This window comes from Chamaea fasciata, unplaced genomic scaffold (assembly GCF_029207755.1).
Source record: "Chamaea fasciata isolate MVZ Bird 193981 ecotype frontalis unplaced genomic scaffold, bChaFas1.0.hap1 SCAF_3, whole genome shotgun sequence".
In the NCBI taxonomy this organism is placed as follows: domain Eukaryota; kingdom Metazoa; phylum Chordata; class Aves; order Passeriformes; family Sylviidae; genus Chamaea; species Chamaea fasciata.
Window position 1 is genome coordinate 51,595,951 of NW_027094088.1, and position 72,089 is coordinate 51,668,039.

The following is a 72,089-nucleotide window of genomic DNA, read 5'->3' on the forward strand; positions in this document are numbered from 1 at the left end:
TGCTGTGTACCTGAGCAAGAATAAGCAGCAGTGAGCTGTCAAACAGTTAACACAGATAAGATCTGAAAGTTCAAGAGAATCTTCAGCGCTCAAAATTTAGTTCTTGTATTGCAATGTAATTTCTGGTTATGTAGGACTGAAAAAGTTTCTATAAAAGCACGTAAACAAACATTACAAGTGTCATGAAAGTCTGCACATGCAATAAGTCTTTTTTTGGAAAGGTATGGGGCTATCTGAATGTTTAATGTAAGTCATAAATTAATAGGGATGTTAATACTATGTATTTCATATGCTGATATCTCCACGTGTACTAGTAGTCATGTGGCAAACACAAATTACAAGTTCCTCAGCACAAAAGAATCAGGGAGCTCAAGATATTCTCATGTCAACCAGTGGGAATACTCTGTGTGTTTTGATGAACAGAAAGGATGTGGGACTGCAGAGTGTGTTGACACACAATTTAAAAATAAAGAGCCCTATTTTTTCTGGTCTAATTCCAAGATTTGCTCATCAGCAGCACTGAAAAAGAGAACTTCAAAGAGAAGAACAATAAAAAAGGTTAGGGGATTTGAAGTACAAGGATACAATGGAACCTTCACAAAAATCACTCTGTTGACACTTAAGCAATTTGTTAGCTGACATTGTGGGGGTTTCTGACCTCATAGCTTCAACATTAGGGGGAGAGAAGAAGGAAGATGATAGATGGGATATTTTACATCTGTAAGGGTATATACCATTATATCTAAGTTAATTGAAAGTTCTTCTGTTGGAAGGAAGATATACTTAGAAAGATTTCGGCATTCTATGTAATGATGCTTTTTCAATAACAAAAGAAACTTAGCTTTATATGACATACTGAGCTCAGAAATTTGTGGGCAAAATAAAATATGAAATTATTTTTTCTTCAATAACTCACTCAAGAAAATAAAGATGGTAAGTTATGTACGTCCTTTCGCTTGGCATTAAATGAACGGGTAGATGTAAAAATGTAAATGGAAAGCAAGTGCTTACCTTTGAAAAGGCAGGATCCAATTCACAAAAGCCTTTCATATCATTTGTGTAACTGTATTTAATCTGCTGAGAAAGTGTACTGAAAGTGATTGTAGTCACAGTCCTGATTTCTAGGACTCCATTCAAAAAAGTAGACACAGCCTTGCTGTTTATTCCGTCTGGTGCCAGATGAAATTTAATGGAGTATGCTCCTTGCTTCAGAAAACTGCAGGTCTCTGCTCACTTCACTGTCCTATCTTCTTCCCTTAGTCACAACAAGACCTTTGGTAAGAAAGCTTTAGGCACCTAAATGAAGTTCTGTGTCTCTACCCCTCTTCCAGGGACTGAGAGTTAGTCCTGTATAATGACAACTATAAGAATCCTAGAGATTAAGCTGCAGACTGTCAGATCAAGATGTGGGTGTACTTAAGTTGCAGAACATTTACTCTCCCTGGAAAGGAAAAAAAATGGTTTATATTAACTGGATGTTCTGTTTCAGAACTGTGCCTCATTACAAAACTCATAAAGTTAAGCTAAATATGGATTTCCAAAAGTGTGTCTACATTGTAGTTCAAAGGAGCCAGCCTGGACTCAGAACTAGCCCTAGGTAAATTGAGTTTTCAGTGACTGTGCCGTTTCTGAATCAGCCCAGCTAGAAGGAGCTACAGTTAGGGGGTTATTTTTAAATGGCAAGCTTGTTTCTAAATACATGTAAGGAATAAGCAATTGTTACTTGATGAGAGGTGGCTGATAGACTTATAATTGTTTTCTGACTGGCACAGAGGTAAATTAAATTTCTACTGTACGCGTAAATCTTGCCTTGTCTTGAATGAAGATATTTTATATTAATTTACAGCAGTTCTAGGAAAATACAACCTTGGTATTTTATTTTGACTTGGTAGCAATATTTTAACAACCTGATTTTTGCTTGTAGTATTAAAAATTACACAGAGAAGTAGCAAATCAAGTAATTAATTCTGGTTGATTTTACTTATCTATTTATCTATTTATTTTGATCTTTTTTTCTAATAATGAATCTGGATCTCAGCCATAATGGCTATTTCTATATTAGTAAGCCAAGAAATGTTAAGGAACATTTCTAGGAACTGTAACTTGGCTATCTACACTTTCAATTTTTTAGAAAAGTCTTTGAAAGTGTGGTCTATAAAACTAGAACTCAGAAATTATTACCCTTTTTAATTTTAGATTTAACAGAGAATATTCAATAGAAAAATTCTGAGGGGTTTTTTTAAGTTTGAAAGTTTATTAGGTGTTTGGCAGACACTGGCGCCTCAATGACAGTGAATAGTCTCAAGCAATTTGCTAGCACAGAAATTGGCAAAATTAGCCAAAATACAGTGTAATTATTCTTTTGCTACCAATAATTATTTATTTTGTTTTCAGTTTTAAAAAAAACTGAATTATTATTTAAAATTTATGTTACAGCATGATAAAAATAGTGATAATCATGAGGCCATGTTATTCTGTTTGCATTTCTTCTGTATTTTAGACCTTTTTGCAATTTTAAAGCTGGTTGACCAGAACCAACCATAGGTGTTAAGACAGGGACCCACCACCTCCCTATATAGTAGCATAATATTGTTTCCATTATTGATTTCTATTACTCTTGATATATTTGAAAGAAATTTATTATAATAGACACTGTGTTTTTCAAATATTTCCTTTCCTATCAGCACACTTATTAAACATTACACTAACATTTCCCTGTTCCTTAAGACTACTTGCTCCTCCTACTAACACCTTTGGGACAGACATTTCCTAGAGGGCCTTTCAGAAATTCAACTAAATTACATTTAAGAATTCTTTTTCCATTATTGTTTCAATTCTTTTGAATAAAATGAGACTTAAGAAGTGTGATTCTCATTTACAGAAGTTTTGCTGATATCTATTAATTATGCTCATTTGTGTGTTTCACAAGTCTCTTTAAATGTGTTTTCAGCTAATTTACCTAATACTAAAGTTGTATTCACTGATCTATAATTTTTAGATTCACCCCTAACACATCATTTAACATGGTTACAATACTGGCTACTGTCAAGTCTACTTGCACAATAGTGGAGACTAATGAGAAACTCTATTTTTTGTTTGCAATTCAGTCACTTTGATAGGGATTTTCAGAGGTTGCTAATGTAGTTATGTTCCAAAATCCCATTAACATTTAGTGAAAAATGTGCATTGTACTCCCACAGCTCTGAAAAACTCTTAATTTTCAGTGATAAGTGCGCCTCAGTGAATTCTACTTCTTCCTAGGCACACAGTAATATGAATTGACAGTTTAGCATAACACCTCCCTTTTTAAAAGAGCATCACTTTGGCTACACTAAAAGTGAAACTTAATGCAGAAATCATTCATTCTTTTTTACATAAAGTATGAAGTGGTAATAATAGTTGTGTCAGTTTGGCCATATCCTGAACCAGCCATTGACTTAAATATTTCCATTTCATGTCCGTCGCTGAGTTTTATTCAGCATGCTGAGAAATGTCATAAACTTTGTTAATCTTTTGCATTCCTCTATTCCTTTTCCTTGTCTATTAAGGACTTTCTTCTGTGCTGTGCAGTCTGTTTTTCCCTGCTTGGTTGTTATCATATGATGCCAATATTGCCTGCAGGTACCATAGCAGCTCAGGCCTGTTGATTTGCATTGCTTGCTTTGAATTCAATGCTGCTTTAAGTTCACTTCTGAGGCTTAGGGACAGACCTAGAAACCTGCAGTTCTCATTGCCCTGTAGCTTTTTTAGAGCTTACTGATAGCTGTTGGAGTTCACTTATGAAGACCATCTTTCCTAAAGTAGCCAAGAGATGCCTGAACTGTGTTACTTTACATTGTAAGTCTGTATTGAAGAAGGACGTACAGCAGTAGAAAGCAGTTTTTAAACTGCCTTTTACAGTCCAGGATAAAATAAAATTTTAAAAAAAAATTCTAAAAACCAAACAAACAAACAATAAAGGAAAACAAATAAACTAACTAACTAAAATCCCCAAAATAAAATAAAACAAAAAAACCCAAATAGACAAACTTTCACCTGAAGAAGATCTTGCTCCTTCTGATAACTAAAAAATCCTGTGGAGAAATTCCCTTACAGAGACTATTCTATGTGACCGCTACAGGTATAAGATACAGAAAATGCTGCTCAAGACACATGGGTAGAGTGGATATTAAAGTTCATGTTGACATTCCTGAGAACACATGAGAAAAATCTTCTCATGTTTGCATCTTTCAATCAACACAACAGCAGAGGATAAAATTTGACATTAAATAACCATAATAACATATAAATGATCATTTGTGACCATTAATAAATCACAACGAAACACGTAACTTTGAGATCTCAGGCTGAATAGTGAGAAATAGAATTGGAAAAGTGTATCTTTTTTTTTAGAAATTCTAAACTGTGCTGTCTAGAGGCAGGAAAAGCCATCACTAGAACATACATGAAATAGTATTCAACACACAAGATGATGCCCCCACATACAGAGTTATACAACTATATGGTAGTTACATAACAAAAAAAAAACTCTAGAATGACTATTTTCCATTTGCAAGTTTTCAGCTTCTTGCACTCCAACAACCTGATCGTGGAATGTTTGCTAGTTTAGTAAAATCTTTCTATGTTCTATCTAGATGGACTAGTGTATTTTTTTTTTCTTCTAATTTACATCCAGTTTGTTTTGGTGGGAGGAAGGAACATCAGGAATTTTTTAATGTTGATCAGGAGTAAAGAACAAGTTTTCTTGAATGATAAGGAAGATACTGATTTTCTGCCAGAATCCTTCTTGGAAAGAACTGACTGAATTAAAACCAAACAAATTTGATCTCTAAATGTTTAACATTAAATATTTGAAAAAAATTCTCAGAGACTTCAGAGCATCCGTAAATATATGTTCTTAACCAAAATTTGTGGGTTTAATATCTTTACATTCTTGTTTAACTGTAGTCAGAAGTGACCTTGCAGATACTGGCTTCAGTACAAATAGGGGGAAAACCCTCAAGGAAATAACTTCCTGGGATTCTTATCATTGGAAGGAACTGCAACAACTGTAATTTCTTGTCTTTCACAGAAAAGTTCTGGACAACATTTATAAACATTATGTGTTAAAACACTAAAATCCATTGAAATTAAGAAAAATATTTTATATTGTTGAATTTAATAGAAACAAGACTGGCATCAAAATCAAGCTGGAGAACACATAGGATCAGAAATGTGCCTTGAAGATGAGAAGTTTCGTGGAGTTAGGTTGTTTTTTTAAATTTGCCCATTTTTTGACTCAGCAACTTTTGCATATGGTAAAATTGGATTTGAAACACCAAGACACAGTAGTGGTCGATTTTAAGTGATTTGAGAATTAATCTGAAACACTTGTTCATGTTAATTTGTTTTACAAATCCTGACACGAAACTGTGATCTAGCATATAGTCATTATGTACAGTACAATAACTGCTTTTTTCAAGATTTTTGTGATTTCTAAGAGTGAAATTTCTAAATTCTATAGAACACTTTGTATTAAATTAAATGAGGCTTCTGATAGAGTGGTATGGATTTAAAGATGTGAGATGCAAAAGAATTCTTTGTTTCCTAATTTTTTAATTTATATTTGTTCTGCTCCAACAGGAGCACCTTTCAATTTTATGCTAAAGAAAAAAGATACTAAAAACCAACAACTGTGTGCATTTATTACTGTTGAAATGAAGGCTTAAGTAGGGACAAAGCAGTAAAATGAAATTGAATGTTAAAATGGTATTTCTCTGCATCAGCTTCCTAGTTTCTATTTTAAATATTGGTTGCAGAAGCCAAAGCAAATATACATCTGTTTTGCATTGCAAACTGACTTGACACATTGAACAGAGTATTTAATCTGTTTTGGACACACAGAATGCAAATCACCATAATACCTTGGTGCTGTTGTAATGCCTAAGAGTATTGAAGATTTGCACTATGATGTTTAACCTACTGCATATTGAATTTGTTTGTAATGTTTTTCCAGTGAGTAACAGATTTTGTCATATACAAAAGCTTCAGCCCTATGATTGCTATGTCCTGCATCTACACAGCCCTTTAAGTCTGTTATTGCATATGGAAGTGCATTATTAATGGCAAAATTATCTCCCTGCTTTGCACATGCAAATAGCATATCATCATGCAAGTTGCTCAGTTCCATCCAGCATACCAGCAAATGTCATTAACTTTTAATCTTTTGCATATTTGTCTTCCAGAGGAAGTGATCAGACAAAATGTAAAGATGTATATAATTTTTCTCCTCTCTTTCTTAGTTTGCAGGCCTGCAAAACCAGGGAAATCTAGGGATTATCTGGCAGACACAAGGAAGTATCATTTTGAAAAATATCAAATTTTCTCTCCAGTCGAAAATATCTGTAAAATTTTTTTACTATTTTCCTCTGGAGATTTTTCCTTTCTTTCTTCCTCTCTTCATCCTGTTGGAGAAATTCAAGGTCAGTTCATAGTTGCTGTCCTATGAGAATATCCTCAAGAAATAGTTCTTCTAGTACAGTTGAGGACAAAGTGCTGCTGAAATCTTTTTATCACACATTTTTGATTTGTTTCTTACCACTTTCTGCTTATGCAATTTAGGAACATAAAAGGGCCTCTCTGGGTTGGCAAGTCCAGACATCCTGCTGGTAAACAAGCAATCTCAACACTACTATCCATCTAATGCTATTTAGCTCCTTTTTTTCTCTCTGATACTTCTTTTACATTTTCCCTATCAGCCTCTTAGTAAAATAGGCACCTCCTTCCATTATTTTATATTGCTTTATTTTTCCTCCTTTATATTAAAGACTTTGGAATATGTTCCGGCTATTTAATACCTTTTTCTTCCCTTCCAAATCCTATTCTATTATAAGCAACCCTGTGAGGTAATTAAAAATTTCTGTATTGCCAAGTCCTGACAAACGATTGGTTTAGGTGGTTCACCTTAAGTTTTATTCACTCTTAGATATTTTCGCCTGGGTCTTGTTATTTAATAGCAATGACAGGCAAAAGGCTAATTCTAAAGGCAGATTTTTGCCTTGGAAGTTGAACTCTGAAAAGGAAACACAAAATTGAAAAGGTAAGTTTCTGTGCTCACTATATCTCTGCGAAGTTAAAGGGGGTGTAATCAGCTGTCAGATATCAGGCTGGACTCAGAATTGAATGGAGGTCTCTCCTTTTCTGTCCATCATCGTGAGTACAAATAAATGGAAGAGGGAAACTGAGCTGATATTTCAGCTGCCAGTGAATGACTGAATCTCTGACAAAGTCCTGGCTCACAGTAAAGCTAACTGAGCAGGATGTGCATGTGACTTGTGAAATCAGAAGAGGAAGCATAACAAATGACAAATGGAGAAACTTAAAACGTACCTGAAGAGTTGGCTTTTGGGAAAAGAGTCTTGTGAGGGTGACAACACCACATAAGGCTGAGATCACTTAGAAACCTCAGAAACAATAGATGCAGCAAAAGTGGGATCAGTTGGAAGAAAAAAAAAAGTTTTGTTTATTTAGGAGAAGGCTGGGGTGAAGAAAAGACCACTAAGACTTAGGTCAAGAAACAGGAGGAGGGGTAAGTGAATAATGTGATCAGTGCTTTAAGGGTATATATAAGCAGCCTCCAGTATGATTATTGCAATCTAATCAGGACACTAAATCTCTCTATTCTTACAATACCACAGGAGTCAAACCTCCTTTAGAACATTCTTTAGTGGTGGTGGTGGTTTCCCTGGCTAGAAAGAAAATCAATGAAGCAATGGATCAAGCACCCTGGCATTACCACACTGGTACCTATTCTGGGCCTGGGAGCATGGAAAGACACCTGCTCTCCCAAAGACCAAAGTTAGGTGATTTACTTCACAGCTCTATTATAAACATCCTATATGGCCTTTATTATACTGTTACCTGGACTGCTCTCTTTCCCATGCTTCTTCTATTTTGTTTCAAGCAGCAGCACTCCACTGCATGAATTGATCTCTAAGTATGCAGTCATATTGGTTATTTATCACCTGTGCTTCACTAAGCTCAATTACTTAATGAGTTTATTTGACATGTATGGATCCTCAGTTACGTCTGAAAATCTCTGCCACTCCAGATCTTGATTTCAGGTCACCTTTTCAACATTGTTGCTTTAGATATAGTTACAAACAAATTGTCTTCTAAGAAACAGGAAAATAAAAACCTATGATAAGGAATCATTCAGTATCTCAATATTTGGGTCATCATCATATTTTATTTAAAGATAAATGTCCTTGATAAAAATGTTGTTTTTCTGACTTTGAAAATCATGGCTTCAAAAATCATGGCTATAAAAAATGTTTCAAGTTAGTCACCTGAAATGGAGCTGTTTAATCATTAGTTACTTTGTTCTATAATTCAGCTCAATTTCCTAAAGAGTACACAAGAAAGAAACAAAATGGTTTGATCCATTCTATTGGTCTCAGCTATATTCTCTTTAAAGTGTAAACAACATTAAAAAATAATTGAGTGTATACTTGTAAGTAGCATAAAAAGTTATGACCATGATTCTAGATGCTATATGGAGTTAATTTGTTGTGGAAGACTTGAAACTGGTTTTTTTTCCCCAACTTTATATTTTTGAGCTAATTGAGCTTGGTCTAGAATTGAAATCATAAATGAATTTATCTTTTAAGATTCAATTTTTTAGAGGAATGAGAAGAACTATTCCAGGGTCTCAGTCACCAGAAGAGAGTTCATTTGGATACTGGTGGCATCATTTGATATATACAGATATCTGTCTTATTTGTATTAACTGTTCAGAGGTAATGAAGAAGATCATTAAAATTGTCTGATCTTCTCCATAAGCTTTTTTATGGCTCTGATTAAGTTACTTGGGATCATTATGCTATGCTTGAGGGGGTAAATTGACTCATTTTTGCAATAGTCTTATTAATTAAGTCTGCTAGAAATCTTGGAGTCCTTTACTGTATCCAGATTGTTTGTAAATAATTTATTTGAATGTGTATATGTGTTCAACGTAAACTTTGTTTCCTTTTTTCCTCTTTAATCCTAAAATAGACTTTCCTTCTAGGAAATAAAAAGCAAGATTTAAAAGCCCAGATTTCTGGTTCAATAAATTGTTTGGATGAGTTTATGCAAACTACCCCTCTTCAGCTGGTTATATTTGGAACACTAATTTGAAACATCTTGGAGGAAATCTGTGGATATTTCCTCTTTGCAGAAAGTCAGATTCAGAAATATTTAAGCTTAGGTATTTTAACTACTTCTTGACATATTTGATACATGAACATTTGCAAATTGTCACATAGAAAATGAAAGCTTAAAGCTGAAGTGTCTCCAATGTATTTTAACTTTTTTTCCAAAATTCTACTTAAACTGAAAACTTTAAGGACATAAACCAACTTCAGAATTAATTAAATTTCTCACTAAACTGAAGAAGAAACTCAGCACAGATTTGATAAATGTCTGTGGGTCTATGTGCTTGTTTAGGTTAAGGAAAGGCAAAATTCAAGTATCTAGTTCTGTCTGGAAATCTGCACTGTAATCCTGAATACTTGGTCCTGTTTCCTCTATTGAGATGCAAACCACTATGAATATTTTTCATTTGAAATTTTTGTGTGTGTAAGTAGTTATTATAGCAGGATCCTTAGTGAATCTAACTCTCAGAGACCATTGTGCTTTGGAGCAATGGACAAGGTTTTTTGCTAATTAGGGCAAAAGTTTGGGTTTTATTAAGTTTGGGGTAGATTTTTTCTTAACCTGAAAACATCCATAGAAGGGAAAGGCTATATTTTATTCAACTCTAATGGCAATATATTAGTCTTTATAATAAAACAGAAAAATATCCTGTGGGTTATGTTCTTTTCAAATTACTTTTCTCCATGTCAAATTAGGATCTATTGGGTAAAAACTGTGTGAAATCCATTCATGAAAAATGCACTTTAAAATAATGATTAATATTTCATATAAAATAAAGATAACCAAATAAGGAAAAGAACATAGTTAGATGTGAGACTGTGTGAATAAAAATAATATTCAAGAATATATTTACATAGTTAGTAGAGATATCATTGATAGATAACTCTTGAAAATTGCTGTGATTCCATTCCCATGGGATGTTTAAACTTCTGTGCCTCCTGTATACAGCTCATGTGATATAAAATGCCTTATGATAAATGTCAGGCAAGTGTCTTAACCAGAATGTTAAACCCTAAGCTTCTAATTGTAGTTTAAATATTTTTCCCTCCTTTTTCAAAGAAATTAGCATTAACAATCCTCCTTTTAACTGAAAGTGGAAAAAAACATGGTCCTTTCAGAGAATTATCAATTAAAAAGTTAAACATTGTAAAGAAAGAGGAATGAATCGAGCATTGCTACAACATCTGGTACTGGTCAAAGATCTCTGCACCAGTTCAGAGGTGGTTTGTTTAGTGGCACAGTCAGTGTTATTTTTATTGGGTTCTTGGTAAAATTACAGCCTGAAAAACTTGATATGGGGATGGGAGGGCGGGGGGCGTACAGGGGTGTTGTTTGGTTTTTGTTTTGTTGGGGTTTGTTGTTGTTGTTTTTTACAGCTGTAAGTATAAATCGTTTCAAGAGAATTTCCAGATAAATTTGGGACTTGATGACTTAGAAGTTCTTTGTATAAGCAGTGAGCTGGTTGGTATCACGTGGAAGTGGAAAGCCTAGGTGAGAGGACTGCTGAAAAGTCTTTCTGCTTTACATGACCTTGTCATGAAAGCCACTTTTTCAGGGTCTGAGTCTCATTCAGATTTTAGTAGGACTGCAGAGCCTCGCTCAGGCCTAATAAACTGGAATAGGGCCCAGTTCATGATGGTTAGGCAGCCTGATTCGGGATTTTTGTTGACAAAGGTTTGCTGTGTAAACTAGAAAGCTCTGTTCCAGTCATCTTGCTGCTTTTCAGACTTACCAGATGAGCAAGACATTCTGCTAGTGAGGAATGATCACTGGCTCACAAGGCTCTAGTTAGTAAATGTGAAAACAATCTTGCTTGTCTTTGTCAGCCCTATTCCAACAACTTGGATACTTCAATCTTTGTCCATTTTTTAGAGCATGTATGATTGTCTCTGTTCCTGTCAGAAATCTAAATAAAGGAGTAAAAATGTCCCATCTTACATCCCCTGGGAGTTGAGTTCCTACAAGATTTATATCTCCTCAGAATGTCTTGCCAGTTCATCTTTCTCCTCTGTCTCTTGTTCATCTGCTCCCAGACACTTTTTTTCTCCCTATTGGTCTCCCAAAATTTCATATGGAAGGCTAGCTGTCCCAATGACTGTTGTCTGATAATGATGGTGAAATGATCATAGCCAAAGACAGAACTCATGGAAAAAGGGAAGAGAAAGTTGGATGTTTAGCAACACAATACCTTTGAAAAGACGTAACCTTGGGCCCTGGAGATAAATGAAAAATCCTGAATTAGATGAACCATTCGCTACAACTGAAGTGAATATCAGTTATTAAAAATAAGTTACTGTAATTTTTTTAGCCGTATATTCTATACAGAGGCATCTTTTAACTCAGTATCAATCAAAATTATTTTGAATGTATTAAACCATGTAAGAACAAAGTGTTCTATATTTTTTCCTTTCATTTTGTCATTCCTTTGTCTATATTATTTAACAATTGCTGTTAATTTATATTCTATTTTAAATATGCTATTATCTATTTGATAAAAGGCAACAACTATAAAATCCCCTTAGATATCAACTAAGTACACAAGAGGAGAAACAATATTCAAATCTTTGTGTAAGGTATTCCTTAAGGTAGTTCAATTCAAGTGCTCTCCAAATAAAGATGGTTCTTTATTTATGGTATGTAAGATTTAGGTGTTTCTTAGCTGCTCCCCAGCCTGTTCTGCATCCTGGGTGGGGGGTTGGTGTGCAGAGATGATGGGACAGGTTTTGGCCAGCAAGTCTCTGCCTTACCACCCCCTAAAGACCCCTCTCCATTCCTTCCTCAAATACTCATAAAATCAAAATATGTTTGGGAACACCTATTCCAACACAGGAAATGCATTTGCATGTTATGCACAGACAAATTGAAAAGGAAAAAAATCTGCACCTTGCACAATATCTTTGCCTTAATTTAAATCAGAATCCTGTGACCAGAGGTACAAAGATCATTTTTCTCTTAAGAGTTTTGTTTCAAAGGTCACAGGTGATGGCTTCATCTTTTGTTTCCTTTTCATTTGTTTGTATCTTTCCTGGCAATAGCACACACTTCAGCAGAAGTCTCACTTATTTGGAGAGCAAGTTATATGAACAAAATTCTCCTTTTCTTAAGGGAGTGAATATTTTAAAATCTCCTTGAGTGCTGTTTAAGTGATTGCTGTACTCAATTAATCATGTTGAAATAAATTACAGGAGATGTTTTTCCTACCCCAAATATAATGCTCATTATATGGAAAGAAAAAAAAAAAAAAAAAAAAAAAAAAAAAAAAAAAAAAAAAAAGCAGCATTCCTCTAATTCCTATTTTATTTTCCTGTTCTTAAGACTTCCATGATAATAATGCACTGGAGAAAAAAAAAAAAAAAAAAAAAGATTGGTTGTGATATTTAGAGTCCAAAGCTAATACAATGAGCAAAATCCATGTGTTTACAATGTTACTCAAACTACAAAAAATAAAACCAACCCAAACTTAAACTGTAATTTCAACAGCACAGGCAAACGAAACATGAGATATATGTATTCTATTAACACCTGTAACTTTTCTGTGGTAGTGGGTTTAAAAGGAAGTTAACATTTGCTCTCTGTCAGGTTTTGTTTCTTCCCTGAATGGTGGTGGGGATGTCTGTCATTTTGACTTTTGTGACCATCCTTCCCCTTATAACTGAGATTTATAAATCTTAGAATGAATTTTAAATCAGCCCTGACATCTATTAAGTCTTCTTATTTAAAAAATTACCTGGCAGTTAGAGGTATAATAAGAAGAAAAATAATTTTACTCTTAGGGCTACCAACAGACCTTCAGAAAGTCTTCAATTTTCAATGCAAGATTACTTGTACAAAACCTCATACCCTTCCCAACTGTGGTCACTTGTGTTTCATCTGTGACTGTCCCATATCTACTCTGGTAAGAAAAAGTCCCTCACTGACTTCAATTTATGCCAGAAATGTTTATAAGCAAGCTTTTACCAGACAAAGTCCAAATAGTCAAAGGAAAGTTGAAAAAAGTATCCTCTAAAATGTAAGGGTTTTTTCAGTCATTGCTGTAAACACTCTAGGAGGGTAAAAAATAGGACATGTTTGCTATGAAAGACCTGACCACCCAAAAATATGTCATGGTATCAGTTTTGATGAAGTACAAAGGAATGAGTAAAGGGGAAAATCATTGTGAAATTTTTGTGAATATATGATGATTTTCTTGAATACAGACCACTTGAGAGAACACCAGCATCAATGCAAGTTGTTTGAGTAAATCATGTTGCTGACAACATTTTCAATGGGTTGACTTCAGACCTAATGAACAATCTGTAAAAGAGTAAATCAGTTCAATTGCTATCAAATGCAAGGCAATACAGTGGATATGTTAAAAGACAAAATCTTCTCCCTTTACTATATGATAGTGCCAGAACTTTGCAACATTTGTATGCCTTGCCATAGCAGCAAAGAAACATTATTCCTTGGGGTTTTTTTCCATCATAACCTTTTAACATTTAAGCCTTCAGTATTATGTCAATGAACAATTGCCAGCAAACAACTTGATCATAAATGAAGGTGGGCAGAAAGTTAAGTTCAAAATAAGTATACTTCATTACCTTTAGCTACAGAAAAATCATGAACTTTTGTGGCTTTGCAATAGTAGGGGAGGTGCCCTGGATGTGGCTCCTACTGGTACTAGCATTTGGTCTGATGGCTTGTAAACACAATGAATGGTTTCTCAATAGCCAGCTGGTTTCTGTTATATAATCAAAGCTGGCAGAGAATGTTCACTAAGTATCTTTTATATATATGGTAAATATATATTTTATATTTACTCTCAGGAAAAGACCTTTTCTATCCTATAACAATTTACAGAATAAATTTCATGCATTAAATAAGAATATGAAACAAATTATTCAGAATATGCTGTCAAGGTAAAACAATACTTTTTTAAAAATTTTCTCTGTCTATTTAGAATTTTTTCTGGTAAACAAATTTTCTATTTCAGATTAGCTATGAACATTTTTTTACTCTCCAGATAGTACATCTGAAAGCTCCAGAGCACTCATTTTCTCACACTATCCAAAATACTGTTGAAAACAGTAATTTCCTGCAAAACTTATATATGTATTTTAATTCATATATATATATATATACATACATAGATGGAGATATATATATAGATATATAGATATAGATATAGATATAGATGATAGATATAGATATAGATATAGATATAGATATAGATATAGATAATTTTCATTGTCAGGATAAATAATGAGAAGAAAGGTGATCCTTCTCCTCTGCTCAGTCCATGTAAGACACACCCAGAGTTCTGAGCCTAGGCTTCCCAGTATCAGAGTAAGTTGGACATGTTAAAGCAAGTCCACTGAAGGCCCAAAAACACTATCAAGGACTTGGAGCATCTCTCATACAAAGACAGGCTGAGAGAATTGTGATTGCTCATCCTGGAGAAGAAAAGTTTCAGAGGGTTTTTATCAGTGTGTAAAAATAACTGATGGGCTCTTTCAAACTCAGCAACTCTGAGATCCTCCTATCTGATCACTATGAAGTAGTAAGCAAATATTCTGCTAACATAGGTGTTTTTAAAAAAAGGTCCTTCTTAGTGAAAAATGCAATGTTCTTCTTAAATCAAGAAAAAAATCGATTTGGCTAATAAAATTTTTTTCAATTCTTTTCATCTTTAGGCAAACGTACAAGTTTCCATAATTAAAAACAATAACAAAATTCTGTGGGGTTTTTTTTAATGTTTCCTCTTGCTTTTTTGCCAGCAAGGATAAACCTTAATCTAGGTTGTTTGCTTCTTACCTTGAATCAAAAACCATAGCAATTTTACTGAATATTCATAAAGGTCATTAAAGTTATTAATTACTTGATTATTTACTAGTGAGCCAGGATTTCAACCTTATCTGCTAGTCATCTTCAGCCTTCTCCAAAAAATGAAAGCAAAACAGGGTTTATAAATCTACAGTGATATGTAGTAATGGCATCACTGCAATGCTATGATCTGCTGTCTTCACCTTAGAAGTCTTATGCACATAATTAAACATAGCTATGGAAGAGATTTCCCACAATCATTACCTTAGCTGAGCCTGAGTGATAGAGAGAAGTGGATATCTCCAGACAGCAATTTATTCCACCTAAGAATTATCATTTTAGGAGAGGATATATCACTCCTTGGAGATTTCCATCTCTTTCTCTTGCAATTAAGACTATTTTCTCATTACTGAGTTTACCAGCTTAGAAAAGTTATCTAATCTTATTAGACAAATTCTATGAACTTACATGAACTTCATATAACGCAGAAATGTCAAAAATCTGACAAGGAGATTGAGAATTTGATACAGAGAAGTCACTGTATGCCTCTCATTACTTTTTTAATTCGGCCCTGTGGCCATGTTAGGGTCCAGTTATTAAAATTATTGAGGAATTCCTCAGCCCAAATTAAGGTCCAAACAAAACCATATGCCAGTGAAAATAGTAAGGTTTTTATTTAATAGCAAATATGAGTGAAAGAAAAGGGGAGAGAAAGAAAAAGGGAAAGAGGCGCTTGGGGAATGGGGTGGGGGAGGGAATGAGGTAGAGACAAACTAGGTAGAAAGTATCACCACTCCATGGATCCCGATGGTCTTCCATCGATCCTCCTCTCCTGGTCTTCTTGATTGTGAAGGACCCCAAAAAGCATAGAATTTGATGGGTTAATATACAGTCAGGCCAGGTAGGAAACCCCAGGCACCTCCCTGGTGAGGGGAGTTTGCCATTGTCTCTGGGTTTGTGGGATCCCATGCAGTCCTGTGGCACAAGGCCTCAGGAATGACTCTGGGGGACACTTCGGGGGGCCTTTGATGGACTAAGGCACCCCTGCAGCTGCCCCTCACCTGAATGTCCTATGTATGTGGCCTTCCCAGGGCTGAGGGTTCCATAGCCAGTTTGTGTAAAGAAGGATGGGCTCACTTCCCCTGAGCAGAGGTTATAACACAACACACTCAAACTTCCTCCTCCCTCCTCATTTGGGAGGAAATCTGTGCAAACCAGCTTCCAGCAAATGGGTCTGTGGGCTATGCACACACACACCCCCCCCCCACCCCCAAAGTAAGGCAGTGATGATTCTTAGCATGGCTGCTGGCCCTGGCTCACATTCTTTTCCATGTTCACTTGTTTGTTGCAGGTGGTTAAAAAATGGGTTTTCCCTTTATCTAATCTCAGCAGTTTGACTTTCAGTCCAAAGTACCAGTCAGGTATCTTCAGAGAGACTTCTTTGGTTGTAGCTTCTTCATACAGTTTTTGTTATAATGAGCAAAAATTTATATCAATGTTTGAGGCATGAACTATTTCAGTCTCTGACAGGCCACCTGTGTGAAGGCTTCTAGAAAAGTCATTAGCAGCCAGTTGACACTGGCAACAGACCGGCAATACTGCAGGTATAGTCTGCTTCAAGTGCACTAAGAACGATTTACATCCCATTTCTACTTCTTGAATCAAACCATGACACTGCAGAAGCTTCTTTTTTCCGTGTCTATTGTTTGCTTCTAATTCAGAAGCATTCATACAATATTCTTCATAGAACTTTTGTGCTCTGCAGCTTCCAGGAGCTACAGTGTATGTCTGAATGTGTTCAGAAGTAGAAATATGTATTTCAAAAGCAACTGCAGATTATGGAGGCAAAATCTTCTGGTATTTATACCAACATACTGTTCTCAATGTTATTTATTTGATGTTTAGCAAATCTTACTAAGATATGTCTTTGGAAACCGCATTCATTAGAGTTCATTGCACTATTCAGGCATTCGTTACATCTGTGAATTAGTGAATCATTCTCAATTGGACCTTTATTTATTTCTGAATAACATTAAAAACTACTGAACAGGAACCCATATTGTAAGCTTGCTTATTCCTATACTTCTAGTCAGCAAAGAGACATCATAGTGTTTCCATATATTCTATGAATGTAGTTTTCAAAGAGAGGATTAAAGAACAAATCCATTATGTCTTTCTGGTAAATGCATTGGCCTCAGAATGAGTTCATAAGGCACTCAGAAAGCTTCTTGCATTTTGAATATTTTCAAGAGTTCTCAGAGAACATTCATTTGATCTTACAAATCTCACAACAAATTGGACTGGGCGCTTTTATTTGGGGGGGAAAATCACGAATACTGTTTCTTCATTCTCTGATAAAGCCAGTACTGAAGCTGTTGACATTTACTCTCAGGATTAGAAACTAGCTATATTTGCTACTCCCCAATGTGGTTTGAGCTCCTTGGCTTGAAACACTCAGTCTCTTTGAGTGCTTGCTGAAAATAGGTTTGGCATAGTGGCTAGGTAATTTAGATACTCCTCTACGTGTTCTGAAGTGTAAATTGGTTTTGGTTCAGTGACTCAAGACAAAAGATGTTTCCCCAATAGCAGCCCAGTGAAGAAGCCCCACACGGATGGACATGAACTGTAAAGGAGCTGGGTTTGCATGTGGTCAATTGTCTATAGTAATCAATATGCCTTCATCAGGATGTCTCAGTGGACTATGCTAACTGAACATGATACATGTCACATACATGTAAATACCTTGTGCCAAAATGCCCCTTTTCTGACATAACTGTACTTAAATCTTTCTTGAACATTTACTCAGGAGAACAACAAAAATTGATTTAATAGTAGCAGTGATCTTTAACTAAAGGTTGAACAAGAATACATTTAAAACCTCAAGGATGATGAAATGCATGGGAAGAGTTGCATATTAGATTCCATTCTTACTGCAGATGCCATTGTATTAATAGAAGCTAAAATTCAGTGGGGAAAAAATAAAATACTTTAATCTTGCAGCAACTTCCTGGCAGGTTTAAAAAGATACCCTTGATTTGTCTTTGTGTTTTTCACAAAAAGTACAACAGACCAAGACAGTGGTGTTCTTATTGATTTTTCCTGCTGTTTGACAGAAGTGCTGAGTTTCAGTAGCTTTTTGCATACACCTTCAATTAAACATTCAGAGAGATGGTGTCCAGCTGAATGTAACCTTACATCACTACATTTGTTCACTGCTTCCTGCCATGTGACAGTGTTTATCTGATTTGCAGTAAAAGCAGTAAAAACAGGCATAGACCTCTGTGACTATGAAGAGAATCCTGAAAAAGATTAACTGCTGTATATGCAGTAGTGTTAAACGACATAACAAGCATCCAGTCTATTTCATTAGCATTTCTATTCAAACCATATTTATTAGCTGCTTCTCTTAGCAACTGTGTGAGTTACTGTCTCCAAGCAATTTGCTCTGTGTTATGCCATCTTGTTGCTTATTACAGATGCTTCCTTACAGCATTACCATTAAAAAGACAAAGTTTGCAGTGCAGCTCTAACACCAGTTAGATCAAAATGTGCTCGTCTGTCTCCTCAATATAGATGATATTAACGAGCAAGGAGCTGATTCGATCTGACAGGAAACAGTTTTGACATGTATAGATATGGTGGAAGGCCATAATACGGCCTGTGGTGGAAGGAGAAATCCTTTAAATCCTCTCTTCTGTCACAATACAAAAAATACTTCTATCTCAGTCAAGGTGAGCAGTGGGCACATATGCCTTGCTAGCTCCTGCGAGGAGGTGAGAATTTTGGTCAAGATGGCCTGGAGAATTTAAAAAAGCATTTGAAAAAGCTAATATGCCTAAAAAGATCAAACTGAGTTTGCCAATTGTTGTCTTGAACCTTTGAATCTTAAAATATTATTCTGAATTCCTGTTCATGTCAGGTAACCATCCCTCTGCCAAATCACATTTCAACAACTTTTTGGTAAAATGTGAGTTTTTTAGCAACTCATGCAGGCATTACGAGTGTACAACGGTTATTTGTACTTTAATATGCTTATTAGATAGGTATGTCAGCTTATACCTGAGACTAATGTGTTACTAGAGCAATCATTAGCATGCAGATACTTGATGAATCTGTGCTGCCCAGACACCTTTTGGGCAGGGGGAGGAATGCCAGCTTTTAAACAAGGTTCTTGCTGAGTTCTAGCTTTCAGTCATCTGCTTTCTTTTCTTAATATTTTATGTTGTTTCACATTGATATTTTTCTCTTTATTCCCTGAGCTAATAACTAGAATCCCATCAAAAATTTCTCCTCCGTCTTTTTATTTTTTCTTTTCTTCATGCATATCTTCACTGTAAGAACTCTACCACAGCTAAGCAGTAACTTTTACAGTAAAACCAAGCCAAGGTCATACAGTTGTGTTTCATAGAACGGGGCCTTGGTCTGCAAATACCTGGACCCATGGAGTGTGGGTTCACACAGGTAAATATTTATATTTCTGGGCATTTGAGAGCTGATCATGGGGAGGAACCATTGCTTAAAAACACTTTACTCACGTTTTAGTCACTATGCCTGTATCTCCCTGAATCATTTGAGAGCTTCAGTTTCCCAGAGGAGCACTGAATATTTCAAGAGCAAGGTAATGTAATCCTTACTCGTATCTAAAGATATCCATTTCGGCACTGGGATTTTCAAAGGAGACCAGGCAGAAATTAGAGACCTAATTAACTTGTTTTCAACATCTAGTTCCTTTAGCTTGTTTTTGAAATTCCATTCAAGTTTTTCAGCTATGGAAAATAAAAATAAATAAATAAAACCATTATAAAACTCCCAAGACCCTAAGGCTGGAGAAAATCTTTGAAATTCTTTGATATATTTTCTCACCTTTCAGAAAACTCATTTACTAACAACCTCTATATTCAAAACTATTTTGGGCAGTTTTGTGTCCTAGGTTTTCTTATTGGAAGGCTATGTTCTAGAACCTGGCTGCTCTAAGAGTTGGGACATTTCTTTTAATTTCCTGCAAAGTCTATTTCCAGCTGTTCACATCCATTTGTTCCTGTGACAACACCAGCGTTTCACTTAAATGGTTCTCTTCTCTCCTGATGTTTATCCTGCTGATGTACTCATAGACTTCCTTCTCAGCCTTTGTTTCACAAAGCTAAAAAAACAGAGCTTTTCTAACCTCCTGCTAAATATGCAACCTAGTCTTCATACCATTCAAATATTGCTTCTCTACATAAAACCTTTAGCTTCATAGCAAAACAAAAACCAAACCTAGAGACAATCTTCTGAGGGGAGAAATATAATTAATCTGTAATATTTTCAGAAGTAGTGCAATAAAAGCTAAAAAGGAAGTTACAGTAAAAAAAGTAATATTTCAGATGAATGGTAAGATAAAGGTGGAAACACATTGGTCCCACATAGAAACTAATGTTAAGACTAAACTATATATAACTCACTTCTTTCAATAATAAATTATTGTTGTTATTATTATTATGATAATTATAATTATTGTTATTGTTATTGTTATTAAAATGCAGACAGAATAATCCAATGAGAAACACTAATTTCTGATGGTGGTGTTCAAGGTGACTTTGGAATGCTGACTCCTGCCTTGAAAATGGTGATCAATTTAGCATTTGTCTATATAGAGAGTACCATTAAAAAGGTTTAACATATCTAAGCAGTGATCAGTACTATTTCTCAAACCTGAATGTGGGAGAAGAGTCATTAATTTGGTGGCTGTGTGAGGATGGATGTGTGAATGGGCAAGAGTGAAAGTGCAAGGAGGTGAAATACGTTGGAAGTGACTGGTATCTCCAGTCCTTAAACTGACAAACACTGATTTCTTTCAAGACAAGCAGTATAAAAGTTTTAATCAAAAGTAGGCACGGCAAAAAGGTTTTCTGATAGCATATTCTGTGTAGCTGAGGCTCAGGTTCTGTTGGTGCAAATGCTGTGTCTGCTTTTACAAGTATATCTTCTGAATATCAGTACAATGAAAAGGAATTTGCTTTTAATTTTCTATTTCTGTCTAAATGTTGTGTGCTCAGAGGACAGAACAATCTTTATGGCCTGATGATGCCTTGCTACGAGTGTGGGAAATTGCTTTGACTTTTCTTAATGGGAGTAGCAAGATGACTCCCAGGATCTGTGACAGAACAAAGACCTTGATTGTACTTGAAGACAGAGGTACATCTAGCCACAGGATTTCATTTGGAATAATATCTGGCTTTGTCTTATAAGACCCCACCATCTTCTCTCAGCCCTGTCATGTGGTGACCAGATGGCTGAATGGGGATAAGCATGCCATTTTGCTTTTGGGTTTGACCAATTATTTGCTCTCCAAAGAGGAGTTCAGATTGGCAGCCAATACATAAGTGGAGACTCTGCCACACAATAAACAGAACATACCCTTAGTCAAGAAAACAGAGGCTCTTGTTAAATGGAGATGGCCAGTGGTGAATGGTCAGGCTCAGAAGAAAAAATGTACACCCTAGTCCACGTTTGCCTCTGCAGTGTTTTCTGCAGGCTCCATTGTATCCTTCTCTCTGTAGCCAAGTGACCTCTAAACCTTGCAAACAGCACACAGGGCTGTTTTCTTTCTTTTTCTGTGTCGACTATTATCCTTTCATCTTTAAAGGTCATTTGGTATCAGCTGAAGAAATATACCACTTAGCTGTGAGTGTTCTCTCTGTTTGAAGTGATTTGCCTGTTTATTTTATAAATGGGAGTCTGTCCACAAACAAATTGCAAATTAGTTAATCGCCCTTTACAGTCGACATACAGTAGGTGTTGTGTCATAGAAAAAACAGGCTAATCTTAAAGCAGATTGAAATACTTCATCAGCCACACACAGGGCTCAGTGGTCTGGCATGGTGACGAGGCAGTTGGAGCTTCAGCACAAGCAGTTCTTCAGGACTAGGGAGAAACTCATATTTAAGGGACAGAAATACTTGCTAAAATGAGTTAGAGGGGAAATTGTTACCTGAAAGATCGTGTGAAGATTGTACACATATTTCAAGTATCATACTGCTGAATCTAGACAAGCTGAAAGAAGTCATTACATTTATCACTCATACAGGGCAAGACACGACTGTGGAATCTGAAGTATTCATGGTCACGTTCCAGGCTTGAGGTGGAATCCGTTTCAAGTTGGGGTTTTTTTTCCAATTTACAAAAGGCATTTTACGCCACTTACATACAGGTGTTAAAGACACGATGCATTTGCACAAAAAAGATCAGTTTGTCATCAGCCCACATTTGTTACATACTGGAATTTTCAAAGGAACTCTGGATATCATAAAATCTACAGGGAATGGTGGGGGGTTTCTGATGGTCATTTGCAGTATAAACATGTTTCTATGTTTAATTAATTTGTCATTTCAGTGAATTCAAAGAGCAGAAAAAAGAGAACAAAAAGAAAGAAAATAAAATAGATAAAAGCTAAAGGGTTAGATAATTGATGGCCATATTTTAGACTAGTAAAAGCATGCATATCACTTCAGTAAGTGGTTGAGAGTGATCACTGAGGTTGGGCCTATGTCTGAAAAAGGAGATGAAAAGCAAAAGCAACAGCTTGTTCTCTTCTGGTATGAATAGGAATAGTTATCCTACTCCTTTTCCTGTGTTGCTTACACCAGCAGATTTATTATCAATTCATCATACTTATTTCCTCTGAAATGGAAATTGAGCAAAAGAAGACCCACAGCAAAATTGCAATGGACAGTTAAATTTACAATATGTCAGAACAGGACTGTGGGAAAAAGCAGCTGTTAAAAAGAAGTCGTCAATATACCAAGGAGAAAAATATGAAATTTAACTGGAGACGTGTGGACCACTGGTAGTGGTCCAAGTAGGTATTTTCATCACTCATCTTTCCAACAGCTTTATCAAGGTAATTAAAAACCAAACAACCAAACAACCAATGCACATTTGCTAGGAAATCCTAGCAATTCATAATATTTATCAGACATCTTTTTCCAGAACACTTTCCATGACAGGTATTAGTTGCCAGAATTTTCTGCAGACATGGATAAAAAGACCATGTCCAAGGCAAGTCTTTGGAAGTGGTATTTGCCATGTGGAGGAGAGGTAACTTAATAGAAGGAAAGAATCATGCTGGAGCTCTGTGTTCCCTCTGTGATCTCTGTGTTTTATGGCTAAGTACAGTTCTTCAGACTCCTGAAATGTCAGGCTTGGCATCTTTCAAAGCCTGAGGATCATTATGCTTTTTAGAGAATTGGAACCTGTGCATTGTGTGCAAGTTTACTGTAAAGGAATTAATCCTTCATTTGATGACAAGCTCTTAAGTGATTTTGAAGAAATCTTGATGTTACAGCTTGCCATGCTACACATTACAGAAAGCTAAAAAATACTCCTTACAGAAAATCTGCTATGTTTATTAATCCTCATTTCATACTGCAACTCAGAGAACATGAAAAAAAAATGTCATTGACATTGTGTTTTCCAGTTATTATTCTGCTTTTTAGGGCACTGGAAATTAGCCCATGTAAGTGTGACTTCTTTGTCTATTATAAAAGATAAAAAAAACCCCTTAAAATGGAGGAGAGTGTCCTTTATGTCCCTGCTTTTGGTTTATGTTATTCAGACAGCCAGAGAATAAAATATTTTCAATCAATTGAAGCATGCATTTCACTCAAGGCTGTTGAGCAAAATGATGTATTTCACCATAGACAAAATTATCCTTTAGAATGTTAGACAAATGTGCAGTGTTTGCTGTGGCAGCCTGTTTATGGCCAAGAAAAGTAATGATATCTCCATGGAGGAAGAACATTTCCCTATACCTAACATGTTTTTTCAATAAAAAAAGAGTAGTGACAGTGAAGTTGAACTCCTGCCTGTTTATTTTGATAAAGATTTATTTGTGATATCAAGGTATAATTTATATATATTTTTCTGTTTTTATTTCCTTGAAATGATGGCCATAATTTGTATTACTCAGTCACAGTGAGCTAGCTGTGATATGAGGAAGTAGGAACACAAAGGAAATGCCAGGTGTTGCCCCAAGAAACCACCTACCTAGGTGGACAGAAAAATATGGCATCAAGGAACTATAATTGCTCCAGTTTTGCAAGGGAAGAACCAAATCACAGATGATAATTTACATTAATTTGCACAGTCTTGCCAAGGTCATCATATAGCAGCAGGAATACTCTGAAACAGTGCATAAGACATGGTTTTACATGAGTTGTCAGTTACCCCGGACCCAAGAAGCAGGGAGCAGTAGTTATCTTCCAAATACGACTGTAGTATAAAGAAGACCAAGGGATTTCAATATATAACCACTCATATTGGGAAGGGAGGATTTGTTGAAACTAAGACTGCAACTAAGAAATGGTCATTTCTGAAAAATGCATTTTGTGTAAAGAAATAAAAAATGTCAAATGTGCACTTCAATAACTTTTTACAGTTATTGAAGTGCACGTTTGACATTTTTTAAAAGGTAATATTCTATTTTTTGTTATATTGTTTGGACAATTATGTTTGGAAATTAAGCTAATTTATAGCAAAATGCTTTGAAGATTGCAATTCAAACAAATAGAACTTCTCCTTGCTATTGGAATGGAACTCCATTGCAATCATGAATTGAATAAATCATACTTTCAAAGTTTTTGAAATACTTATGCTCCATTTGGATAGGTACAATCACTGAAGGATTTATTCACCAGGTTAAGATAGACATAAAAAAATCCACCAGTCTTCGAACCTGCTCCTGTGACTGACTGAATAAATTTGCAAAAAGCCCTTACTTATTTGTTCAAAAATCACTGTCTCTTAACTAAGCTATTTAAGCTTTTTATTCTGCTTGCAAGAATCCCTACCTTTTTTTTTTCCTTTTCTTTTTTCATTAATAGAAATACTGTGTAGATTCTGTCATGTGTCAAAATGGAGGAAATATAATGTAATAACAGGTTTTTCCTAAAAGTATTTTTAATGTGTGTGAAAGCAGGAAGAACCATCCTAAAAGATTTTTTTTCCCATAAAAATTCTGACTCAGTTGGCAGACTCAATCACTTGTCATATTATGATGCTGCGCACTTATTTTTAGATGCACATTCATATTTTAACTAAACTCACATAACCGTCATTGAAATCACTGATAATGATTTCATTTTTAACATTTTTGCTCCAGGGAGGGGAGGTTGAGTCATGACAGGGTGGAGCAGGAAGAGTAGGAATTCAATTCCAAACCTCTTGGCTTAAAAGGACTGTGGGTTTGAATTCAATGAATGTGTATAGTCAGGAGAATGTCACTTATTGTTAGAAGTCCTTCTAGACATGTCAGGATTAAGAGAGATTTCAGTAGTTACCTACTGGAAAAAGAAATTTGTATCTGAACAAATGCAATGAAGGGATTGGCAGAACAATCCTCTTGGCATCCTTAGACATGCTTCCTGATTACTGTGCAAGACAGATTGAGAAATGAACAGTTGAATGTTTTTTGTAACCTTCACAGTAAATAATATAATTTTTCTGGGGAAAAAATTGATTTTGGTAAGAAGGCATTTTCCACCAGAAACCGCTCTAATGGGAATTTCCTGTCACAGCTCTGCCTCTCAGATGCATTAGGTGGGACATTCTAATGAGGACTGGGAGCTGCCTGTGGCACTGTTCAGAAATGACCTGGGAGCAGCAGGACGGGTCTGAGGCTGGTCTGCTGTGCCCAGAGCCTCCCAAGCACAGCTGCTGACACCAGGCCCTGTACAGCAGGACAGCTGCATGGCTCTCCTGAGAGCCACTGCAGGATGGATTTCCCAATCTACAATGTGGATGTGGTCACAAAAGAAGAAACATCTACCAGAGAGAGTTAAAAAGAGCTGAGAAATCAGGATAAATGACGCAAAGCTAGAAAAGCTGTGCAAAGTTATTACTGCATAAGAACGTAGCTGTGTACATCATCAATGGGTATATTTAGTCTGAATATTTGAGGCATTCAGAGGACTGAGGTATTGAAACAATCTTCCTGCAGGGCCTTCCAGAAACCTAACTTTGTTTAAGATCAGTGCTGTAGATTTACGAACACAGCTAGTTCATTACCACAGTAAGGGAATGAGCTCTGGCCCAAGAGTTTCCTGTAGGCCCTGGCTTGCCTGTTTTCAGTGGCAATATTATGGCCAGAAACAAAACTGGTAAGAATCCAGCTATTAGTGAGGTCTAGAAATCATGTGATGGTGTTTTCCTAAATATATTACATTTTGGCCATTAAATTGTGAAGAAAGAATAAAGTTAGTGGGCAAAACATGAAAAAAATAACTAGCTGGTTTGACAAAAGACAGATTTACCACTCCTCAAGACAGAGCAGAGGTTGACTGGACCTGTAGCAGGAAGATATTAAGGAAGACATTATTAACATTTGCACGCTTTGAATCCAAAGAAATGAAAACATAAATTAGTATGACTGTTAAAATGTCCAAGGATTTTGCATCACTGTAACACTACTAATAACATTGTGTCAAACAATTAAGCTTAAATATTAAAGCAATAGCCATAATAAAGAGAGGTCTCTAGTACAGTTGCACAAGCAGGGAAAAGAAAAACATGCACAAGCAGTAAAATATGTCGGAGCAGAGCTAAGGATGGGGGACAGGCAGAAATGGTGTCTACTAGAACAAGAACTCTGCAGAATAAGCTATGTCAGCCTGAGTTCTGATCCCAAAAAATAAGTTGTCAAAACCAGATGTGATAATCTCATTTCTTTCAGGGAATTGGACAGAGCAATGAGAAAGGAAAGATGGGGAGGAAAGAAGAGAGTACATCCTGCCTGTCTTTTCCCCTCAGAAAAACCTTGACTGACGAATCTTGGTCACATGAAGGATAGCACTCAGTGCCAACTAAAATCACATCAGTTCCATGATACTGCACTCATTTAGGTTTAGGTTAAGATTGTTAAGGTCTCAGTATTTTGCATATGTAGTGGTAATGATTGTTACTGCTTAAGAAGTAGCCACTGACAACACCATGTCCATTGTTAACAAGTGTCAATCCAGAACAATGTCATCCTAAAACTTTAAACAGGTCTGATTTGTTGGTCTTCTAAATATTCTTATCATATTCAAATCCTATTCCCTAAATTATACATATAGATTTTCTTATACCAAGTTATGACACAGTTAAAAAACTTTTTTGCTCTTGACATTTGTGTGGGAATTTATATCATTTTTTTTACAAATCATCTAATCTAATAGAGTATGTTTTCATTAAAGAGTTTCACTTTTAAAATTGGGGAAATATAATTGCCTGAGGTTAAAAGTGCATAAATCATCAATTCAATTTCTGGTGGTCTTTCTTCCCTGTCTTATCTTCCCATCAATATTTTTTTCTGAAGATTTCTGAAACATTAAAATCCATGTTGTTGAAAGATAGACAGTTGTAGCTGTGTTATAAAATAATTATTTCCTTTGGAAATATAAAAACAACTCACCAAAGATATTCTAAACCTGCTTTTATGAACCTGATTCTCTGTTCATGTACTTTGCCAACTCTGCTAAATTCTGGGAGTTACATAATCTGTATTTCTGACCCTACAAGTTTAAAAATCCATTTTAGTGTGACGTATCTAATGTTTTCTGTCTAAGAGAAGCCATTAACCAAAACTAGTGTGTCAGATTGATATTTCAGGATGCATTTTGGGTTGAAGAACTGTTTCACAATAAAAATGACAAGGAAAGTAGTTGTAGAGAATTTATAAAGAAGAACAATACAGGCAAATGGTTCCTGAACTATTTTGTGTGGTATATATTAGAAAACAAATTATGTAAATTAAAAAGAGAATATACAGATTGGTTTTCTAGACATTTGTTAAAAACAGAATTTATTAAATTTACTGGAAAACAAGAAAATGTGAACAATATTCTCAGTTCTCACTCCTTTTTGTCTCTCTTAATTATCATATGCCAGGAAATGCATGAGATCACACTCAAACCAAACTGCATATAGTGATAGATTCCTATACTAAATTATGAGACAGCCATGACAGTAATAGTATTTTATTTTAATTTTATGGCATCATCAAACTGCTCTGATCAGGATCAGAATTCATTGTACCAGGTTATACACACATTAAAAATTATTATTTCTTCTTCACAGAAGTCATAAGACATCAATGAATAAATATTCAGAAGTTTTTTGTTATTTACTTTGGAATGTTCTTTAGGAAGGCAGTAGGGGAAGAGGAGAATCCAACAGCATATCAAGGAGGGAATAGAGGGACAAATTTTGGCTGGTTAGAGGAAGGCTGTTATCATCAGGAATCTCTGGCAAGTGTAGGGGGAAAAAAACACAACTTTGGGAGTTGTAGGGAAAAAAAAGAAGCAGAATGACTGAAGAAAGAAGAAGAACAAAGATGCTAGAAAATTAGCTGTTCAGTAAATTTTATTCTCATTGTCAAATGCATAGCCTTAGAATTTATGTAGTGCATAGTCATTCTGAAGACAGGATGATTAATTTTCTCATGGGTTTCTCTATGAGGTCCAAATAGCAATATCAGAGTGCTTCACAAAAATTATTTAATCTTCATAGCACTCCAGTGATATGAAGAGATGGTGTAATTCCCTATTTTATAGGTACTAGAAAGAGACAAAGAGGTCAAGTGCACTCATGGATTTTTAGAGTCCAAGTTGAGGGCATAGAATCTGATTTTCCAGCACATATTACAGAGCATTTTAAAGGTTCAAAGCACTTTTGTGTGAGATCCATGAAAGTTGAACACTTCTGCAGACCAGACCCCATGATCTCAGGTCAAGCCCAGAGTATGATGAATGCGCAGTTACTAACTACTCACACGAGGATGCTTAAATTCACGCAGAAATTCTATATCAGATAAGGATAATTTTGTAGGGTGGTCCGCAGTTTAAAAATGGAGCTATCCCTTTTCTTTACCGATTCTCCATCCCAATATCATCTTCCACAGCAAATAAATACAAAAAAGCCTTCCTCTTTTACAATCTGATCCATCTTGCATGATGAATAAGCTTTGCAAAGCAAGGTGTTTTGCAGTGCAAAGTATCGTAAACACACACAAGTATGCATACATTTCCATGATTCCAAATAATCCTTTTTGCGCATTATCATCAGTTAAAATGTCTGTCTCTTTGTCCAAACTGGAGTAAAACAGGCCTGAATATTTTAAAAATCCCTGCAGAATAAAAGCTTCCAGATTCTTCCCTGGAATGCTTTACTGAACAAGCCCGACATGGTAAGAAAATCAATACTCACAACCAGCTTTTGTATTTTGTACATATTGCTCCTTATCTTCCCGAGAAATTGCTTATATATTTATATGTATGCTTATATGTATGCATATATAGATATATTTATATGTATATATATTTGTCTCATTACTATCACATAAAACGTCTTACAACTCAAGTGGTGTTTTCTAGAGTCTCTGCAATCTGGTTGTCATTACTAGTGTGTCGTACCTCTTTGCTGTCAGTTTAACTCACTTGAATACCTGTTCAGCTCCCAACGTTTTGAAGGGCCATTCATATAAGAATTTTACAGATGGATAATTCAAGAAAAATTGACATAATTATAAGTAATTTATTAACTCATGTATCCCCTTCTGCCTTCCATTAACTGTTTGTACTGGGTGAAAGTCTCTAGCACGTAGTTTTGACTGGTAGTACTTGAAAAATATAGACGGACTTAAAATATTAGAGGTTTTCTGTTCCTTTGTTCCCAGGCCTGGGAGATTAATTAATGACATCTTAAAGATCTGCTTTTAAAACTCTAGAAAGAAATTTGGAATCCCAAGGGGAGTTCTACAATATGCGTCAATGTGGCACAGATTTTCCACTGCTGAACAACTTTTAAAGATAACTGAATTCCAAGTACCTGATCTACTGTATATAAAATATGCACTATTTAATAATGGACTGCCCTACTTTATTCATCTATCACAATAATAATCTGAAATATTGCTGTGTGGGAAACTACAAGCGATTGATGATTTTCTGAAAGCAATTACCTGAGAAGTTTCTTTTTGCAGTTAAAATATTATGAGCACTTGGAAAGTGATGATTTGGAGACCTCTGTTTAGTACATTTCAAGTGAGCATGGCTTTCTGGATGCAATATTTCATTTATTGGATGTATTTATTTCATTTTATTTATTTGACAGGAATCCAGTTAAAAATATTGCTATGATTTTGGTTCTCACTGAAATTGAGAATAGTATTCACAAACAAGTTCTGGGTTTCTATAAAAAATTACTTCAAATAATGGGTTCACCCAGTCAGCCACTTCTGTTCACCAAATCAGCAGTGAAGAACCTTCACATACATGGGTAAGTGTAAACCACTGATACTTCCTCAGTGCAAGGTGGGATCAAACGGTCTCACCCGTACATTGGCAAATTCAACATTTTTGTTGGAACATGAAGTTTCAGAGCCCATACTTTTGTCAGGGGCTTTTACTTCTCCATCATGCCAAGATGCTAAAGCTTCTACTTTATTGAATATTCTACAACATCAAGCTGTTAGCATGCATCTTGCCATTTGACAGTGGGGAAGGGCTTGAAAGTTACTTCAAACCTATTTAGTGCTGAGCTTTTGTGCTTGGGCCATTAATGTGTAGGAAAACCATGTCTGTTGCCAGAGTCTATAATATCAGACATCACTGAATGGACAAAGGGAAGCATTCACTTAATGCAATAGCATTGTTGGGTACAGCAATTCTGTGGGACAAAATGTCCATCTATGCGAGGGACTTGCTAGTATAGGGTTGAATACACTGAACTCCTGAAACTACTGGAAACAGTATACAGAATTCTTATGTGCAGTAACATATATAAATCTCAGATTGGTCTTGAGCACGGGGAAAATGTGTGCAAGACTGTGTAACTGAAAAAAATTGCAGGGGATAAGCTGCATTTGTCAGTATGGTTGAAATAAGATTGTAGAAAAACTTAAAGACATTGCCTGATGAAAACAGCTGGTTTTAAGGCAAATCAGGTTCTTTTACTGGCTTTGACGTTACTTACACTTTACCTTGGATAGCTTGTGCTCCATTCATTTGGAAAAAAAAAGCAAAACAAAAGGAGAGAAAAAAAAAAGCTGAGTTCTTTTAGGTCCACTAATTGACTATAATATTTAGGAATGGGGAATATTCCTAATGTTTATTGATACAATCCATAGCCATCTTCCTTTGCTTACAGGGTTAAGTTAAAATGAGCTCATGTTCTTCATATTAGTCCTTACAGGCATGACATTTTTATACCACCACATAAGCACTTCCCCCCACCCCCCAAAGGTATTGCATCCATATGTTTCTCTCAAAAGCTTTCCACTTTATAAAACTATTGCTGAAAATGGTGATTCTAATAAAATACATTAAAAAATACTCAAGTCAGATGAAATATTTTAAGTGAATCTTCTATCAAAGATAAGAAATCCAAATAAGAAAAACAAATATTTTGACCTTCTGTTTGCCTTCAACCAGCCCAATGAAACATAATATAACAGTTAATAACAACTGACATGATCTCTTACAAAACAGATTCAGGCTGTTTACTCATTCGCTTTCCTTTCTTTGCCTTTGGCTAAATGGAATAAGTGAAGATGTATAGAAAAGACAGTGTGTAAAATGACTTTAAAATGGTTTAAGTTCTCATTATTTCAGCCTTTAATTTTTAAGTTTACAAACAAAAAGTTATATTTATTTTTAATTGCTGTTTATGCTTGTGAGGACTGCATTCTGAGACAAGATACATTCTTGCCTTCTCTCACATTATGGTAATAAATATTTGCAGGACAAACATTACCCTCAATTATAGATGTGCATGAATGACAACTTAATTTGAAAACTAGGTGGTCACACAAATTGCAGTCAGTGATTTTTGCACGTGTGAATCTTTGTCACTGTATTAATATAGACAAAAGAAACAACCTGGTTCCAAGGATGACAGGTGAACATGAACCTTTAACTGTGCAAACAGTAGATGAATTTCTCAGCTTGCTGATGGAACCAGAAAAAAAACCTTGAAAAAACATAAATTGCATTAATCTAAAAAGAAATTATCCTCAAAAGAAAAAATCTGGATTGGTTTAATTGTCATATCCCTTTTTTAGCCAAAAATTAGAATTTTAGGGCATAGATTTCTCACAGAATAAATTCTGATAGTTCTGAGTAAGAAAGGAAAAACATTAGTTGCATGGAAAGCATACAGCATAAAATTATAACATTTTTAAAGTTTTTTCAGCCTTTCTTTGTTAAACCTCTGGCTAACGTTGCATTAAATTCAGAGATATACTTTGGTAGTACTAAACCTATTGCAGATTTTTTAATAGAAATAAAATAATTCAAAGAATCTCCAAATTTTCTCCACTATCCACTTGTCAGAAATCCAAATCTACCTTGAACCAAAGACCGGAACCCATACTGGAGCAACACCAGGAGGGTGAACTCAAGGAAGAGGATAGAGAGTTATATCAATAATAATCTGTGCATTTGGAAATACAGACAGCTTTCACCTAATGTATCCTGAAGAAAATTTGTGATTCTTGCATATGGATCACTTCTCTTTTGAAAGCTCTATAATGAACAAACTAATACTCTAAACTGCTACTTCTTGACCATTCCAAGGCCTGATGTAACATTCTGTTTCTAGGACTTCATATATCATTCATTAAGGGAATGAGTGAATTCTGTAAACTGAATGTAAGACTATGAAGAAAACCAGGAAAGAAAACAATTCATACAGTCTCAAAGAATCAAATTACACTAGAGGAGGTTGGATGCACTATTTGGAGATAAGAATGAAGATGCTACCAAAGTTAAAAGTGTCGTCCTGAACATTTTTTATCACAAAAAAGAGAAGGGCAGTGGTCTGACACTTTTGCTGTTCACAATGTTTAGCACAAGGCACTGAAAGTTTTTTATTTCTGGAATCTGATTCTCTGTCTTTTTTTGTACTACTTAACAATAGAAGTGCAATTTAAAAGTCTGTCCTCCCTTCCTCTGCCATAGACATAACTGAACTACACCAATTCAGGGAGAAACACAGGGAAGAAATGTCCTTGTGATTTGCTCTGTAAGACAATTACAGAGTGTTTCTGGAGCCTGTGGGCTCCTTACAAGATTCAAGGAGAGTGTGTGATGCATACACCACACTGCCTGCCATTTCCCATCCTAAAAAACTTGTATGTCTCTTAGAAGAAGAAATGCCTTCCTCTTTTCATCTGTTGTTAATTCAGTGTGCTTCTCTGTATAGATATTTAAATTCAATCCATACTACATGGAAATTCCTAGAAGTAAAGCATCTGATTGATTTCAGGCCATTTTTAATATGCAGTGCTGACAAATATGAAAACAATACTTTCCAAGCCAAATTTGACTAGTATATACTGAAGTCGGCTGAAGTCAGCTGAAATATTTTAAGTGAGTCTTCTTTCAAAGTAAGAAAGTCAATATGAACATGGAACATGAATCAAACTCTCTTTGCATGGCAGATGGCCGGAATAGTGAATAAACTTCTGATTCAGCAAAAAAGATAGGTTGAAGAAGATAACAATTTGGCAGACAATCTGGAAATACCTTTAAATGAGGAAGGGATAGAGTTAACTTATTTTCCCAGATAAGGAGATAAGAACTAAATGCTTAGGTATCTTGAGAATTTATATAATAAAGTGTCGTCTCTGATTCAATTCATTTTAGATTTAGCTTTTCTCTGGGGTACTTTGGCAGCAGAAGCTATCTCCTTTGATAATACTCAAACTTCTGGTTTTCCTTTTTGAATGCAACAGGAAGCTAGCATTTGTGTATGATTCCTAATTTGAATGCAATTTATAAAAACTATCCTTCAACTTTGACATCGAAATGAGCAAATTAACTAACTGGTTTTAAGGATCATTGAATAAACCATTTCCTTTAACAATGGTTTTGTAAAATGGCATTAGACTTATTTCTTAAGCAACTTTAGGTCACTCCATTTGAGCAACTTAAGTGATGACTCATATGAAAAAAATATTCGTATGGCAAGAAAACTAATGAAAAAGAGAAATTTAAGAGTATAAAAACTAGGCCACATGTTTTTGACATGTGCAATCCTGAATCTTACATTTCATCAGAATTTCTGTAACATCAACTTTGCTTTCTTTATGCAATATGTGTCTACTCTGCATTTTATGGACTCGGCCTATTTAACATAAAACTCTCATTATTACTCAGTTTGCTTAATGATATTTTTAGAATCCCTTAGTCATAGGTATAGGTGCTGTTGCATCATAGTGTGAAAGGATTAGACTGACCATCATCAGCATTTGTTAAACACTGTCCCACCTACACAGAGCTCTCTACGCCCCCTACACACACTCTCCACCTGGTTGCTTTGAGTCAGTCAATCATTCCTCCCATTCCTCTACTATAGCATTGGTGTAAAATATTGTGAAATATTTTATTAAGCTGCATTTTCACATTCACTACCCTGTGTATCTGCAACTAATGGTGACAGACAAAAATAATTTGCTCTCTGTATCTCATTTGCTGTTCAATTCAAAAACCTAAAATATAACAATTTCTACAGCCCTATAAGATCATGGAATATAGTTTCACTCGTATTCCTTCTGGTAATAAATTGCCTGTTTGACAGGTTTCCATCCCATCCATGACATTTACAGTGGTTAGACTATTAGAACACTAGTTTTATTCAGGTCACACAAGACTGAGTTGTGTCAGTGTCTGCATACTGCATTACTAATGCCAGCAATAACACAAGTAGTGCTAGACAGGCAGATAAATCCACTCCAGAAACAGCACTCCTCTATTATGTATTTATTTTATCCAATAAGGGATTTTGCTTAAAAGCACCTCAAAACACCCAGCACACCCATCTCTTGAGTACAGGGAAATTCAAGCAAGTTAGGATAAAATCCTTCTTATGTAAAGAAAAGTATCTTCCAATCTATAAACCTTGATCACAAGTTTGAATTTTTGTAACATGGTTACAATATTACAATCCAAATTTTTGTATTTCTGTGATGTCTTAGCTTTTGTTTTTTTCCATTTATGCAAACATTACTTGTACAAGGAGTTCCCTTGGAGCACTATCCAAAATGCATTCTGGAAGCAGCATGCAGACCCACAGAGATCCAGCTCTTTCGCTGTCATAGAAGTGCTTCAGTAAAGAACATTTTTCCATATTTGTGACAGAAAGCTCAAATGGCAGAACTGATGGAAATACACAATGTACTCCTAGGAAAAATGAGGATATGTAGTGAATATTAAAAAAAAAAAAAAGAAGTAATTTTCTAAATTAATGTATATTTTCTAATTGCTACATATTTGTAAAATCCTGTATTTTTCAGGATGTGTCTTAGTTTAGATAGACAGGTGTCTTCCAGGGAAGATTGGAATCTCTCTTGGAATGGAGAATGTAAGCCCCCTTCCCCAGCCCCTTCCAAACTATTATAAATTTGCAATTAAAAGGCTGTCAGGCAAGGATTTTGGGAATAGGTAGAGCAATTCTTTACTAGGGATATTAAAAATACAAATGTTGTAGTACAAAAGAATAAGCAAACGAACAAGAAATCCTAGAAAACCCTGACAGAGTCAAAAATACAAGCTGACATCCTGTTGGTCAGGATGTTGGAAATAGTCCAAAAGTAAGCCCTCCTGGGGTGGTAGGTGTGGTACTGTTGGAAGCAGAGACAGTCCTTGTGGAGCCAAGGGTCCAGAGATGGGTCCAGTGTTCCTTTGGGAGTCCTGTGGAAACACTGGAAGTCTGGTGACACTTGTGGCTCCTTTTTATCTAGATGGAAATGGTTCGTCTCCTCCTCTCTGGGTAAAGCATCTCACAATGGGATAATGTAATGTGCCATGCCATTGGTGAACTATAATGGCCCATTAACAGAAGATACCCCTCGGAGGGTTGAAAGAGATAAGAAATAATGCCCCACCGGGTTTTAACAGCTGGCTTGTTATGAGAAAGGCAGCTGCCTCCTCCTTCCTGGAGTTACAACAGATAAAGAAAAAAGACCTCCTCAACCAGATTTCAACAGATGGAATAAAATACACTTTTTTTTTGGCTACATAACCCAAGACAGCATCATATCCTTGCAATCTTCCACAATAAAAGAAGCAGGACCTTAAAATATGTTAAGAAATATCTGAAAATGCACCAAAATTAGCTTGCTGCAAGTTTTACACTGGATCTGCAGGTGAGTTACGAGCAGAACAAAAAAACAAGTATGGCATAACAGGTGAACATAACCTCTTTCTCTCTGTCTACACATATTTACATATGTTTCAGTTGATCCTTTTTTTTTTTTTTTTTAGATTAATCTGCATTCGTTTGCTGTCACATGGGAATAGTTATGATCTTCCATACAAAGCAGTACATGTCCATACTATGAGGTATATGAAGTATATTAGATTGATCAGGTTAGATTACTACGAAAAGCTGAGGCAGTTTAAAGTCTAGATTTCAAAGACGAGATGACGAATAGGACTACTATGAATGAGACGATGAAGAGAGGCACAAAATATTACACAATTCTATAGCATCCTGGCATGCATCACAAATATTGTGGCCAGCAGGACCAGGCCAGTGATTGTCCTCCTTGTATTCAGCACTGGTGAGGCCACACCTTGAGCCCTGTGTCCAGTTTTGGGCCCTTCACTACAGGAAAGACATTGAGGGGCTGGAGCGAGACCAGAGAAGGGCAACAGAGCTGGTGAAGGGTCTGGAGCACAAGTCTGATGAGGAGCAGCTGAAGAAGCTGGGGGTGTTTAATCTGGAGAAACAGAAGTTCAAGGGGAGACCTTATTGCTCTCTACAACTGCCTGAAAGGAGGCTGTAGCCAGATGGGGGTCTTCCAGGGAACCAATAACAGGAAACAGCTTCAAGCTGTGCTAGGAGAGGTTTAGACTCATTATTAGGAAAAATGTCTTCACCAGAAGAGTTTTCATGCAGTGGGAAGTGATTGAGTCACTGTCCCTGGAGTTTTATTTAAAAGATGGGTAGTTGTAGCCCTTTAAGACATGGTTTCATGGTGGATTTGACAGTGCTGGGTTAATGGTTGAACTTGATGGTTTTAAAAGTCTTTTTAAAGACATGTGAACAATGTTGTTGTTCTAAATTTGGGTCAAGAGTCTTATTCTTATCGTCTCCGAAATCCTTTCTGACTGTATCCTTATTTAGAAGTGTTCAACACTGTTTTAATTACTGTCTCTTAAGTCCACAGTCTGTGCCTTTTGGCTGTAGTTGTTTAAGTTTCATAGTCGTTGTTGGCATTATTATAAATTCTAATTTTAAATAGAGATAGGAAAATTACCATAATATCTTCCAGGTTTGTGACTTCTTATTGTTTGGGATACTGGAATTTCCAGGTTCCGATTTCAACATCATCTACCTGTTGAATGGCTGGAAAAAGGGAATGAGGATTCCTCTGAGATCAGAATCCCTTTGAGTCTACAAAAGACACTGTCTTTGCCCCACCCAAAATAAAAACTTGTTTCCAGGATTGCCTCATGCATCTCTGCAAAGCTGGTGCCAACAGTTCTTTTGCAAAAAGTGTCCTGTGGCTGAAGACCTGTGTCTCCAGGTGAGGAAGCTACAGGAGGAAGTGAATAGGGTGTGTAGTATTTGGGGGAACGAGCAAGACTGGTTATTTTCAGAGATGCTACAGTCACATAACCGTCAGGAGTTTCAAACATTAGCTGCAGCTGAGAAGTGGGTGGACCCAGAACCCTGCAAGGTAATTGGGCCAGGTTCTGTTGAAGATGAAAGCTGAAAGTGAGTCACTGCATGTACCAGTAACACCACCTATGTATCCCATATCATGACCTCCTTCCTAAGAGGAAAAGAGTAGTTCTATAAGGCAACGCCCTTCTAAAGGGAATGAAGAGGCCAATATGCAGACTGGACTCAAGTAACGGAGAAGTCTGCAGTCTCTCAGGGGCTAAGGTAAGGGACTATGTGAGTCACCAGAGGCAGGCAGGCAGAATAACCACAAAACCACAGCTAAAATGCGAAGAGTAAATTTATTTTGTTATATCACTAACTGGAGGATCCTGAAGAAACACTCAGGCAGAGACACACAAGCCAGAACACAGGCTCTGTTAAGCTCAGTTCATCCTGAAAGAGCTGTGAGGCTGCTGTTTGCAGCAGTTTATTGAAGGTCTACACATGTGTAATATACAACCATATTATGATCTCCCCTGTGCTCTTTAGGATCTCTGAGCTATGATCTTTCTCCCAAAACAGGGCACGCAGGTATGTCTGTGAGTGTGCCTCTGAGTTTCTGTGAACACCTGTTATCTCTCCACAGAGATTCTACTTCTCAAGGATAAACAGGATAAACAGCAGGAGCCATAATAATATGGGGTCTCCCACACTGTTATTTTCCAGACCTCAGCATTCCCAGCCACAAAGTCACTTCAGTGAATTTACCATCGTCATCTCCATTCTTCTGCTTTTAACACTTTCCTCCCTTCATGGACATTACTGAAAAAATCCCCACACTAGTAAGGACTACTATTCATTACTGTTTGTTCAAGACAGCAGTGACAAAACAAGAAAGAGAAGTCCAATAGTAATCAAAAGAGACTTCAGGAACTCAGAATGATTGGTTGAAAGATCTGGAGCACAGGCAGTGTTCTCATGAATCGTTCTGGCAACAAGCAGTAATATTGACAGGAATAGGCAAATCCATCAGGTCAATGTGTGGCTCTGATGCTGGTGTAACTAGAAATATTTTGGGGTTTTTGACCATGGAATGATCTATTCAACAGCTGGTCTGCTGAAACCTGATGGGATGCACCTTTCTCAAGGGGGGAGAAGGAATTTATACACAGTAGCTATTGAGGCTCCCTTGACAGAGCTTCTTTAAACTAACTTGGAAGAGGGGAAGGCAAAAATACCAGGTTCATGGGTTGGGCACAAAGGGTTGCAGTGAATGGGGTGACATCAGGCTCGATGTCACCAGTCACCAGTGGGGTTCCAAAAGGCTCGATCCTCAGCCCAATTCTCTTCAACATGTCATTAATGTTTTGGATACAGGACTTGAAGGGATACTAAGCAAGTTTGTTGACAACACTAAACTGGGAGGAGCTGTCAACTCCCTCAAGGGCAGAGAGGCCCTGCAGAGAAATCTCTAGAAATTACAGTGATGGGCAATCACCAGCCATATGAAGTTTAACAAGGGCAAGTGCTGGATTCTGCACCTGGGATGGGGCAATCCATATTGGGTTTATAGACTGGGGAATGAGAGGTTGGAGAGCAGTGCCATGGAAAGGGACCTGGGGGTCCTGGTCAATGACAAGTTGAACATGAGCCAGCAGTGCCCCGGTAGCCACAAGGGCCAGCCCTGTCCCGGGGGCATCAGGCACAGCATGGCCAGTTAAGCTACGGAGGGGATTGCCCTGCTATGCTCTGCACTTTCATGGTGTGATTTTTGGACTGTCTTCCACAGGGCTGGGAGTTGGACCTGGTGATCCTGATGATCCCCTTCCAAGTCAGTATATTCCATGATTCTCTGATTCTATGGACTTGATTTTCTTTTCAAAGACTGTTTTTTCCTTTGTGTGTGTTTTTTGTTTTGTTTTTTTTTAATATCATTTGCTCATTTTGCAAGAAAGCCTAGTCCAGAACTCTCATTCAAAAAACTCTAGCTCTACCTTTAACTCCTCATCAAGATTAATCAGCACTTGCATCTTCATTTTGCAGACAGTAACTACTTTTTGTCTTCTAAATTACATATTTTCTGAAAATATTTAATGCTATTCAGATTAACTTTCCCCATCTAATAAAATGAATATTCTGTAAAAATATGATCACACTTTAAAAAAAATTACTGATTGGCATTTTGCTGGTATTGAAACGCTTAAAGTCTCTTTCTTTCTCTTAATGTTAGAGTAAAGTTAATAAGCAAGCAGTGACATAGAGTGTAGCTTCTGAAGCTAAACTTCTAAGTAATCTTAAAAGGAAGGAGGAAAATTGTTCCTGACAAGCTGAAATTACATTATAAAGCCTCCCATATTTTGAAGAGCCATGACTTGTCCCAGGCATGAAGCTTATTTCACTGTTTAACAAAACTTGTTTATAAAGAAAACATCTCCCCCAATATCAGTTTTCCGAAAGCATGCCCTTTAACCCCTGCTTTTTGTTTCTATTCATTGTTGGCATGGAGACGAAGAGGCACTCCACTAGATTGATCAATGCGTGGTAACATCAACACAACATTTTCAGTCAGGTTCCCAGGAGCCTTCCTCCTGAATCTGTCATTTTGATTCAGATAACTAAATCAGGCTAAGCACTGCAATGATAACAGATGACTTGCCTCATTAGCTGTCTCCTGCTGCTTTACTCTGTCAGGAAGCACCACGGTGGCTGTCTGGAGTTCCTTTGAGAGAGAACTTGTTTCCCTTATAATATTTTGGTATATATATGCTTTTCTTATTTTTATCCATTCTTTTGTATTTACGCATGTACATAGAGAGACAAATGCAAGCATTGTTTAATAGATACTTCATTAAGAGGAAATAGAGTTGAAAAATTCTTTTCCAATGTCCAAAATTTAATAATATTAAAATATACATTTCATAGCATCCTGATAATACAGTTGTATTCTTTTATATTCACTGTCTAAAACTCTGTTTCCTTCAAAATGGATCCTCTTTTGTTAAGGCACTTTGCTTATCTGAGCATTCAATGAATCAATTATCCTAATTGCACTAACATAAAATAATTAAAATCATAAAAATCATTCCTAGATAAGTAGTTTGAATTTTAAATATGCTGTTGAATAAATAAACTGCATAAAATAAAACCTGCAAATGATAGAACAGATTTTCAGTTGTAGCTATTAAAAAAGACCATAGGCATATCCCAGCATGAATATGAGGTAAAGAAAATGAACACAAGTCTATATTTAGCCAAGTTGCCAATGCACACATGAAGATAGTAGTAGCTGCATTTTTTTCTTTTCAACTGTGCTTATGGGCAGATGTTTAAATACAGAAAAAACAAAACAAAACCAAACAAAACAAAAACAAACCCACAAAACAACAAACCAACTACATTTATTAAATAAGTCCCAAACCATGATCTTCTAACTTGTAACTTGTACTATTACTACTTTATTTTTCATATATTTGCATCATATACTGACCATAAATTAATCCGAATCCCTGAAATGATAATATGCTAAAATTACAGTCTCTGTCATATCTCTGGTTGAAAATAGACTACTTACTTTGAATATCCAAGGCAGAGATTCATTTTATTAACTGAGAAGTCCTGCCCTGTCATTAAAATATTACCATTCTGTGTCAGGTAAGCATCTCAACTACCTTGAGCTAGCAAGGTGGTTATACAAGAAACGAGAAAATCTTGGCATTAGCCATTTAACTCCCCTCCCTGGCACTTCAGCCTTTAAACTCAAGCAAAGAGGTTCAATCAAATATTTAAGCTGGGTTAGAGAAACCCTGGGTTAGAGTTTCTTTTCCATGTTCAATCATGGAATGTTTGCATATTCTTTTCATGACACCTGGGTTAGATTGGCTGGTCAGACTCAGAGGGTTACAATGCTGTATTTGGAGGGGTCTGTCCTTGCCTGACAGAGAACTCACTGAATTCTTAGTCACTTGAGTAACTATGAGCCAGAAACCAATAAGGAAGTCCCTGCATTTCTCTTCCATTTCTGTCTAATTCTTGGTATCACCTGCCAGCATGACATATACATATTAAAAATCTGGTGGGATTCATAAAGTGCTTAATCTCTGGCTAGCTCACTCAAAAAACTCACTAAAGCTTTCATGGAGTATACTTAACATTTAGGGTGGATAAAAAAGGGGAAGTCTCAGTATTTGATGTAACTCAATAATTTCTTCTTCACTAAGCATTTTTCCCATTTGCAATGTCTCTAGAGTTATAAATTATTCCTTGAATTATTTTGGAGAATATAAGGAAGTGTTTCAAACCTGTATCATATGCCTGTCCTGATCTTGGCCAAGGACAGGGTTAATTTTTTCAGTAGCCATGAGGGGGTGGAGCCTTGATTCCTGTGAGCTGGGCCAAAATCCTCATGTTATTTGATACTACCTTACATCATTGCCAGGAAGGGGGAAAGAGACTCACTGTTGCTTATGGGGAGAGAGGACATCCTTTTCCAGTGGTGGGGAAACATGGCTGGTGGAGGGTCCATCCACCATTGGTCTTTCATGATCCTGGGCTTACTGAGCATTTTGAATTAAAATCACCCTCTCTTTGCACATTTTTTTTCTCATTAGTATTGCTGCTGTAACTTTTCATTTTCTTATCTCTTTACTGTTTTCAGTAAATTGTTTTTATCTCAACCCATGATCTTTGCCTTTTGTGCCTCCAACTCTCCTCATCATCCACCCCAAGGCAGAAGAGGGAAGGGAAGGGAAGGGAAGGGAAGGGAAGGGAAGGGAAGGGAAGGGAAGGGAAGGGAAGGGAAGGGAAGGGAAGGGAAGGGAAGGGAAGGGAAGGGAAGGGAAGGGAAGGGAAGGGAAGGGAAGGGAAGGGAAGGGAAGGGAAGGGAAGGGAAGGGAAGGGAAGGGAAGGGAAGGGAAGGGAAGGGAAGGGAAGGGAAGGGAAGGGAAGGGAAGGGAAGGGAAGGGAAGGGAAGGGAAGGGAAGGGAAGGATGCCAGCATGGTATGGGTGGGAGCACTAAATTGGGGAATACCTCTCCTAAACCACAACAGTGGCAGAACAAATAGAAAGTGTTATTGCTAAGTTTAAATCTCTTTCCAGTTTTCAATCATTAAATGTTCTTAATTAAAAGCAATACAAAAAGAAACAATGAGTTAAAGACCACTTTTCATATTTCTTAGCGGGGTAAAGTTGAAAGAAACAGATTTTCTCTGATTTTTTACTGGATAGAAATTAATTACTTTAATTATGTAATGCACATGATTCATATTTTAAAGTATTTGAACATTTAAAAACTACCACACAGAATAGTCTGATAAGTTATTTATGGTATAGCAATGAAAGATACTTATTATAAATATTTTGGATTTTTAGATATCTATGAGTGATACATCATTTCCCCTTCAAACTACTCTGATATAGAGAAGTAGAATAGAAATTAGTCCTCTTATCATTTCGCTTTAGGATACAGAAAGCATGGGGCAAAATTGTGTAAAGATCCATATATATATTTTTATTCATTATATATTAGATTGTGTATGTCAGTCATTATTGAATCATATAACATAAAACATTACTAAGGTGGTTTTCTGTGGAAAAATATTCATAAAGCTGAGTTTTTGAGACACCAAAGCTATTAATCATTCTCAGCAAACTTTGAGAAGGGTTTAATGTTTTTTTTATCTTTAAAAAAGATAAAGTTTTAAAAATTTTAAACCATGTTAAAAGTTTTCTCATTTCCTTTTTTTTTTCTAAATTCCATTTGAATGCATGCTTTCCAATTTAATCACTTTCATCTCTGATCAACTCAATACTAGAAGCATACCTTGGGAGAAAAAAAATTGTCTTGAAAAAAGTGACTCCAGGGATTGGGGGTGTATAAACAGTGGCAGGACCAATTCTATGTCATTCAGGTGGAGATATGCAAATCAGATGGGGGGTGGGGGGGTAGCATAGTTGTGTTTTACAGCCTTTTACATTTTAAAACCTGGGTTTTTGTCTTCCTGTCCTCTGTTCCCTTGTTCGGACTACACTGTTCAGACTCTCCTGTTCTCTCATTCTAGAACAAAGTTATTAGAGACCTCAAATCATTCTCACTGCTCTTCTCTGGAAGCTCTTCAAGGGATCTTGCTTTTTCCAGAGGTGTGATGTTCTGATCTGTTTGCAATACACTTGCTGGGGTACTGCCAGTGCTGCGGAAAACAGAACTATGAAGAATTAAAAGAACTATGTCACGTCATGCAGGCTTAATTCCTGCCACAAATCCTTTTGGAAGATTGGCACATTTATTGACTCTTCTGTTATGACTAGACTTGAGATGCTCATTCTATGCGTAAACAGTCTTTATTTCTTTCATGCTCAAGTGCTTTGCACTTGTCCCCATTTTTCTGGTTTTTATTTCTCTTCTTTGTTTGTTTGTTTGTTTTTCCAGGACATTTGTCTTATTAGCCACGAATAGATCTAATCAAATCCCTTCAATTTTCATGCTGACTTAATATCAAAAAGTACTGCCTGTGTTCTATCATATAGATTATTTATGGGACATTGCATAGGTCAAGACTGAGGCAAGATCTCTGCTAAATCACATTCAACACATTTCTACATTTTGCTAATGATTCTAACTTCTCTCTTCACAGATCATCAATCACCTTTGCATTCCCTATTAAAAATCAGGTGATAGTAAGGCCGATACAGAATATTGTTCCTTCTCCACATACCAACCATTCCCTTTAGCACACAGAAGGAACTTTGAATGTTTAACATAATACCGTTTCAAACTCCTGTAGCAGAGGTAGATCACAGCTGAAGGCTGTATAAATTTGTGCGCCACTTCACCTGTGTCAATAAGCTGTTTGGAAATGAGTTTGTGTTTTCATGTTTACATTGACATGCCCTAAGATAGCTCCTTCTAGGATTTCTTGGTGTAATAAAACCCTGACTTCATAATTCTGTCTTGACATTTAATGGTCCATTTCTTCCTTTGCCTGTTGTTTGAAACCTGATGCTCCTTCCCCATTGAAAAAAAATTGTTAGATGGAACACTGAAGTCATTTGCTAGACTGTGTGTGTGAGAGAGAAGTTACTAGCTTCTTCACTGTTGATAGACAGGAATATTTCTCAGTCGAGGTGTCCCTGTATCACTGTTCCAATCTGACCTACATTTTAACATGCTGAAACGTCTTCCTCATTGCTGGTGAGTTTATCATGAGTGTAAGCATGCAGCTCACATACTATTTCCTAATGCTGCCCAACCCTGAGTTGGGACCTCCTGAAGCCAGGAGTTTGAGTTTTAAATTATTGAGGTTTGAAATAGTAAATGGTAAGCCTCCATACTTATTTTTGGCTTTATTTGTTCCGGCTTCCATTGTAGGTAGGAAAGACCAATATATTCTCATTTTTTAAATCAAAGCTGAGATATTTCTGTAATCTCCTTATTTCAGCAACCACGGTTTTAAGAGAAACTGTCTCCATCACAAAACTAGTCATGTAACAGAACCAAGTTCATATTTTCACAGTGAATCTTTCTCTTTGTGGTTAGAGCAGTTTCCTAGCAAAAAACCTACTTTCCATTAAAAAAAAATAATCCCCAAGCTGTCATCCTCCCACCACTGGATTTACCAGCATAGAGTAGAGGATTCCTTGCACAGTATTCTGAGCAATTTCTGGAACCAATATTTTGCAATTGCTTTAACCTCTCTACAGAGTGACTTCTTAATGCATATTTCCCCCACACATTCACATAAGATTAGTATTCTTTTTCACTAAAGAAAGATTAAGATGATCACTGTCTTAAAGTCTTTGATTCCTTCTTTTCAAATGTAGTTCCTCCTACAGTAAATAATACTTAGTGAATTGAATAAAGTCCCATTATTCTTTGTCAAGATACCATAGTAAATTGAGCCACAGTCATTTTCTTGACTCAAAACACCTGTTACTTATATCCTGTGCAAACTGGGTAATGCCTATAGTTAGAAAGACTTTATCTCTCAAATAGGAGGTGTTATAATTGTGGTGTCTCCTTCCAAATTTAATCAGAGCAAAAAAAGGATCTGCTTACTGTTCAAAGCCTTTTATTGTGAAGGGCTTATGAAACCTCTGAGCTTTTTTGTCTAACATGTATTTAGAATAGAATAGACTAGAATAGACTGCTAAACTAGACTAGACTAGAAAGTTAAAAAATGAATGGAATGGAATGGAATGGAATGGAATGGAATGGAATGGAATGGAATGGAATGGAATGGAATAGGATAGGATAGGATAGGATAGGATAGGATAGGATAGGATAGGATAGGATAGGATAGGATAGAATAGAATAGAATAGAATAGAATAGAATAGAATAGAATAGAATAGAATAGAATAGAATAGAATAGAATAGAATAGAATAGAATTTTCTGTTCCCATGCTGCTTTTAAATTCCACAGCTTGCACAGTGTTTAATTTAAGGTGCTTTTCTTTAATGAAATCTCAGTTTCTATAGGCCTAGGCCTGCTAGTTTAAATATATCTATTATTTCCATAACTACCTAATGTACCTCCCCATGCGATTATTTAGTATCCGTCTCAAAATTCTAATATGATGATGCATGCTTCAGAATAATCTACTGACTGCTGGCTTTACAGTGTTCACTCTATTTTGTCTTCCCAAATAACTGACTCTAAACTTCAGAATTATACTGTGTGGTGAATGGCTCATATTCCTGTAACTCACATGCTATTTGATTCAAATATTTATAGCATAGAAATGTATGTGTGTGCACTGTAAACAAGAACAGTGCATTTTTTTTTTCCAAATAAAATAGAAATTGTAGCTGGAATGCTTGAGACACCTCTAAACTTTAGTTCCAAGTGTTCACAGTCTGAAAACAGGTTCCTATTCTAAAATTTCCAACCTTTGTCTCTGTCCTGAAAGAAACTGTGTTAGAAATTCTATGAAAAATCAGTTTCTTGGGTTTGTTACCAAGGGATATATAGTTACTATTAAAATCACTTTTGTAACTAATTTTTTTTGCTATGAGGGCACTGACCTAACTGATGGAAAAACCTCAAACTGCATAGAGGAAAAAAAATCTGTCACTAACATACCATGCTATTGAATTAAAATTGCCTTTCAGTTTGGCTGCACTGGGAGATTTACTGTTCTGGGCAAGGTCTGCAGCCGTCACATTTTCCTTTACACATTTCAGAGGTGTGCTTTAAACTGCAATTAACAGAGCTGAATATTGAAAAGAATCAACAACTGCAGTGTGGTTTCAATCTTTGCAAGACTTCACAGACTATGAGAAGGAATACTTAGATTATTTCATTTGTATACTTTAGATCACTGTATGTTGAAAGAGAATAATTTGGAGAATTCAAGGAGAACAATTATAGGAGGTTTTCTAAAGGGCTCAAACAGTTCCTTAGAGATTTAAGCAAGCTTAAATTCAAAATCCAGAGGTGAAAGGGAAAAGGTACGGAAGTCATAGAGGATAAAAATGAATACTCTTTAAAACTTATTATCATAGTCTTTGTTTCAATCTTCAACTCCTTTACATCTATAAAGGGTTGAGTCACAAGAAAGGAAAAATTTTTTCAATGTTTTTATTCAAATAAGCTTCCAAAAAAAAGTTTTACTTATTTCCTCCTTTATTCAAAACTTTTTTGCCCAAGTTTGACACTATATAAAACAGCAAAATGTATATTGTGAATAAGTGAAAACAGTTATTAAGAATATGCATGCCATATGTCTATATATGCTTGCACCCTCCTCCTGAATACTGGAATAATATTTCAAATTATAAGGCACCAAAAAATTTACATGTAAACTTTTATAGTGGTGTTCATTAAATATACTGAGTACAAAAAATAAACATTGAACACATGATCATGGGTGAAAGTTCTTCCCAATCCTTTCAAATCCAGTATAAGCAGGACCATTTATGTATCATAAGCTCTTTGTCTCTAAACTGCTTTCGCTAGTCAGGGAAGTTAAAGCCTACTTTTCTTTATCTATGCCACACTGGGACTAGACTGAGACTGTGTACTCTTTCTCCTTTAATTATTTTTTTAAGATTGACACCCGTGCAGTCCTCCACTTGCTGCATCATGTGTCAACTCCAGTCCTTTATCATTGTGAATACAAAGCAGAGCACAAGGAAAAATTGTGCCTACAAGTACCTAAGGTTTGACAGGGTTATGTTTGAGGCCTCTCGGTTGTTTACAGATAATTGAGATATTTTGTAAAATTTAAATATAAATAATTTCTTCCCTATATCAGAATTTCTGCACTAGTTCAGAGAAGGGTAACAACCTGTGGAAATATCCGTTAAGCAATTAAGAAATTGTTCCTGGGACTGAAGTGGGCCTAGAAAGCCAGCAATCACCATGATAAGCCAGACTGGGAGAAACCCTTGCAGGTGTAATTGCACACATTTGTAGAAACATAGTTCCAAGGACAAAGATCACCATAGCTTTCACATTTTCTATATTTTCTGTATTAATATTTTTGATTGTTTGTTTGTTTTCAGGAGGAGAACATTGGTAATTGATATAAAGAGATAAGATGATAAAGTGATAGCGGGGAACAGTGGGTGAGTTTAGAGTTATAAATTCACTAAAACTGATGATTTTCTCCCCTAGAAACACTCTGCTAACAGAGTATTAATGGCAACTAGATTTTGAGAAAAATTATTCAAAAGACCTTCATTACTAAGCTGCTAGTTAATAACCTAGTACCTCCTTAACCTTCTGCTCCTTAGTACATATTTACCTGCCTCAAGTACAAGGGGTCTAGGACAACATAGAAATTATCTTTCCTTTTGAATTACATAGCACTCACTTAAGCATGTTGTGTCGGAAAATAAAAAATAAAGTGAGCCTAGTTTGCTGTCTTTACGACCTCAACACAGTGTGTGAACATTTTTTTTTTAAAGGGAGAACATTAAAAATAAATGGATTTCCCTTCAGAGATTTTCAGGTAGTGTACTTGCCAGTAAAGCTAATCAATAAATCAAAAAGCAGGAGAGTTATAAAGAGAAAAAAGTATTAGCATTTGCATTTTGCCCTAAAATTATTTTGTAGTTTGTAAACCTATGCAAAGCAAATTGCAGTGGCAGTAAGACCTCTAAGGATTCATAGGACTGTACTAATTTTATACTACTTCATCTCAAAAGACCTAATTTTCCTGATATTTCGGGGCTAGACACAAGCACTAGAACATCAGAAAATCTAAGTTGTGGGAAACAAGCATCTAAACATAAATTTATCCTATTTTGAGCTTCCAAACATCAATTATAACACAGACAGATAATATTGAATTTATATAGGGGTGTGTGTGTGTGTGTATATAAACATTTGTATATATGTATGTATGTATGGCATGGGTCACATATATATGTGTGTATGTGTGTATCTTACACAATTAAAATTTTTGAACCCTTTTCTTAGTAAAGGTTGACGTTATTCAGTTAGCAATGCTCGATTTAAACCCTTGTCCCAGATGACATTTTACAAGCAAAAGGATTTTGTCAAAATAACCTAAGTTTGAATGCAGGAGATTTTATATTCTGTAATCAAACATGCACAGTTTAGTATCATTCTGAAGTGTAGATATGAAAATATTTAAGGGCTGAAATACTTTATTTGATAGATGGTCATAATAAACTAAGATACCAATCAATTATTCTGTGGGTTGATAATACTCTTTTTCTTGCTTGGTTTTGAGATACTATTGCAACTCAACCGCAAAACTATATTATTTTTGGAACGCATGGAAAAAAATGTCAGAAAGCCAACAGTATTTCTTTTAATAGCCCAAGTGTTTTATAATTTGGCACATAGAGGCTAAAATGGAGATAAGTCTATAATTGTTTGTTGCTTGGTCTGTACCTAATTAAGTTTCTTCTTGCTCATAATTATTAATCCATTTTCTTGCAGCTCTCAGAACTTTCTATCCACTTGGATCCATACCATATGTAATTCTTCTTGCTTTATACCCTCAGTTATAGAATAGAGATTCATGTTTCAGGCAGTCTTTAACTCCTTTACCTGTTTGGCCTTCTGTCCTTCTGATAGGAATAAAATAAGTTTGTTCTTTTGTCTGTGACCTTACACATATTATTGTTTTCCCATTTTAAAGCTTGAAAAGCAATGTCATTACATGCTTTTTTCTCTGCAAGCTCATCTTTATTTGTTGTTAGAGAAGAGCTTGTGTGTCCTGGATGATATTATCTCCAGCAGTAGCTACAGCAACATCAGTTTTGTAGGACAGACACATGCTAGCTTGTCACTTTTCTTAGTCCTGGCATCCCTTGGGGGTATTTTGGATCCTATTGACGTTTATTTCAGGTGCTCATGCTGATCATCTTTAACAAGGTCATAAATAACTGAGTTACTCTGCTGTTTTACTCCTGTTTCAATTGCATTCTCTTGCAGATAAAGGGATTTTTTTGGTTAAATGCTTTGGCCTTTCTTTTTTAATACTTTTTTGCTCTCCTCTATCATGCTGTATTTGTATACATTTTTGACAAAACAGAACTGTTTTCTATTCTCGTATATTTCTCCATCATTATACCGTTGTACTGAACAAATTTGATATGTACAAATAATGGATGGAAACTAGCTACATAAGCCCCCTGTGCTGAAAGATATTGTACTGTAAAGGTCTTTATTATTACATGTAATTGGATTCTAACATTGAAAATAAATGTTGGACATTAAAAGGATGTTATTTAAAACAATGAATAATTATGATTTCCATTTCTTTTTCTCTGGATATTTGAGAACAGACAGTATTGCTCATGCTTTTTTTTTTTTTTTCCTATTGCTCTCTGGGGCTTGTTCCATGAAAAGAAATTAATAGACAAGTGAGTCAAGTATAAAACCACATGGTAATACTCAAAGCTAGTTCAACAAACATGTAAGTGAAAATAAGGCAATTCATTGCTTTTGCTCAGCAAATACCACGGCTTTTGATAGCACTTTTCTTAAAAAGCTCTACTGTGCTCTAAAAATACCATCAGTCTTTGGATTACTGCTGCAAAATATCTTTGGTATTTATTGTTCCTGTTTGGCAAAATAGAACATTTTTGGAGAAATGCCAATTATATTTGAAAAAAATTAATCTGACATCTCCCAGAAGTTTATATGTTGCTGAATAGCATCATTTGTCCTCAGCAATTCAAAACAGGTTACAAAGAAAGGATGAAAGGAAAGAATTACAAGATGAAAAAATAATTTACATAGATGACATATACATTATCTGTCGCATTTGGTGAGAAGCAGATATTGCAATAGACATTGGGAATCCTCTCCAGAAGTTCAGTTTAGGTGCCCTGGATAAGTTCATTTTTGTCGCACTTTTTATGAGGCAGGAACATTCTGTCATTAAGCTAGAGTTGAACTCCACACTTCATTTCTACCTACACTCAAGCTAACATTGAATGATGGATTGCTTTAATACTGCTGTTTCCAGAATTAAAACATTTTTAAAAATTTAAAAGAATTTCCATCCTCCCAAAGATTTAATAACAATTTCAGATGCTGTTTACATAAAGCAACCTCCAAAAGAGAAGCTAAATACTTGTGAAAAGTCTCCTAAGCTAAACAAATTTTTAGAGTTTGTTTTCCTTATCTCAGCTGTAAGCTGCATCCTTGGTTGTCTGATGAATATATGCAGTGCATTCTGCCTGAATTTTTGAGATTGGAAGTAACATTTTCCCATGCCACAGCACTCTTGTTTTATATAGCAGAAACTATGCAAAGGACAAGATATCAAGACCTCAGATCCTACCTTGAGTCAAGGGAAAAGTGACTTGAAAAATAAGTATTACTATTGTAACTTTTCTCTTGTTCTTTCTTTTAATCTTTTTTACTTTAGGTATTGTCAGTTATTGAAAATAGCAAAAGCCTTACACCTTATCATCTTCTGATTATGGAAGGCTACATAATCCATTGTGGCACCATATTAAATTTATAGCGTCTTTCAAAAAAAAAAGTTAAATCCTTAATTTGGTTATGTGCTTCACTCATTCTATACACCAAAAGGCATAAAAACATGACTTTAAGTGCTAGTTTATAAATAAAAGCTCAGAATCATTTTCTGTTGTATTCTGAATAAGTAAGCAAAAGTGGTGACTAAAATTTCTGATAAATAAGGGCAAGAATTTAATTCAATATTACTAAAAACTTAATGTAGATCATACTAAGTGCCACTTAGTTTTAACTTCTATGCTATTAACTTTAAATAGGAGTATAGAGTCCATAAAAGCACATTTCAAATACAGGCTTTGAATTGAGAATCCAGATATGTATCTCATTACCCTATTATACACAAGAAAGAATTGAGAAATGGCACATGAAAAAAATATCCTCTTTGTGTTTCTCCTGTGAAGATGTTCCCCCAGACTTCCTTTGAAAACACCTAAATATTATTATTAATCTAATGAAACAGGTTAATCATTCAAACAGTCTCATAAGAGTCTCAAGAGAAGATGAGAAGCATTTTTGACTTATAATAATTTCCCCCTTAAAAATACCAATTAATTCATTTCACATTGTCTCACTGTCTCTGGGAATTTTTCACAAAATTTTGATTAAATTTTTTTTCACAGTTAACTCATGCATTAACATTGCTTTCTTTAAAAATTTGTATTATTTGAATAATTATATTTGAAGGATATATAAAATAAATAAACCAGTAAAAAATTTTAAGTTATTTTATACTAGGTGATATTCTTCCTAAAGTGAAAATATATTTCTAAAATGAAAATGTGTTTTCTAATGCAATTTTTAAGGGAACATCTTTTGAAATGTTCTTATTTTGAAATTTTAATTGCTTCTGAGAAGAAATTACTTACACAACTCTCAGTTTGTTCTTGAACTTATGCTTAGACTAGAAACACCTCATAATAAGAACAGTGAAAACCCTTCCTTGGACACTTAAAAAGCAATTGCTTGCTGCTTTTTTGCCTTCACATTAATAACTTTTATTTTATGTAAGTACTAAGAAAACAAATAGCTTGAATGTCATTTTCCACTCGTTCGCGGGGGGGGGTGTTGTGAAAAAATATCATTGTTTGCTGATTTTATGGTCATTTTGTAAATCTTGTTTCTAATATTCTTATTCACTTTCACACTTAATTTTCCTCAGCCTACTTGTAGTGTGATTTAGGAGAGCAATTACGCAATTACGATGCATTCCTCAACATGCAAAGACTATCATACATATTTGTGAGTTTTTAATTGTTTATATGTTATACTAAGCCCATGCTGGGGCAAAAAGTCCTACAGTAGTGAAGTGTGGAGACACTGGAAATAGAAATTTTCAGATGAAAAAAATGGTTGTTCAGATATGCCCCTGGACTTCAAAATAGTTTAAGTTTTGAGGCACTTTTTAGACTTGCAAGAATATTGTCACTTTCTTGAAACAATGGTAGTTGTCACCTGCAAGTAAGTCCATCCGATGCATTGGTACTTCTCTCCATTAGTTTGCATATAGAATTTAGCTGGTTATTTTGGAAAAAATGAAGATAAAGTCCCCCAATGAACATCCTTCACCTATTTGTCCAGTATCCCATGGATCTGCCTGAAATCCATGCTCTTTACTGAAATCCTGTACATATTACGGTCACACTGGACATGTCTGTAGTTTAAATCACAGAGTCCAGTGCCTGGATACTGCAGGAATGACAGGATTTGTGGCTACAGCAGATAACCTGCTAGATTAAGGCCTGAAATCTGAGAGGCACATGCAGTTCATTATACACGGAACAGTTGAGAAATGATCACCATCAGTGAGAGCAAACAAAATAGTGCCTTGAAGCTACGTTGGAAAGATAGCAGTGCTGTTAATAATTAATTCTCCCTGTTGTGTCTGGCATCCTGCCTATGATAGCAAAAAATCCAATAGGATATTGCTATATCCCCCAGCTCATACAAATCCACCAGGGGTGCACTATGGTTGGTCTGTTGTTGCCCAACAGCACAAAATTAAATCAAGAAGTACTGTCAGAGACATCCTCCCTCATCTCATAGAAAGCAATTGAATGTGGGAGATGGGCAAGTGTTGAAAGCCCTAGACTAAAGTTGGAAAAATCTATCTATTGCAGCAAGCCTGCTAGTGATTGTTAAATCATTCCAGATAGAAACATAGTTATGCTTTGCCCTTGAACTTTCATCCTTTTCTGTTTTGGTTTTGTTTGTTTGTTTTTAATTTAAATCAAATTTATCCCAAGTCCTTTTCAAATAGAGGGTCAGGCTGTACCACAGTCCTGCTAAAACAATCATATGGCCAAAAGCAGAAAATTGTAATCTGTTTACATGGCTTGCATCCTTTGATCTCTTTCTGTAAAAGTTTACATAAAGTGTCATTTCAATAGAAATCCTGCGTAATGTACAGATATGGCCCCACTCTCCTCAAAGTAAAGTTCTTCATGATCTTTAATGTGTTTTTATCTACAGTGTGTATTTTAGTTAAATGTTGCTATTGAGATTTTCAGGAGCACATTAGAGAAAAAATCACAGAAATATTAAATGACAGTAAAAAAAATTGTAGAATGGTAGAACCACATAATAGTTGGGGTCCAAAAGAACCTTTAAAGATCACTTATTCCAAACACCCTGCCTTGGGCAGGAAGATCTTTTACTAGACCAGATTGCTCAAAGCCTCATTCAATGTGACCTTGAACACTTCCTGGAATGAGGCGTCCAGAATTTCTCTGGGCAACTTTCTCAAATGCCTCATCATGCTTATCATAAAAAATGTCTCCCTTGTATCCAATCTCAGTCTACCCTCTATGTTTAAAAGTCGTCCCTTGTCATGGGGCCTCGGTAGAAAGTCTCTCTCCAGATGACAGATTTTTTTATAGATTGAATCTATATAATACGCATCAAAGAGCCTGAAACAATTTTTCATTTAGTGTTATACTTCTTTCAAGTTTAGTTCAAATATTTAGGCTTTTAAAGGACTAATACTCAATGTCTTGGGCATAGGACGGGTGTTTCAAGTTAATGCATCAAATTTTATCCCTGAATGGAATATTATCAAAAATTGCTGGTATCAGAAATGTAACTTATTCTCTGTGTGTGGATTCATTTCAAATTGATTATGAGTCTTCTTCTTCTAAACTCTAATCCGTCACAATTCAATTTAAGGAATTATTTCAGAAGTTTAATATTACCCAAAAATCATTGTTTTGCTGTATTGATTGTTCCAAAAATTATACATTTTTATTGTCTTTTTAAATTCTGCAACTGTCTTGTTATAGAAGCCTTCTTTTTCTGAGTGCATTTTTATAAAAAAGAATTTATTAACTACTAGGTGATAATCAACTTTCCTATGCCTATGATCAGTAGCTAGTGATTATTACTTTCTTCCTGGAAACAAATATCTATTTTCCATTGCTTATGCTCCATTGTTTTCATTACTTTCCCATGAAGTTTCTAGTCATTATTACTTATATAGATTAATATTGAAGCCTTATGCTAAGAGTGGAAAACATATTAGTCAAACATTGAAAATAATTGCTATATGTAACATAACACAAGCAATACATAAAGATGTTTATGCCTTATGAAATAAATTTTATCACAGTAATTCCAAATTGAAAAATTTAAAATAATTAGCCTGTACAGATCAATTTCAGGTTGGATACTTTTTTATGTTTCTATCTTTGAACAGGTACTTCATGTATTTTATTTCATTTTATTTAGAGTCATGAAACTATCCTAGTAGCTATCACAAATGTTTGTTTCTCTTAGAGTGTTTGGAAAAGACTTAAAGTGTGTTCAATACAAAAAAAAAACCTTTAAAACAATTTAGGGAAGAAATACTGCATACTGTTTTGGTACTATTTGAGACTGACAGGTGCAATCAGTCCAATTCTATATAGTGTTATTAAGAGTACACACATCTAATATATAAAACGATGGATATTTTTCTGTAACTATTATAAAATTCACAGTTATTCAGGGTGCTTCTCTTACTGTTTATGGAGAAGATACTTCCAACTGTCTTCATGATAATTTTCTGAACACAATTTTTGTCCGCAGATATTTTTTCCTTGAAAAAATTGCTCACTTGTCAGTTTAAATCTCATGATTTTATTGTATTCCCTGGACTGGAATGTACATTGAACACTCTAAAGGTTGCCAGATACAGCACTGAGAGTGGATGAAAATGCTGTGCCTATTTAGGTAGGTGCAAGTTGATACTGAAGCATGCTACGCTCTAGTTGTCTTTAGTAGTTATTGTTAAATGAAGGAAATCAAGCCACTCATCTGTGGCTTTCCTCTGAGCTGAGTGAGCACAAGCACAGTGTATAAACCATGTACACCAGTTTCTGACCATGAGTACAGAAATCGAAATTATTAAAATGTGTTTTTAGTCTCAAAAGAGATACAGAAAGTTGATGGTTTTCTTCAATTGCATTTAGAATTCAAGGTTCTCAGAATCACTCAGTAGTGTTCAGAATCTTGCAGGATTGTCCCCTAATATATAAAATAAAAGTCCCAATTAAAAACACTTGTTAATAATAAAGAGCAAATCATTTGAATGTGGAGTTCAGGCATGAGGTCAGTGAAGTTTCACCTCTTAGAATTCAGGAATACGTGCTATTTCTTGTGACAACACACTCAAATCTCATCAATTAGTTCTCTGGCATTTCCAGAACATCCAACAGATGAGTTTTCAAAGCATCAGTGCTGATTCATCTGGTTAATTTTTCAGGTTAAAAATTCTGTTTAATAATTACAGTTTCATGTGGGTTCTGTAGGTTTTAAAAGAATGATAGGCTTAGTTGACATTAGTTTTCACATATGTGTTCTCTGAATCGTCTTATTTTTTTAAACACAACTTTCTCTTAGCTAATAACATCTCTTGTTCGACTCTTCTTGAAAGTTTCTTTCCAAAACATTTTCTTAGCAGTATTAAATCCATAAACCCCTCTGAAACTCTGATACCTACCTTTTATTTTAAAAGCACGATACTGTCATTTTCAAAGATTTTTTAATAATTGTTGGTTGACAATCATTTTCTGTAATGACAATTTGATAATTATGTATGAAATGAAATTATAAATTGTTTGTTTTCCTGAAATTCAACCTTAGTGAAAACCTTAATGAGATTTCAAGACATAGTATGCAATAATTTTAATCAGTCCCTATTTTGTAATGGACATGGTATCATCACATATGCAAGGAACTTTCCCTCAAAAATATTGCTAAATTCTGTAATGCACTATTTTTTTACTAGTGCCTTACTTTGGAAAATTTCTCTTCTGAAACAGTACAGCATGCAATACAGAATTAGGAAATAAAGTACTTTTTTTCAGCATTCTTTACTAAGCAGAGTTTTTGTGGGTTTTTTTAGTTTTTCAATTTCCTCTTTCCATCACTGGGTACATTATCTTGTTTTTGTTTAATTAACTTTTCTTCTGTTTTTTCCTGTGTCCTGGGTTGTAGTATAGGATGTGCACGAAGTATTCTATCACCATCTTCATGAACTGTTGAATCCAGGTGTGGCAGTGTTTTCCCAGACCCCCTCCCTCCGGCCCATTATCTTCTGTTAATGGCCCATCAAATGCCTTGTCCATGACTCATAGATAACTCCCTCCGGGAGTTGTCTCTGTTTAATGGGCCATCAAGGACCCCCTGCATGACTCATCATCCCATTGTGAGATGCTCCACCCAGGGGGAGGAACCAAGCATTCCAGCCTGGATATAATCTGGAGTTTGGGACAGTACAGGGGGCCCTTACCCACTGGATTCCCAGAGGACCAGAGCTACCAGACCTTTCTACAGGATCACTGCTTCAGGAAGACCTCCTCATCTGGACTGCTTCCATCACTCTGCTCAGGTTGTATTCTGACCCTGTCAGTGGTCTTTTGTATTATTGCATCTATTTTATTTTACTTTCTTTCCTTTCTTCCTATTAAATTGTATCTCTGACTTGGAGCCTCTCACTTGTTTTGCTTTCAAACCACTACATCCTGTCATCGTGAATCTAATTCACATGTGTTTTAGGAAGAGCAACACTGCTCATTTATCACTACCAGTGTAAGAGAAATCTTACTCTTATGTGAGTGATAATGTCTTTCCATCTCTAATCCTTTTCCTTTTTCAGGAAGAAAAAGGCTGATCCAGGGTAATCATTAGACTGAATATTAACTCTCATACCTAGCTCTGCAGCAAAAATTTACAGGGTCTTAAAATCCTCTCTCCATATGCTTTTTGTATGCTTATTTTATGTTGAATTGCTAGTTTTATCAGAATTTATCAAGAACCCAATGGGTTATCAGAGTGGGAAGCTCACTCTTCATCCACAATTTTTTAATAGGACTCAGTACCTGGACATGCCAACTAGAATATTGATCTTTGACAAGCCAGAGGTCTAGAAAACTTGACACAGTAATTCAGCTTGTGAAGTTCCTCATGACTGCTGCTGTTGTGAAAAGCATCTCCTATTTTTTTCAGGCATCCTCTTGACACCTTAAGTTTTAGTTTTTATATTTTTGAGATTTCATACTGCATTAGTGTATAACTCTGAACTCCATATAGGGTGTTGTCGCCAGTAGGGCCACGAAAGAACCACACTCATCTGACACGTTGAAGTGAGGAAAGAAAAAAAGGCCGTTTATTGTCATTTTTGGGTTAAATAGGATTTGGAGTTTGGTCCAGGATTGGAGGACAAAGGGGACACCCCTCTGACCCCAACGGTCATCTCAGAAGTCCATCACACATTGGTATGTGAAAACAATCTACTTGTGTATGTTACATCCTGTGAGAAACTCCACTAGAAATATGTAAACAGTCATCAGAAGGCTGAAAATCAGGGCAACGGGGTGTTAGTAAGCTCTCATCACAGTTTGGTCAGACAAAACAATCCTTCCAGGCCTGAGAACTAAGGTCATCATCACAGCCTCAGGCCCTGAAAAGTATAAACAAAAGTAAATTCGAGGGGAGCAAACTGGGGAAATGTGACTTCATTACCTGAAGCTGTAATTGGACAATTAACCCCTGATATGCAAATAGACCAAACCTATATCTGCCCAAAAAGCTCGTGACTGTTGTCCATCTTGGGTGTAGCCTCTGTGAGGCTCCTGCACTGCCCAACGTGTGTCTGTTAAAGGCCTTAAATAAATACTCACTTTATTCTCTAATTCTGTCTAGCCTCTGTTCTAGGTAGCCAGTCAAAGGCATCACTCTAATGACCCACACAGTATGGTGGAGTTACAGTGGTCTGCTTGTGAAGTCTTTGAGGAGGTGAAACACATTTGGCAGTGTTATCAACCTACACTGACTATGTTATTGATGTTATATCATATAATAACCAAATACATTTGTGTCGTTTCAAACTGGCTTTCTTTAGGTTTCTCTTTGTGAATTCCCAATGTGATCTATCAATTCAAGAAATTACAGGAACCAAGAGTTTGAGCTGAACTAGAGCCTACTGTTAGGTTTAGGAGTTCCAGCAGTCAGAGTATTTTTGCTTCTCTAGATCTCCTCAGGTATCTTCAGCCTGTCTTTGTGTGCAATACCAAGAAGACAGTAAAAATACATTAATTTTTTGATCAGTGGTAAGACAGTGTTCAGCTTCCTTCAAGCCTTTTCCCACATCCATGCCAGCACCCCTGAGACAAATGCAACCTTTCCCTCTTAAAACCTTGTGAAGTTAAAGACCACATGGCTACTGTTTCTGAACTAAGGTCATCTGTTTCCAGGCAGAATGCAAGTTGGGAAACTTCAAAAGAGTTGCTGTCTGCTGGAGAAAACATACAAATCAGCATATGTACAGGCAGTGAAGTTCAGTTTCCCTTTGGGCATATAGATGATCAGACATCTAGGAAGGCCCAACACAAAGGAAGTGGACAAACTTCAAAATTTTGTCCTGAAGTCACAAAATTATTCCAGTTTCTAGGAAACCTGTCTCTGTTTCCCTTAATAATTTCATTAAGAATTCATTTGCCTAATATCCATGATTTTGTTGCCGTAGCCACTGTATAAAAACTGGAATTTCTTTACTTTTTGTAGCTTTAGCTTACAGGGATAAGTTCAAGTTTCCAGCTGCTGGAATCAGTAGGAAACCTTTTGTTATGCACAAGACTTTCTTCTGTGTAAGGTAACATAGGCAGCTAAAGGCTATTACCACGATCCTTTTTGTCTGATGGTGAACTCTTTCTCTCCCATTTGATTTGTTGTTGCTGTTGTTGTTAAGTGAGAATGTGATTACTGACAAGCAAGTTTGTTTAGCAGTCTTCTAAAAAATTGTGAATGAATTGACAGAGTGGCAGGAAGAAGCTAAAAATTATTTAGGAAACCTAAGAATAATACACAGAGCAGGTTAGAAGAATATTTTGAAGATGTCCTTGAACTGAATTCACAGACATAACATCTTGCCTGGGTGATGATACCTAAAACATGTCTAAGATTTTGGCTATGTATAGAGCAACCTTCTACAAAACTCTAAGCTCTCTAACTGAGGAAGTAACTTGGAGAACAGGTGTCATATCTGCAGGCAATTCTGTCTACAGGAGTTTGACATCAAAGTTTGCCCAGTTTGTGTGTGTGCCCATCACACACACAGAATTTTTTAAGACACGGGTTAGAACCTTTCTGTCTTTGCAGTGCCCAAGGGATTTGCATATATTCACACTTCTATAAAAATACCAAAGTATTTACTTCTAGTTAACTGTGTAGAATTTGCACAACCTTAGAGCTAAATGCCAGTGCACTCAACTACCTTCAAAACAAAAGGAAGACATTAAAAGAAAAAATAAAATAACAACAAAAAGAAAATTACATCATATCTTAAAGGTTATGCAAAGCCTGAAATTAGCGACAAAATATCTACTGTTTAATGCAGAATTTATGTCTTACATGTTTAGGTAAGGAACAATTTTGACTCCTGTTGAATCTGTCAGTCATGTCTTAACTCAAAGAACCATGTTTTGTTGGTACTTTTTTTGTTCTTCAAAATATTTTCTTGCCACAGTACTTCTTATGCTGGCTCTAAACCAAAAAATAGCATTTTTGCTCTGGTCTGACATGAAAATCAGGAATTGTCACAAAACTATGAAGCACATGGCCAAGAAAATTATCAGGTGCTCAGTGTACAGTGTATGTCAAGAATAACACAAGCAAAGGTTGCTTTCTGTTTCCTGGCAGAATGCAATTCTGTCACTTTCCTGCACGGACTAACTTTATTACAGCTATTAAGAAACATTGCGTGAGATGCTGGAGTTGTAAAGATGAAATGAAGTGGTGCTGTAGAAACCAGATGTATTCGTAGAGACATTCTAAGTCCTAAATACCAATCTTCTGTATGGCAAAGGCCATTTATATGTGTATAAGGTTCAAAGAAAAAATATTGACAAAACAAAAATAGTGTTAATTTTACAGTATTATATACCCAGTTTGTGTGAGACAATGAAATAATTTTATGCACTTACTTTTACTTTAGAGTCTTGTCAGGGCCTAGGCAAGCATTATTTGTCTTCCTGCTTCTAATTCAGGGACAATCATATATAGAACATGCTCTGACAGTGCCATTCCAAAGACTGAGAAGAATATTTGATGTGGAGACCAACACTTGTCTATCCAAATACATCACCATCATTTGGCTTCCATTTTCCACTGAATTAGAAGGGTTTGCAGTGCTTAGATTGGGCATAATTTCAATTTTTGTGGGTATTTTTCCAGATAATGGTAATAAATGCTTTTTGTCTAAGGGGCTGTGATGTTTTAACCTTAACTGCCACTCAGCCCCGCACATCCACTCAGTCACTCTCCCTTGATGGGATGGAGAAGAGAACCAGAAGAGTAAAAGTGAGAAAAGGTCATGAATGTAGATAGGGAAAGCAAAAGCCAGGCATGAAAACAAAGAGCAAAATGAAGCAAATAAATTGCTTGGGGACACAGAACACCATCACCCCTTCCTTCTTCCTCCAGCTTTATATGCTGAGCATGACATCATACAGTATGAGGTCAGCTATCCTGACTGTGTCTCCTCCCAATTTCTTGAGCACCCCCAACATCCTGCTGGTGGGGTGGTGTGAGAAGCAGAAAAGGCCTTGACATTGTGCAAGCACTGCTCAGCAGTAACAAAAACATCCCTGAAATATCAACACAGTTTTCAGCACAATTCCAAAAAACAGCCCTATCCCAGCTACTCTGAAGAAATTAACTCTATGCCAACCCAAAGCAGCACAAGATTTTCCTTAGTTCTCTTCTACAACATCTGGGGCAGAAAGAGAACATAGCCTTCTTGTATGTTTACTCCTCCAAAAGCAATAAATGTCTTGAATACAGTACTTCATTTCTTAAAAGATTATCTGTAAGTATTAAAAAAAAAAAAGCTGCTGTTCTAATACCCAATTTGTGTGTTTTTCATGTGCAGTTTACTTGCACAACAGTTAATACTTGGATATTTGGTGCTCATAAGAAACTGCTTATCACTGTTCTGTCAGAGAGGGACTGGCACTGCATACTGTGAAATTCTTTTTCCACTGACTTAGCAGAAACTTTTGTCACTTCTTGAAGTAGATCCTAACTTCACCTATGTGTCTTGCACCTTGGATAAATTTTGCAGTTTCACTGAGGAAGCTAATAAATACAATATCTTGATGTTTCATTCATCCCTGAATCTCCTTTCCAGATTAAAACCACAAATTCACCTTGCTTTTGCATGACATAGTTTAAACAGGAAAGTACTCAAGGAGGAGGCCACTTATATGTCATGTTGAGAAGGTCTGTACTAAACTGTCCCACTTCCACTTCCAAAATCTCTTGATTTTCTAGGACGTTGTTGAACTAAGTATAAACTACCCCAGAATAACTGTGTGAGGACAAGAATAATACATTGCACATAGCAGTAGGCTTGCTGTGATGAATTTTGAAAAGCAGTGCAGGGTAGAGATCTGGTCCAGCATGGACTGAAGACCTACATTCTGATGTTCCTGTATGTGTTCATTTTCAAGAAATCTTTTTCTATGATCAAACATGTGCAAGTTACCTTAATCTATATAGTCCTTTAAGTCATCTGGGTCTTATCTTTCTCATGCATTTTCTATTACCAGAATCAATGTTTTCCTTTTGGTATTTTTGATTTCATGAATGAGCAGAAAATTATTCTGTCTCTGACAAGTTCAAGTTATTGCATTATTTATGGCAATTTTCCTCTCCCATCACTTTTCTTAAGACTTAGTTCATTTCAGAGTGCATTTCATACTCTTTTTTTGTAATGTACATGAGATGATTTCTCTATACTGTAATTTTACTTTTATTTCAGATGAAAAAAGGTGGGTGTTTTTGTTTTGGAATTTTTTGTACTTTTAGCCATAGAACAGTAACACAAAACCAAAAGGAACTGAGAAATCAGTGCATTATTAGAGCTAAGTAAATAATTTCTGGTTTGTAGCAAATTCTTTGATTTATTGTGTTCTACTTTGAACCCTTCAGTTGTCTATATGTGTACACCTATATTTAATTTTATTCAGCTAAATTTTTGGTGTGTAGTGTAAGGCTGTATGGGTTTCTTTGGAGCACTTTCTTACCACCTGACCTAATGCCTCTTAAAGATTAGCTCAGTTGGCTAGAGTCGGCTGCTAAATACTCCAGAATTTTGGGTTCAATCCCTGTATGGGCCATTCACTCTAGCATTGGACTTGATGATCCTCATGACTCCCTTCAACTAACAATATTCCGTGATTATATATTTTAAGACTAAACTTTAATAATTTTTGCAATTTAAATTTTCTGTTCTTACTGTGTAGTGCATATTTAAAGTTCCCATGATTTTAAAATGCCTGAATCTTTCAAATTTAAGTGAGGAATTTGTCCTGCTGCTTCAGAACCCCTTGTGAATGCTGTGTTCCATCAAAATTTCCGTACCCTCCTCAGTGGAAACATAGCCTTAATTCTAGTACTGCTTGAAAACAAGGCAAATGGTTTTGGGTTTTTTGATGTCTTACTCACATATGATAAATTCCTCTGCAGCTTCTGTGAGAATGTATCTTCCGTCGTGCAATTGTATGTGTGTGCCACTACACAGATGATACAAATGCATTGGACATCTGTTTCCTGAACAATGTCTTGTGCCTGACAGAATGCAATATTACGGACGTATTCCTTCAAATAGCTTCAAAGTAAAAATAAAATTCAGCAAGGAATGAAGTCTGTCTTTAGTTCGTTAATCTTTTGCTTCTATGCCCTTGTGGATTAATCTTGAGCTGTGAGCTTGGATAAATATGCCTGGCAAGAAAATGCTCTCACTCACTCACTCTTTCTTGCTTTCATTTCTTCTTTTATTTATTTATTTTTTTAAAAACTTTTAAGCTTTCCAGATTCTGCTGCCTAGAGTGCACAAACTAAAGTGCACATAATTATTTTCAATGAAGGACTCTCTAGTGAGTTCTTCAAGTTCCATATGCAATTAGATTTGCTGGTGGTTCAGTCATGCATTGACACCATATACTTTCAATTTACTCATGGTATAGAAGTCTGATTCACAAAGTTAATTTAAAGGCAACTTTTATTTATCAAATTTTCAGGTAAATATTTTAGTCATTTTAGGAAATGGGGCTCAGTCTGGGCAAAAAGCAAATTGCATTTGCAGTTCATTCACTTTGTTTTTATCTGAGCTAATTGTTGACTGTAATACGTGTTGTAAACTCTAAATTGGATGCTGTCTGGTACATATCACATCATCACTATTTTCAAACATAATTTCCCACACATGCATGGTCACTTATAAGGAACTGATGCAGACAGAATCACAGGATCACAGAATGACACATACCTACAAGTCAGGATAAACACTTCTGTTGTTCACCCTATTGTGGATGAGAGAAGCCTCCCTCATCCTAATATCCACGAGCTAACAGAATATCTAAATATTCTTGGTAATGCCTCCAGATGGACAAAAAATTAAAAAACAGTTAAAAGGGATTAATCATTATGTTTACTTTTCTGAGTGTGTGACAGGCATTTTTTATTAATCTTCAAGGAATGCAGTACTTACATAAGGAGGTAGATCATGAAGAATACATTTAAATACATACATTTTCAGACATGCTATGGAAATTTCCTATGAAATAAGATATTTTTGCATGTAGATTAACTTACCATGTTCAAGTGTGGAAGCAAAACGGATGATTGCTTGGACAACAAAGAAGATGGTATTTGGTGCATCTTAATAAAGGAAAGTAATGTGAAAAAGAAATGTGAAAATCATGTTTCTGTTCCTACCTTTTCTGAACCAATTAGAGCTCTTTGGCTTTGTCAGGAGACAAAGATTACTGAACCAGCATTTTCATTAAGAAGGAAATCATAACCTCTTTTAAGGAAGATGGAGGAGGTATTTAAAAATTTTTCCATAAGTAAAATAATGTAGGTTTTATTAGGCTCAGAGCACTTCATTTCTTTTATAGTTTTCTGTTTTGTCCAGAATGTCTCTGCACATATGTTGCTTCAGTTTTCTTTTTTTTTTGGCACCCCAGAGCAGCTCTTATATTCAAGAAATTTATACTGGTTTTGTATCAGATGAATCTCTCATCCTGAAATTGTAACACTTTTTGAAGTAACTGATTTAAAAAAATATGGAAATTAGGGGAAAAATCGTATCATCAGATACCAGTTTAATATTCAAATTAAATTATGGAATAATTGCAGCATGATACAAACCTACAGCATTTAAAACAGAAAGCTTTTCTTTATTCCACAGTGAAATGGAATAAGGGGTATGTTTTTATCTATTTGTGGACATTTCAAAAAGGAAAATGAGGCTGAATTCATGGAATAAGTTATTCACTGCTAATTATACACTGCTCTAGCATCAATGGAAAAATCAACCACAAATGTACTGCAATAACTTAACAACGTGAATGGGAAGTGTAGCTGTTTGATGATGCACATGAATATAAGATGCTAAATTGTATGAAAATGGCCTGAGGATATTGTTTCAAATTCTGTATTGGTTTCTGTATGAATAATGCTGCTGCAGTGGAAAACAAAAGAAAACAAACAACTCAGAGTTTTTCTACTGGTAAAAAATATATCACATAAAATCCAATATTCTTAGTTCAGGATCAGGAGTTCAAGTTAAATTATAAAAATTCACTTGGGCAGTTGTTTTCTTTTTTCTATATTATCCTGGATATTTGTTTTCTTGGCAAAAAAAGAAAAAAAATTCCTCACATCCCGCTTCTCTTTTTGCTTTGATCCTTCAAGTGGGCCTAATCCCATATTTGTAATAGCCTAATCCTCCACTATGGAAATTAGCGTGGTGTCACACATATTCAATGTTATGTAGTTCCACTGCCAGAAGGGACAATGAGCCTTGAAAAGAGAAAGATATTCTAAAAATAAAATAAATAATAGTGATAATAATAATAAGATACCCAAGCAGACAAATAAGTAATCTTTTCAATAAATACGTAACGTGGCAAAAATTGCATAATGTTACTGAAAGCATAATTTGCTCCTCTGGGTTTGAAAGATCACTTCTTTTTCCTTTCTTGAGATAATCACAAAGGCATTTATTTTGATTTCAGAGCACTAAAAAGGCATAATCTTCTCAGTGAAAAAATATTAAGGGATGGATTTTTTCCTAAAATAGTCCCATGAATATTTGGAAGGTTTTTGGAAAAAAATCCTAACATTTCCAACAGCTTGTTCCACTGGGAAAACATAAGAGAAGGAGAGAGCAATGGAAATGCCACTTATCTTTTAGGAGGATGGGGTGAAGTTCTCAGGCAAATCCCAAAGTGGATTCACTATTTCTATAACTTTTGCAAATGTGAAGGAGTAGCCATCTCTATCTTATCAAAGGTCTCTTGGACTCTTCACAGGCTCACAGGTTTCAGGTCACTGATGTATTTCTGCAGTCTTTTGACTTAGGCTTGCTGTTAGGTTAGTAGTCCCAATATTCCTCTTCAAAATGACTTTCCACTGTGCATGTTTGTGTCTAGATGTTAAACACATCACCATGAAACTCTTTTATTTTCCTCTATGTTTTTCCTTGTGAATTTTTTTTTTTCACTCACCTGTCTTAAATGCTGCTACTGAGGGAAGGAAAAGAAAAAAAAAAGAAACAAAGAAAAAACCCTAAATCCCCAATCTTTTAATGTGCATTCCATTTGACAAAAGTGTCCATAATTGTTTTGCTGATACTGTAAATCTGCAAAGAGATTGAAAGTAACTTTAAGATTCATTTTAATGGGGATGCTCAGGGGAACTGAACTGTAAAATCATTGTCTGTAAGTCCATTTAAGAACTTGTCCCTTCATTCCACATCTCTCTTTCCCAACAGCACTTAGAAATGTGTTTTTAATTATCTTGAACATCTGATTAATTTCTACATTGCAAACTGCAGTCCTGGTGGGAAGACACTTGTCAAGACATAGCACGAATAAAATACATCTTGTCTGAGAAGTATGGAATATGTTTAGTCCAGTTTTCAACTCTTTCATTTCTGTCCTTAAGCTTAATTTTTTTAAGCATTAATTTCAAAATATTGCTGGCAAACAGTTTATTTGGTAGTTCATTATACTGCTCAGCAGGCAGTGAAATCAGCAAGAGCATGGGCTTGTTGGGCTGCTCCATATGTTTATTTGCTAGCACGTACAGAAAACAGTCTCACACAAAGATCCTGAAAATGCTGAATTCAGCAAATACGGACAGAGAGGCTGGAAGAGAGGGAGTGGAGGAGGGGACTGAAATGTGGATGGGATATTCCCTACCTGACAGAGGAGAAAGACATCAGGGCACAGAGTGTACCCACAAGTGTCATGGGACCAGCCCTACCTTAAGCTGCCCTCTCCTTGTGGCACAGAGATGTAACTCCAGCTTTGGTTGGGGTCTGGCCCCTGGTCTGACCTCCGAAACCCACAGAAATCTGAAGCAATAATATTCAAAGACAAGTCAGCCCTGCAGCCTTCTCTAATGCTCCAGAAGCCAGAGCAGCCCCTGCCCCCCTTCTTCCCACACTGCTCAGTGGCATAAGGTAAAGATATGGGATTTTTTGGATGACAAGATGACTGGTGTCCTTTCTAAGGCTCCTCATTCCCATTCAGTTCCACCTCAGTGATCAATTTTAGCAGTACAAGAGAGGCAAAAAGATGAGGACTGGCAAAGTGGAGGAGTCATATGAGAAGATTTTTAATACTATGTATACTGTATCTATTTTAGTTTTATTTCATTTTTCAGAGGGCAGCTTCAGGGGGGTTCTCCTTGTTAAATCAAGGACATAATCCTTCATGTTATACAAACACAGGAGAGAATAGCTGAGTTAAAGTTTCTAGTCTCAGAATCCACATGAAAAGCCTCCAGGCAGCTCTTCTGCTGGACAAAGTGATCAATTAGTGGGTGTTTCAGCCCGACAGGTAGCTTTGGATTTCACTGCTCTAATTCATAGACCATCAAGCAGTACATTGAGCAACATGATGGGCCTCTGTAGCTTTAGTTGTTCTCCTGAGCTCCTCCAAATAAAGAAAACCTTGTTCAATGAAATATGTTGTTGTGGTAGGACTTTTGAATATGTTTCTAGAAGTCAGGTATACCTTGTGCTTAGAACAGATTTCTAGAGGGCACGGGAGATCCATGATGGCCCTTAATTCCCAGAGGGTTTCGTCAGTAATCTTGTACTGACCCCAGAAAATTTTTGACTCCTAAACATATGGGCTTTTTATGCAAGTGACAGATAAGGAAAAGCAAAGAAACCAGGTTTTTAGAGGCATATAAAAAGCTATGGAAAATTATCTGTCTAAAGTACGAATTCCCCGAAAAATTTACAGCATTAGTAAATAGTGCAAAAGAATCTAAAGAAACATTTAGCTAATTGTAGTGGTGGATTTTGAAGTTTTCACAGTTTTTGCATATGTCTGATTGTCTTTTATTGTTTCAGAATGTTTTTTCCCATATGTCCATGTATTGTCCCATAATGGTTTGCCCCAGTTATTTAGCAATCCAACATTGTTATGTGACACCTGGGTCCGGCCTGTCACTTTGAAGCCTCACCCTGATGACTAGAAAGTTCTGGTGAAGACTTTGACTAATTGGTGGGGTCCAGGTTCCCCTTTCCCCTTTGATTTATTATTTGTTCTATGGTTTTTCATTTCAGTTCAGGGTCACTCCCTTCCTGGTCTGGATTGGTTCCAAGTTGTATCCTATCCACTCCCCCACCCCCAGATTTAAGGTGAAAACCCACGTGTTTCCTAGGCTTTGGCAGGCTGACTTATGGGTGGAAGGAAGCTGTGCGGATTCAATAAATCCCAATTGAAGTTCCCCACCAGAGTTCCATCCCTTTATTTTTCGCATGGTTCACACTTCTGCTAAGGGAAGGACTCAAAGGATCGGAACTGTATTCCCAAATACAGAACCGTACCTTTCTGCGATGTCGGTGCCAGAGCTGGCCAGGAAGTGCGTGTGAAAGCCCCTGGAGAGGCACCGCACCATCGCAGCTAACAATAGAAACACTGAGATTACCTCTCCCTTGGATTTATCCCTCAAATTCCTCCAATGAAGAGAACATATTTCCGAGAAAATTTCAGTTGAAAACTTTCCTTTAGCAGAATACATAACCTGGAGGATTACTGCTTCATATTTAGAAATTTCTAGTGCTTTGGTATGCTTGTGGTGGAGTACTAAAATATTTTACTAACTAATAATTATCCTGTAAAATGGAGTTCATTGAATATCCTACCGTAATGGCTCTGGGCGTTGTTAGAGTAAAATATTTCTGTGCATACAGAAATTCACGAACCTCAAAAAACTTAGGATCTTAGCAAGTAGTAAAGGCAACTTGTAGCACCTTGATATTCTAAAGCCTTTAAACTGGCGCTTTTTTGGCATAAATGAAGGAATTATTTGGTGTAATAGATGCTTGAACACATAGATTAGTCACATGTGTAATAAATTTTATTCTCACCAAAATACTTAAAGGAATATTTAGCAATTTTCATTATACTGTGTACCAGATAAAGGTCTTGAAAAGTTTTCTTAATCTGTAACAGTATTATAGCCAATTATGCTATTTTATTCCTTAGGTGATTCCACTGACTTCATATGATTTTAAAGACTGGAATAAAACACAGGTTAAAAATTAAAATTGTCCTTTTTACTCCCCCATATTGTAGATGTCATCCCAACCTTTGGATATGCCACAAATTAAAATAAATGCGATTTCTTAAATTCCTCAATCAAACTTTTTAAAGTAGCTTTCTTTCTGAATTGGCTCCTACCAATTAGATCTAAATGACAAAACACTGAAAAAAATCCTACATTTTTGTACAACTCCTCATTCATCTAAATTGCAGAGGAGGACAGGCTGTTCTTCTTACATTATTTTACAAAATAATTTTAACAAAATAAATAATTCAATATTACTAGATTATTGTAGAATAGCTCCTATGAAACTATCGGAAAGAACAGACTTCCATGAAGTCAGTTCTGGCACTCAGTTTAATTCATGGAGGTCAGGAAGACAAGTCTATCTGCTTGGATAGTACATCATGCTTGCACACTACAGAAGAGTCTTTGAAGAAATGGGTGCTGAGCACAAAGGTTTATTGCTCTTATGTTCTTTCAAATACAGCCCAGTGTCAGTTTGACTATTTGAATGTGCCTATAATTGTTCTGCCTAGCAATGTATGAAAGTATGTAAGACTAAAGTAGATTAGAAGAAACTCTCTGTAACTTTCATGCTACCCTATACCCTGAGCAACCTGATCCAGTTGTGTAGCACTCCTGCCCATGACAGGAGGGTTGGAACTGGAAGATCTTTAAGTTCCTTTCCAAACCAAAGCATTCTATGGTGCAGTAGAAATGCCAATCCAAGCAAGATAACAGAAAACCTTTCTGTGAAATTTGCTGTAAACCAAGAAGTGTAAGGTTTATACCCACTATTTCCTTTACATGCAGGTTGCAAAAGTTAAATCCTCAGCAAGCAATGACATTGCATGTCAGCTCTGTCCTGCCTCAGTGTAGGATATCTTCTAAAAATAGTGCAGTGCCTTACAATATAATATCAAAATTATGCATTCTAGTACCTTATTTCTCTCTTCCAAGATAAGCAAAAGCAATACTGATAGAAGATGCTGCTTTAGCAAAGTATCAATGTCAGCAGCAGGAAAGTTGCTCAGAGTAAAGAATAATTTTTGATTTCATAAGAAGCATTAAAAAATTAAGATGAATTCTTCAAAGATATTGCAGTAATGAGATGGAGATGCTTTCATCAGTTGGAATAAGCCTAAGTAGTCGTTATTTAGATTCATAGCTGGTTTTATTGAACAATTCTTTATGCTTTTTTTTTCCATATAGTTCTTTGTTTCAGTTGTGCAATTGGTGATTATTAGTAAATCAGAATGCAGGAACACCCACGATGAAATAAGGACAAAGATGTCAAAATTACATAGACCCCTAAGGCTTTATGAATATTTGGATCTATTTATGTCTTGTTCCAAATGCAAAAAAAAATAAAGAAAATGTAAAATATAACTCTCCCATGGGTTAGGAATATTTTTTCTCTTTTGCAATATTTTAGCTTAACAGTGTATAAAAATCTCACTAATAATGCAGAGTGTTTTATTCACACTCAATATCCTTAGCCTAATAAAAGATACTGTGCCTTGTCTTTAAAGGAAGTTTGTCTGCTTTAACACGGATATTGAATTAAAGAGCCTTAAAAGGAGGCTGTTTCAAAGGGCAGATAAGTACTCTTTCTGAGAATTGTTCCTCTTTTGCATGCCACAGATTCACTAAAAAAACTTGACCCTGGGTCTCTAAATGTTTTCAGAACGAGGGTTGCTGTTTCCAATTGTCTACATTTATTAATCCTAGCTGTGATTATTAGCCCCATATAAGGTAAGAATTTTCAGATTATGATTTTAATAATAGTAATTTTGGGTGAGGATTTACCTAAACTGCCCAACTGAAATCAGGGTTATGATCCTTTCATAGCTGGTGTTAATAGTGTAAATACCAGTTTATGACCCTTGCCGAAGGACTGCTTCAGTAATTCACTGGAGTGAAATAACCTCAGTCTCTGGAAATGAAGATCCTCTAAAGGTTCTGGCAAGAAAGTATATAAAGCAATAATCGGGAGTCAGTGCCACAGAATGGGATAATGTAATCTTCAGTCTTACTTAGTTTTGGGAATATAAAGATTTCTTTCTTTCAAAAAATTCAGATTAAAGGGAGAAATATTTTTTTTTTAATTTACACCTCTGACATTAAGCTGAAAAGCAGCACTGCAGACACCTGCTTCAGAATTGTCATTGTTTCCATGGTGCTACTTTCCATCACCTATTTTTAATAGTTTACACAACAAGATCAAGGGTGTCCCAGCTGTTACTGCCACTGTTGCTAAGCAACCTTTAAATCAGAGTTCAAGAAGACAAAGAATCATGCCTGAAAAATTTCTCAAGTGTCTGCTTTCCCCTTTCTTCTTCTGTCTACACTATTTTTCAGATGCCATGTTTTCTGTTCCTTTTTTTCCCCCCTTTCAAATTCTGTGTGAATCAAT